Source organism: Micromys minutus (assembly GCF_963924665.1).
Source record: "Micromys minutus genome assembly, chromosome: 10".
NCBI lineage: Eukaryota > Metazoa > Chordata > Mammalia > Rodentia > Muridae > Micromys > Micromys minutus.
Genome location: NC_137979.1, coordinates 66099031 through 66159978, shown reverse-complemented (window position 1 = coordinate 66159978; position 60948 = coordinate 66099031). Strand labels below are relative to the sequence as shown.

The following is a 60948-nucleotide window of genomic DNA, read 5'->3' as shown; positions in this document are numbered from 1 at the left end:
AAAGGGAGTACGAGTAAAAAAGAGCATAAACACTCTAAACAGTTAAATCTAAAATTAGTACCTTGACCCCTAAGACATTAAGTATGTAACATGTCAAATCAACCAGTGCCTCAAAATCCATACATGCCCTCACAAAACCCACTACACAACACTCCACCTAAACGTACAGCTAGGCCTTACCTCTCAAACACTAAACACTGACATGAACATGTCAGTCTTCCCTCGGAGGTTCATAAGCTCCCAGGCTATTCAAGATGCTCCCCTCAAACCCTAGATCAACTGTTCCCCTGATGCTCAGAACCTCTTGTTCTTCACAGTCCTTAGGGCCCTGAGGGATGCTTGAGCTTAGGATCAGGAGAGGGGGGAACATCAATGGTGGAAGAATTGAACACAGTGGTGGTCAATAGAACAAACAGTAGCTTCTGTGATTAACATCCTCTCCCCTGAGTCCCAGCTCCAGGTCTCTGGCATGCTACTTTGCCAGGGCAAGAAGGAGCCTAACCAAAAGCCTTTCTTCCTCAGGTAGCAAGCAGCAGGCACTAACTCCATTCCAAGTTCAGAAGCCTTCAGGATGCTCAGTCTCCAGAGGCACTGGTTCTGATGGTACAGCCTGTGCTGTCCAACTAACCTCTTAAAATGGGCCACCCACATCTCACCAGGGTTTAGCAACACCTGCCAGTGCTGGACCTGAGTCCTTACAGCCCAGCGGACATGCATTGACATCAGGTGGCACATAAAGTGGACACTATTCAACAGGAGGACAAACTTCTGGTTTTGCAACCAGGACTGTGCTGCCTGGTCCAAGGGCCAGGAGGATCTCAATTCCAACAATACAGGTTGCCCAGGAGACGGCATCATATCGATAACATCCCACCAGGACAGAGGAGGGATTAGCTGGTGGGAGCAGGGAAACAGACCATCAAATCTCCAGGGAAGGGCCTGGGTCCACTCAACAGCCTCAAGGCCAAGATCAAGAGGTACAACTTCCTGAGGCAAGGGCTCAGTGGGCACATAAAAGTATAGTACTCCCTGTGCCCATAAAGGGGTTGGTACCAGGACCCCAGACCCTCCATAGTTAGAGACACTGTGTGTCACAGAATGGGGCCCCAACCCCCACCATGCATCCTCTTCAGACCCTGACTCCTGCCCAGAATCTGATTCTGACTCTGAGGACTCTGACAAGTCTTCCATGACCTCCATTTTCTCTTCTTCTTCTTCTTCTTCCTCTTCCCAGTCTCCCATCTCCAGGTAGAATTTATTCAATAGGAAAGCTGCCTTGAAGCAAGCAAAACACATCTCCATCTGTTCCCCATGGACAAGCTGGTACAGCCAGGCTCCATAGAGGCAGGACATGCCCCTGGCCCCATGGCGAACACTGACTGGGGGACACATGGCCAAGAAGTCTGTCTGCAGCCAAGACACACAGAGGAAGACTTGCTCGGTGGTCTCAGGAGGTCAGGTCAACACGACCGTAGATGCTAGAAATAGGTGGAAAAGCTGAGAATCAGAGAAACGGGAGAAAACGGGGCACAGTGGGAGGTCTAGGGAGTTTGGGGCTCAGGGCACGAGAACTGGGTGCGAATTCAATGGATACCTCTCAGGAGAAGTAGACAGACTTGAGAGCTTCCAGAAAGTTCTTCAGCTTCACACTCGCTCCAATATCTGGGGAGTGAGAAAGACAAAGGAAAGGAGGCTTGGCTCCCCCTGCTGGGCACGCTGCTGGGACCACTGAGGAGAGGGGGCTTGGGGCTCTGACCCGCGCCCTCCCGGGGCTCCTTGCTACCTAGTACAGGCTGGGGTGCCTTCGCCACACCCACAACTTCAGACGTCTCCTCAGGGTTCAAGGCCCCAACCTCACACTTGAGGCCGGCTACCAACCAAAGGAGGCCGGGAAGCCTCAGCCAGGGCCTCCTCTCTGCCCAGCATGTGCGCCCAGTCCCAGCCGCCCGGCTCGGCCTCCCGTCCTTACCTCCCTGACTGGGCTCCGGGTAACCGACGCTGAAGGAAGGCTCTCCTGGCTGAGCACGAACACGGAGAGCCGGGAAACGCGGCCTTATGAAAGGCCAACACCCATGATGCTCCAGCTCATTTACATATCTCCCATGAGGCCCCCAAACCGCACGAAGCGCAGGCGCTGCTGAGTCACTCTGGCCCCAGGCGCACATGCGGCCTGGCGTCCCCTCCAGCACGCATGCGCCGCTCCTCTGCCCGCCCCCAGCGCCCCGTGCTTCCTGTGTGCTCTTGTGGTGCCCGAGGCCCCAGATCCCTGTTCCTTCGAGGGACTCGACGGCCCGGATCTGAGCCCGCGGCATGATCCCTTCTTCCCTGACTCTTCAGGAGAAGTTCTTTAAAACTTGGGAAACTGCTCACTCTGCCCTCAAGGGCTTTTCTGCACAGTTCCTCCTCTCTGGGTCTTTCTCTTCCTAAACAGACTAAATTCTTTGTAGGGGTTGAAGAGATGGCTCAGAGGTTAAGAACACTGACTGCTCTTCCAGAGGTCCCGAGTTCAAATCCCAGCAACCACATGGTGCCTTACAACCATCTGTAATGGGGTTCGATTCCCTCTTCAGGTGTGTCTGAAGAGAGCAACAGAGTACTCATTTAAAATAAATAAATTCTTAAAAAGACAAAACAAAAGAAGAATTCTTTGAAAAGTTTATCCTTAGAGGAGTCCGGGACTCAGAGGGAAAAAAGAAAAAAACCAAGCAGAAGATACAAGGTTTCCAACCCTCGGGAGCTCAGCCTTGACCACAGAGAGAGAAATGTATTTGTTAAAATCAGCCAGCAGCACCGAGGGTGTTATCACCTCAAGTCGCGCTTGCAGTCCACTCTGGACATCCCATGGGGTTGGATACCGATGTGGTGACAGGGCCACGTGGAGCACTTTTCCTCTCTACAGATCTCTGGGCTGCCTTTGGCATCCTTCTCTCAGAAGTAGTTCTCCTCTGGCCTGGGCAGAAACCATTACAGGGTCATGTAGAGTTCACTAAGGCTTGTAAAAACAAAAAGTCCTCTGATAATCTTTGGACAAAAGGTGCACCTTGGAGTGCGAGGCTACTAGCTATGACCCCTCACATCTTTTTTTTTTTTTTTTTTTTTTTTTTTTTTTTTAAGGTATTTTTCTGTCATTGGCTATCTATTTGATTGACAGACATTTTGCTCATAGCAGCTAGAATCCAATAGGGAGTGAAATTGCCCACCCCCAGCATATTCATTTATTTACAGGAAAATTAACATTGTTGGGAACAAGCAAAAGGAACATATTCTAAGAACTATCATTTCATTTTCAGACTCCAGTTAATCACAGGGAGAGACTAAATTCAAGGTCCCAGGCTCTAGGGTCCCTATAGCTGAGCAGCTTCTGTTGTAAACAGTTGTCTGAACCCAGACGTCTCAGGAACAATTTGTAAGGAGACAGTTGTCTGAGTTCAGCCATCTCAGGGACAACCTCTTAATGTTTTCTTAATTGTCTGTTAACTGGTAAAGGATATAGAAATTGCTGTTATCTAAACCAAGGTGCCTAAGTTGTATAAAAATATACAATTGCCTGTTATATTCTAATTAACTACATGCAGCTCCTTTGTCTCCCTTACCACTCTGAGCTCTGGAACTAATGTCTAGAAGAATGCATTAAGTATCCTGAAGCCAGGTGCCCTGGATATGACCCAGTCTCCTACAGGTACTCCTTCATTAACCCATCATGCCAAAATAGAATTATATAACACTGTAGGTCACCCAGCTGCCCTCTCCCCCTTCCCGCTTTGGGTTCCCATACATTAAAAAAGTACAATCTCCCTCCCAGGACTCCATTTCTTCCTAAGTGCCCAGGAAGGCACTTAGGAAATAAAGCTTTCATTTCTAAGCTTCGGTATCTGAAGTGAGTTTTCTTGTCTTCTACCTCCAACCCAATAAACATTATAAGCAGAGCTTACAGTAGGGACTTGACAAGTCTGTCATTAACGGAAGGTTTTTCGTGGTTTGTTTTTGTTTGACAATGTTTAACATCCGGCCCAGTTCTTCAGGGAGCGATAGACTTCTATTATATGTGTTGTCACCCTAAGTTCACAGTTTGCAGTGTTAATTTTCTTTCTTTTTAAAGATTTATTTATTTTATTTATATGAGTACACTGTAGCTGTCTTCTGACACACCAGAAGAGGGCATCAGATCCCATTACAGATGGTTGTGAGCCACCATGTGATTGCTGGGAATTGAACTCAGGAACTCTGGAAGGGCAGTCAGTGCTCTTAACCACTGAGCTACCTCTCCAGTCCATTAATTTTCTTCATACTCTATTCATTTTTAGATTTTTTAAAAAGATAAGCTCTTTAGAGGCTGGATACATTATGTAGATCTTGAACTCCCGCTTCCCTTGCCTCCTTCTCTTTAGTCTTGGTATTATAAACACACACCACTATGCCCAGTTATTTAGTGCCAAGAATGAACTCAGAATGTTATGCACACTAGATAAACTCTCTACCAGCTAAACTAAACCCTGGCCCCTCATTCTTAGATATTTTTGTTAACTTGCTTCCTGTTTTAGTTTGCCTGGTTGTAAAAACAAAATACCAAAGCTTGGCAGCCTAAAGGACAGAGATGCATCTTTACAACTCTGCTGGATGGAAATCCAAGGGCAGGATGCTGTGAGACAGGTCAGAGGAACCAGCCTGCCCTGGGGCACTGGGGTAGGATTAAACATTACCAAACACTGGTCAATACTAGTAAGTATTGTTAGTCACTGTTAAAATTGTTGTATGCCGAGCTTTGGGGGAGGGTGTTTGTTATGGTATTGGGTGTTAAATGTTTTCTATAAGCAGCTTAAACTGCCAAAAGCTGCAGGCATTTGATTGGTCCCTCCCTTGGGTGTAAGTATCTCATGGCTAAGTAAGACTACAGTGATTTCCATACTTTGGTCTGTCATGGGCTCCCCATATAGGGTGCATAGATATGTGTACAGGGTCTCCCCAGGAAAAGTTTTGTCCCACAACAGGCTCCAGATGTATCCTTGGTAGGAATGGGGTGTGCTGGACCCCCTTCCCACAATTCCACAGCTCTATTCCTCCCTTTGTGCTGTTTGTGCCTTGAGGGTCAGCCACACACCTTCCTTCTAGCTGCTGGTATGTGGGACACCTAGCAGTGAGGTCTAGGCAGTTTATTCTATGACCTCAAAAAGGCAGGTGCCTCAACAGAAATTAAAAACAAAAGGCAAAGCACAGAGTTTATAACCCTGCACGTGGGTCTCTTCCCCACTTTCCTCACTGGCTGAGACACAAGGAAGCTACGGTCTTAACACCTTATCTGCAATTTACGTTTGATTTCTTTCAATAAAGACCACCGGTGGGTTTATCTCTATAGTTTCTGTCGTGTTGATTTGAAGTGTTTTCACGTGCGTAGCCTTCTTACCTCTGCAGGTTGTCAGACAAGCGTCTGTTAGTACTTTTTACATACTGTTTTCATGATTTAAAAAATAATGTTTATTTTATTTGTGTGGGTGTTTTGTCTGCACCCATCTGTGCACTCAGTGCCTGTGGAGGCCAGAAGAGGAAGGACATTGGATGCCTGGAAGAGTGGCGGACAGCTGTGAGCCATCATGGGGATGCTGGGGATTGAACCCAGGGCCTCTGGAAGAGCAGCCAGTGCCCTTGAGTGCTGAACCATCTGTTCAGTCCAGTAGTTTTCTATTCTACTTTCTAGTTTGATAGAGGAGCTAGGGTAGCAGGCATTAGCAGAGGAGCAGGCAGCAGCTCCCATGTTTCCTGTCACCAAAGCTGGATTTAAGGTGACTCAGACAACCAATGGGAATAAACCTTTTTTAAAAAAAAGATTTACTTCTGTTATTTTCAATTGTGGTGTGTGCACACAAGTGCATGTGCTTGTATATTGCTTGTGTGGGATATGTGCATGAGTGTTGTATCCTGGGAAGCCAGAGGCCTGGAATTACAGGCAATTGTGAACTGCCATGTGGGTTCTGAGAATCAAACTTGGGTCCTCTGGAAGAGCAGCAAGTGTTTTTAACCACGGAGCCATTCCCTGCCTGAAAATGGACCTTTTTTTTTTTGGTTTTTTAAAGATATATTTATTTATTTTATGTATATGAGTGCACTGTAGCTGTCCTCAGACACACCAGAAGAGGGTGCCAGATCTTATTACAGATGGTTGTGAGCTACCATGTGGTTGCTGGGAACTGAACTCAGGACCTCTGGAAGAGGAGTCAGTGCTCTTAACTGCTGAGCCATCTCTCTAGCCCAAAAATGGACCTTTTTTTCTTTTTAATTAAAAATTTTTTTTCTTGAGACAGTGTTTCTATGTGTAGCTCTGGCTGTCCTGAAACTCCATCCATAGACCAGAACAACCTCAAACTCAGTGATTTGCCTGCTTCTGCCTTATGAATGCTGGTATTAAAGGTGTCTGCCACCACTGCCTGACTAAATTTTATTTTATTTTATTTTATTTTCCAGGCAACATTTTACTTCATGAACTTCTCACCCCCTCATTGGTTCACTAGACCCAGGATGAAAAAGGACTCAGCCTCCCACAAAAATGTTATTGATAGGGATGTGGATCAGTTTCACAAAGAAGCCAATGAGTCCCATGATAGCAAATTCTATCGCTGTGGCCTGGGCGATCTTCTGGAATTCTTTTCTATCAGGTTTGGTACATCTTTTAACCAGATGAATTGAGTCCTTTACAAATTGTTGACTTGGCTCAACAAACTGCATCACCTGATCCATGTTTGTGGGATGGTGGTTTGAGAGGGTAGAGACACATTGCTATATTTTATCTTATGTGTATGAGTGTTCTGACTTTACATATGTCAGTGTCACGTGACAAGGTGAGCCAGAAGAGAGGGTAGGATCCCTAGAATTGGAGTTCCACAGTTATAAACCACTGTGTGGATGTTGGATATAGAGTTCAGGTTCTCTGGAAGAGCAACAAGTGTTTCAAACTGCTGAGCCATCTCTCCAGCCTGTTTACTATTTTTATTATTAATTCTATTATATATGTATAGGTATATTACTGGTCTCATTTTTCATATTTGTTTTAACTTCCTAAATTAGATCTAAAGTTTCAGGATGGGGGTGACACATGCTTTTGATCTTAGGACCTGAACAATGAGATAGGAAGATCTCTGTGAGTTCAAGACCAGCCTGATCTACATAATCCCAAGCCAGCAAGACACAGTAAGACAAAAAATAAATAGATAGATAGATAAATAAATAAATAAATAAATAACCAACTGGTCTAATTTTTTGATATTATTAGTTTAACCTCTGTTGATTATAATGGATACAAAATGAATCCAATCCATGTTTTCATCACTGAGACACTGTATGGACACTGTTGTCTGAGTCCAGCCATTTTAAGGATAGCTTCTCCATCTTGCTGGCAAGCTCAAACTCAATTCATGTACCCAGACCCTGGAACCAACTCCTATCCTGTTATTCCAGATGTTTCTGGTTTGTCTCTTAACCAGTAAAGAATATAAAAAAGAAAGAAGTTGACTATTATCTAAACTAAGGCTTACAAGTTGTAAATGTATATAAGCGGTTGTCTGTCATCACCTAACCAACAGGCTCTGAGCCAGGATCTTGAAACCAGGTGCCCAGATAAGGCTCAGACACCAATGATTATGGGCAGCTCCTGGTTGCTATTTCTGCAGTTTATCAAGTGGTTGTGAGCAAAGAGGCAACAAGAAGAAATTGGAAGACTGGGCTTGTCCCAAGGAACTTGATACCCCTAATTAGCAGGAAGTAATCTAAATAAGTCTATGCCCCCTTTGCCCTCTAACCTTTCTCTCCTGTCTAGTGTTGGGGGTTGGAAGGGATTAGGGTGGAATAAGGGTTGGAAGGGTGGTAGATATAAGGACCCAATTAAGAATCACGCTCCTCTGAATAGGTTATTGAGCTCTGTTCCAATTCCCTGGGCTAGAAGTTGGAGAAGAGGCATTCCTATAACAGGGGAACACAGACATAGCTTTCAACATGGAAATATCTAGTGTTCTACCAGGTCACAGCTGTCCCTGACATGTAAGACATAACCCAGTTGGTGCTGGCAGAGTCACTTGCTTAGAATAGAAAAGCTCCTCAGGTGACCCCTTCTAACTCTTTAGAACTGCCATTGTGAGAATTTAATGTGACCCCCATTAGGGTTAGAGCTGAGCCTGGAAAGCCAACAAGGAAGGGTGTTTGGTGAACTCAGGCATTCATCCAGAAACCGCTGACTAGCTGACTCCAGATAACTGGGGGGGGGGGGGGGGGGCTTGATTGGAACCTGCTAATTGGGGTCTGGGCCTCCTCCTAGTCTGGGAGGGTGAGGTGCCTCCCTATGATTTTAACCTTTTGCTTCTGAGTATGCCCTAGCTCAGTCAGACCCAGATGTACCGCAGATGTGTCCAGTAACTTAGGCCAGCACCCAGGCTTTCTGAGCTAGCAGATGTGCCTGCAACAGGCTGGGAAATTTAGGTACCTGTGGCTATTCTGTCTCTCACCTGGAGGATCCTACACAAGTCACTCTCCTGCTAGGGATTCTGAATGCTAATTCACTGGTGTTTGCAGTTGACAGCCACTGAGCTAGATGCAGAAACCTGCACATAGCTAGCTAGCCCTGGTGCAAAACCCAAGCAAGGTACATGGTCAGGTTGTGTCTGTTGCAGGGAGACTGTGTTTCTCTTCATTGGGCCTTAGGTGTCTCATCGTACAATTTTTTAGTTTACTAAAATATTTTACATGAGAGATATTTTCTGTAGCCTCAGCTGGACTTCAAACCATATCTGTTTCTTTTTCCATTTTAGGTAATTCAAGTTTTCACAGGAGCAGTATGCAAGCTGCCAGGAGAGCCTACCCTACCCAAGTTAGAAAAGAAATTTCAGCAGGACTGCTTTTTTAAATCTAACAGTCAGCAGTTGGGAGGTAGAGTCGGGGGGATCAAATTTTCAGGGTTCTTTGTGCACACTTATACATAAAAATAACAAATAAATAAATTATACTTAAGTTTCTAGCTAGCCTAAGCACTTAGCAGGTTTGAAACCAGCTTGGATTATATGAGATCCTGTGGGGAAACACATACACAAGCAAATAATCAAAACACAGTACTTAGAAATATTTTTATTACTAGATAGTATAGTATAAAAGACCAGCAGAACCAAAAATGCATGAGAGCTAATAGGTAAGGCAGTAAATGTCCGACCTCTCACACCAGCCAAGATCCAGAGAGGCAGTACACAGGGGTAAGGTCAGTGCTCAGCCACACCAGGAGAATGGTTGGATTAATTACCTCTGGTTCTGGCTGCCATCTCCCAGCCCAAAAGGAACCTGTGTGGAGAGGTGGGTTGTTCAGTAAAGCGCATTCTGATGAATTCAGAAGAAAAAGTAGATTTGGCCTCTACCCCACCAGAAAAACCTAATTAAATCCAAGTGGACCAAACACATAAATAAGCAAAACGCAGCTGGCAGAATGCTGCGGACAGCAGGAACCAGAACTGTTTCAGTCAGGGTGGGAAGCTGAGCCCCTCCTGTGAAAGCCATATCAGTAAACAAGAAGGTTCTGATGGGTGTGGCCCTGCCTAATGTTAACTCCTGCAAGAAATCTCCTCCCGCATGCGCACATCTATGGGAAGCGGGAGGCACGGAGCAGATGTGGCTTTGGCAGCTGGAGAAGTGCACACTTCAGAAGAGATGGGACAAGCAGAGGCACTTGGGCTTTGCCAAGCGTAAGCACTTGATACTCGGCTCCTGGAAATGCCATCAGATCTTGGAAGGATTCTTAGCCATAGAGGGTGTGGAATGGATGACAGTCAGAAGCTGTGAGAGCCGCAGCCCTTTGCTGGACAGTAAGATGATGCCCAGTATCTCCAGCGGGAGCCTACGGCTTTGCCACCTGACTGAATAATCTCTCTGCCCATGATGATCCAACCTCTGTGTCTGGGGTTGAGCAGAGGTCTCAGCTTGCAAGCCCAGGCCCAAGCAGAGTTATGAAGTCAACCCAGACTCAGCCTTGCTCTGTGCTGAATCCTGTAAGTTGGGTGGTCACCTTAGGGCTATCCCCACAGTTTCATTGCTGAGAAACCAGCAGCCTGTTGAGCTGAGTCTGTTGTAAAACTTGGGGGGCAGGGGGGGGAGGAAATGTATGAGGTGCTGGTGGTAAGAAGGTGGGACCTCTCTCACTACCTAGAACTCCTCATTACCCACAGAAAATGTGTCTGCCTCGCTAGGGTGCCTGGAGCGCTGGCAGTCCTTAATGGTCCTCAGCACGTGTTTTTCCCAAGTGGAAGACAGCGGAGCCTGGGACGATTGCTGTGGTTCTGTCTCCTATGTACCCAGGCAATGCCGGATACCACTGGGAGTTAGAAACAGGGGTCCCTGGTCTCCTCACCTTCTGCTCCAAGAAGGCAGAGCCCAGGATGAGGGCAGGGAGGGGTCATACTCAGTGGTTGATGAATTACAGTTTGATACTCGGCTCAAACAATGACTGTTTTTCTAAGTACCAACAATAAATAGGAAGTTGTGATCTAAAACATGGTGGTGGGCAGTACATGCTTGTAATCCCAGAAAACCTCTGCAAACACCTGCATAAACGTGCCATATATTTACACAGCCACATAGAAATAAAGTAAAAATAATAAAATAAATCATTAAAAGTTTAATGTCTTCGTGGGTTTATTCTTCAGCATTGGGGCACTTTGCCTAGCAGTAATAAAGCCTTACTTTCAATCTGCAGAACAAAGGACACAATTATATCAGAAAAATATCAAGTCCCAAGGAAAAAATAGGACAAAAGATGTTTAAGACCTTTGTGGGAACTGTTTTAAGAACTGTTAAAATAGGCTGGAGAGATGGCTCAGTGGTTAAGGGCACTTCCAGAGGTCCTGAGTTCAAATCCCAGCAACCACATGGTGGCTTACAACCTTCTGTAATGGGATCTTGGTGCCCTCTTCTGGTGTCTGAAGTGTACCCACAAATAAGTAAAATCTAAGGAGAAGAAGAACGGTTAAGACAACAGAAGGGTTCAAATCAATAGAGTAGAAGGGTGTTTTCAATCTTTGGGAAGACGAGCTATTGGAAAGTCATGCTCATTGCCTACTTGGTCTGTGGGATCACTGCAGCACTGCTCAAAGTCCTGGCAGGTCTTTTGGTAGCATCAGGCAAGGCTGTTTATCAAAGAGAACAGCTTTGAGGGCAGTGAGGTGGCTACAGACAGACTGGTGTGGCTGCTGGGTGGTGCGTTTATAAATTACAACTGCACATCTTCATTTTTATTGCCTTTGACTTAAAACCTAAGGAATGTGGATGTAAGTGAGACACACACCCCTCAGGTGTAAACAACAAAATCAGATAAGTTGGATCAAGGATGTTTCATGGTAGGAGTGAAGGCAGTAAGGACAAGGCTGAGCTTCCAGAGATAGCGGCAGATGATGGAAGCTCATTCTCTGCTTCCCAGGGCCAGAAAATCTTCTGGCAGCAGCTCACATGCCCTCTAGAGTGCTCTGTGTCCGAGCTCTCTCACTCTCTTACTCGCTTCCAAATTAAGCCACTTGCACTGTCTTCAGAGTTGATAAGCAAAATGAACTGTGATCTTCCAGCGCTGCTCCAACAATGAGCAAGCCCAGTCCCTCATGCCCACGCCCAAGGTAACTTTATAACTCTACTCTTACTGCAGTGAGTCTAGTGCCCCCTTTTGGGGTCTTAGTAAAAGGATGTAAAGACAAACTCAAAGGAAGCTTATGACTATTTATTGTTTAGCACTTGGGAGAAAATCCACAGGGCAGGCAAGCTGTAAATCCTAGCAGCTGCTGCGAAGAGGAAGATGAAAGAGAGGGAGTTTAGGGGAAGGAATGCCGTTTTGAGTTAGGGTCCAAAGGAAGCAGGCATGCTGGGTAATGAAGGTCGGCAGGTCGTTGTGTAGGCTTCAAGTAAAAGAGTAAGAATGCCCAGAGAGATGGTGAAAGCATACTCAGGCTCTTGGCCAGTATCTGAAAAAGAGATAAAAGGAGGGGAGAGAGAAGAACATGCTTGGTGCTTAGCTGAGGGCTCAAGTTCAGAGGGCATCCCATTCCATTCTCCTCCTGTGTCCTAGATCAAAGAATTCTATCAGGAACACCCAGCTAGAAATAAAAATATAAACTGTTACATCCAGTACTTCAGGACTACAAAGAGAAACTCCTTGTCTCATAAAACAATCAGAGAAAGAAAGAAACTGTAAGGCCAAAACATAACTGTTCAAAAAGAGGATAAGACATGATCTAGAGGCTCCTGTGAATGACCATGATGCGGAAATCCCTTGTTTCAATCTGATAACAGTTTGATAAAATTTTTATAGTAACACAACAACAACAAATATCACAAATCAAGGTGCTTTTCAAGTACTTTGGTGGGTACATAAGTGGTATGCGAACCTGGAGAAATCTCAGCTATAGGCTTCAGATGCTGTTTGACAGCACCCTTTGCCTCTTGTGTGGTAGAAACTAGTTTTGTATGTTTGAATGTATTTATCTGTTGCAGTAAATATTAAAATGAAGGCTTAACCTTTTATCTTGCGCTTTGTGGGCTTCCGCACCGGGCCATCTGGCACTGCTGGGATCTCTAACTTGGTGGCCTTACATGGCCTCCATGAATTCTGGTGCGGTTCACTCCACCACCCCTGTTGTTTCTGCCCAGAGTGGATACGACCACCCCGGTTTTCACTCACTTCCCCTTGGCATGTTGTGGCAAGCTTTATGTGTTCTGCCACTACACCCTTTGAACTCAATTAAGTAGTCACATCAAAGAACACACCAAACTACTCTGATCCAATAGGTATCATATAATTTGCTAACCAATGATCTTGTGCAATTTCATCCCCATAAAACATTCATAACAACCTTATTTATGAAAAGATGCACCGAGAGAAACAAAAACATCCGCCTCCATCTTCATTCCTCTCGAAATCCCTCTCTCCTCCTCTTCCATTTTCCTAGCCTTTTCTCCACCTATCTCTCCACTGTTCAATCATGTACCCGCCTTAACACTAACCCACACTTATCTAATGGTCATATATAAAGAAGAGCAATGATCGCTATTAAGGAAGCTAAAGATGGCTCAAGATAATTTGGCTCTGATTTTTAAAACTTAATTGTGAGGGCTCTGAGTCATCTTACTTCCTTTGCCTTATAACCAGCCTTTCCTGGACTTATTTGCATCAATACAGAATGTAGAGATTGGTGTCTCTTTTATTATATGAGGGAGAATCCAATTTGTTCTTTTTATAAACAGAAGTCACTTGCTTTTAGGGTATTTGTTGTTAATTTCTCCCAAAAAATTACTGAAAGCCCTTTGCCAATGTTCATTTTATGTTCACAATGAGGTAGTTCCTCAGTTAGTAAGAGGCACATCATTTCTGTTGGATTTATTCCTATTTGATAGGAAGTCCTTTTTCATTTCAAAATCAATTCAGAAATTTTTTCTATATAGGTCTTTAATTTTTTTTACTCTGTGCTAAAATATCTATTCTAAGATATTTTCTTCTCTTTGTATGAGAATACCTGTAGGAGAATGGATAGAAGGCAAAATAACTAAAATCTATACATGCATCTTGTAATTTATTTTCTACCAGAGCCAGTTTTCTTTCAGCCTCAATTGATCATTTTTTGGACTAATTAAGTTTTGTTTATTTTAAATCACCTTGTGAGGTTTGAAAAGAACGTACTTAGCTCTCGAGTAGTTAATCCAATTGTAGACCTTAGTCTATTAATGTTTCCCAACATTTTGGAAAATCACTAAGAGTTCTCAATTGGTCTGTCCTGATTTGTATTTTCTGTGGTCCAGTCTTATGTAGAGCTGTCTTATATCCTAGATAACTAGTAGAATCTCTTTGTATTTTCTCAGGAGCAATTTGTAATCCCCCTGCATGGCAAATTTTTCTAAGGTGAATCAAATTTTATATCTGAATCAGCCAGCAAGATATCTAAATAATAGTAAATTATGGATTGAGGAAATGCTTACAAACTACTTCTAGTGGCTGTGCAAATTACTGGTATGATGGAGGACTATTCATTCTTCCTTATGGTAAGACTCTCCAGTGAAATCTCGTTATTGGGCAACTTCTTTTAAAAATAGGTACTGAGAAAGCAAACCTTTCCCTATTATGCTCATACAAAAGGATTGTGAAAAGTTTTTTTTTTTTTAATTAATCACTTAATAGGCCTTGTTACCTACCTTAGGTAACAAGGGGGGAGGGATGGGAGCCCAGGCTGTGAAGAGCCCATTGGCTGAATAATTTTATTTTTATTTTTTTAGTACATCTTTTTTTGTTAAGGATTTATTTATTATATTTATATGAGTTCACTGTAGCTGTTTTCAGACACACCAGCAAAGGGCATCAGATCTCATTATAGATGGCTGCGAGCCACCATGTGGTTGCTGGGATTTGAACTCAGGACCTCTGGAAGAGCAGTCAATGCTCTTAACCTCTGAGCCATCTCTCCAGCCCCTGAATGATTTTATTAATTGCTCTCGGACCCTGTCAACACCCTCCATTTGCCAGAAATCTTTTTAATGGCAAATACAAAAGAATTTCAAGGGCTGGTGGACTCTTCTATATACTGAGCCTCCAGCTGCTCTTAGACTAGCTGTTCTAGGGTTTGTAACTTTCCTCTTATCATGGGCCATTGCTCTATCTGAACAAGTTTGTCAGTTTACCACTTTAGTGGTAGAGTAGCAGTGGCCCTCCCATATAAAGTTGGATCCTGCTTATGAACATCTGAGAAAGTCTGTAACTGTCTTCAATAACATTTTAAAATTGATTAGGAACATCCCATTTACAGCCTGTTTCTAACATTGGAGGAGGAATGCTGATCTGAGCTTCACGCTGTTGCAATAGATCTCTTCTCCATAGTTTTATAGCTATATTAGACACACATGGCCTTAACTTTTCCATTTGACCTTCCGGTCCTATGCATTTAATCCTTTTTAAACTTTGTTTTACCTGAGACAATGTTCCGATTCCTAGGAGCTGTCTAGGTACCCTTTGAAGTGGCCATGCTGGATTCCAGAAATCTCATGCTATTAAAGTTTGTCCATTAACTCTTCCATCTCAATTCCATCTATCTGTACTTCTAACTTATCATTTATAGGAGTTTGCCAAAATATCTGTGTGGGTTTTTTTGTTTTGTTTTGTTGTATCTTTAGAATTTCTTGTTTTATCTATTGAAGTGGCTCTGCCTCTGTTAAATGGTTTAAGTTTTGAGCAGCTCTGTTTGTCCTATCAGGCTTTGATTTTCTCGTTCTTTTTCAGGACATGGTGGACAGGAAATTAATAGCTCTTTTTTGTAGGGGTGGGCCTTGAGTGAAGCCCCTCAGTCAGTTTTCCAACATTACAGAATTGCCTTGAATATCTTCAGATGAACAACATTCATGAGTCTTGTGTCCATTTCTTCCACATCCTCTACATTTCACAGGAAACTTTCTCCCTGAATTATTATTATAAAGGTAGTTCTCCTTAGGAACTGTTTGTTTACAGTCCTTTTGAGAATGACCTGGTCTTTCTGAACCACAGCAATGAGCATTTTGTGTTTTTATATCTCCCATAATTGTCTGACCAACCACAACTGTATTGTGAGCATTTGTTTCTTTATCCACAGTAGTTTTAATCCCTTCACAAAAAGGTGCAGATCTGGCCCTTAAAGGTGTAAGAGACTTTTTTGCATTCAACATTAGCATATTCAAAAGCTAGAGATTCAATTTAAATTTCTCTAGGAGATGGATCTGATATTGTTCTGTTCACTGCTGTATTTTATCTTTGTAATTAGTCTGAAAAAGATTCACTTGAACCCTGGATTATCTTTGCAAATGGTTCAGCTCATCATTATTGTTCAAGATTGTCCCAAACCTTTGAGGCTGTTGTAGGACATTGTTCTAAGACAGCATCCTCAAGAGTAATCTGTACTTTCAATTCAGAATTCAGACTTCACCTAGTCACTGAACCTTGACAATATCTGTGCTGCTAGTCCTATTTCATTGTTCCATGATTGAAGCCTCATCTTCCCACCAAGCTAGACATTGTAATCAAGGACCAGACTTTGAGATGGCTGTCATAAACTCTCTCCAAGCTTTTGGAATTATGTGATTTTGTGAGGCCCCATTATTAAGTATCTTTCTGACATATGGTGAATGTAAGCTATAGGTCATAACTAATTCCTTAAATCCTTTAATCTCTTGTAGATTGCCACCCAAATTCTTCATAACCCCGAATTTCTCTCAGCACCTTCTAATTCCCTTATTAAGGCTGAGAAAATCATTTTAGGATTTTTAACTGTCTTTTTTTCAGTCTTGTTACAAGGTGGTGCTGTAGGTTCTGGCCTTCTTGTCTCTCTAACTTAGTATCTTCCTCGATTTTATTGATATAATTTTCTTCTAAAGTTTGTCTCTACTTTCCATCTTTTTCTTTTCATGGTTCTTTATCACCTTAGTATCTTTTTCATTCTTATTTATAAATGTTTCTAATTCTTCTTTATTTTACGGCTTGTCTTTATCTTTCATTTTTCTCCCTTTCTTATACCTCTACCATCTTAGTATCTTCCTCGTTTTTATTTATAATGTTTTTAAATTTTCTTCTAAGTTTTATCTTCTATTTTTTATCTTTCTCTTTTTCTGTCTGTCTCTCTAAAAGCCCTCATCTTTGAGAAGGCATAAGAAATCATCTTGGCTATCAGGATTAAAATGAGGATTGCCATTGTGATAGTAATAATAATTGGTCAGTTCCAATTTGGTCATAAGTTTACAAACTTTTTCTCTTTTGTCTCTACCCTTAAACCATTTAGAATTGCAGTGTATAAAGTTCAAAAGTATCTTTTTCATTGTTACTTATAAACTTTTTCTAATTCTTTATTTTAAAGCTTTTCTGCAAAAAGATATTGTGTCATTGTGCCTCTTGTCTTTAGGTGCCTTATTTCTTTAAATTTATCTTTCTAAGGACTTCGTTTTACCAAGTTTAAACTATTTTTCTGTGATTATTTATACGCAATTTCTTTTCTATTCTATAGTTTTCAAACTTAATACGTTACCAGTTCAAAGTTTGGGACTTTTCGGTTCCCACTGCAACTCCTGGAAACTCCACAGGCTCCTCTGGACACTATGCATGTATGGTGGCTAACTCTGCCCCCTTAGCTCAGTCTAACAGGCTGCTGTTGCTGGTCCACTAAAGCTCTGGCCCCTTCAGGTCTATCTCTTTCTTTGGGTGTTTGTAGGCTTTTCCTACATGGCCCCTGAATTGGTCTGTCTAGCTCTCTAGCATGCTTAGGGTTAGCTCACAGGCCTCTTCTCACTCTCTTAAAGAGATTTAGCCCCCTGCCTGGCTCTCTCTGGAAAGTGTTTGTTTCCTGCCTTCTATCCTACATTTTTTCCCTCAGGCTTAGATTTTTTTTTTTGCTTAAAATGTTTTTTAATATTTTACGCACAGATGAATGTCAGAGGACAGTTTTCAGGAATTGGTTCCAAATTTTGCTTTTTATTGTAAATGGTTTATGTCCTGGCCAGTTTTTTTTCTTTTTTGTCAATTTGACCCAATCTATCTAGGGTAGTTTTGGGAGAGGAAACTTCAATTGAGAAAATGGCCAATCTAAAAGGCATGTAAGTAAGCCTGTGGGGGTATTTTCCTACCCTTAATGAATGATTAATTCTTGAGGGCCCAGCCCGTTGTAGGTGGTGTCACTCTTCTCTCTGGGCAGGTAGTCTTGAATGGTCTTTTATAAGAATGATGGCTGAGCAAGCCACTGAGAGCAAACCAGTAAGCAGCACTCTTCCATAGTTTCTGCTTCAGTTCTTGCTCCCTGGGTCCTGTTTTAAGTTTCTGTCTTGATGTCCAATGATGGAGTATGATCTGTTCATTGTAGGGTGAAGTAAATTCTTTCCAAGTTGCTTTTGGTCATGTTTTATCATAGCAATAGAAACCCAGCCAATGCAGAAATTGGTACTGAAAGACCCCCGCTTAGCAACAGTAAATGCCATTTCTGTAAGGCTGTGCACACACGGGGCAGGCTAGGTCAGGGTCCCAGGTGGCCAAGCAAGATACCGGTGGGCGGCCAGCTTGCAATAGACAAAGAAAGGGAGACACTCAGACAAGCCCAGCTTTCAGATAAGCTGCAGTCCCCGACTAGCACCTGGAGTTGCCTCCTTAAAGCCATATTTCTGCCATAGTTCCCACACTTAGATAAGCCCAAGGCAACTATTCTCGGGAGCCGCAGCCCCAGCTGGGATCAGGAGCTGTTTCCTTGGAGCCATGTCCTTGGGCTCACTCCCTGGCCACATCTAAACTAACCAATTAAAACCCTGTTGTTATGCTTCTGCTTCTGTACCTTGCTTCTGCCCCCCAAGCCCTATAAAAAGGGGACTGCCCCTTTGTCCGGCGCGCAAGTCCTCTGAGAGACTGTGTGCCCACAGGTACCTGTGTAAATAAACCTCTTGCTACTTGCATCCGAAGTGAGTGGTCTCGCTGTTCCTTGGGACGGGTCTCTTCAGATGGAAGATACCCTCTGGGGGTCTTTCATTTGGTGCGTTGGCCGGGAAACTGAGACCCCCTACCCAGGGACCACCGACCCACTATCGGGAGGTAAGCTGGCCAGCCCTTGTTTGTGTCTGATTGTTTGTTTAAATGTCTGCGCAGTGAATTCTGTATTTTCAGTACTTGGCGCCAAGTAATCAGGTAATCAGTATTAGTATCTGAATCAGTATCAGTATCTGGCGGACTTGGAAGGAGCTGACGAGCTCGGACTTCCCCTCTGCAGCCCTGGAAGACGTTCCACGGGCATCTGTCTGGTTCCACTGTATGTGGAACTTCTGGGAGACGAGGGATCCAGATCTGGACCCTCATCTGTATGGTCTCCGTTTGACACTTTTGTTAGGACTTGGCCCCGGGGCCGCGCAGCGCGTTTTGTGTTGATCTGTTTTTGTCTCTTGTTTGTTTGTTCCGTATTTGTTGTTACCTTGTTTGAAACTATGGGGCAGGCTGTCACTACCCCCTTGAGCCTTACCCTGCAGCACTGAAAGGATGTTCGAGACACCGCCCATAACCTCTCGGTAAAAATACGAAAGGGAGAGTGGCCCACGTTTGGCGTAGGATGGCCGCGGGACGGCACCTTTAACCTTGATATTATTTCCCAGGTAAAGGCCAAGATCATGGGTCCAGGTCCCCATGGTCACCCGGACCAAGTACCTGACATCGCCACCTGGGAATATCTTGCCTTACACCCACCTGCGTGGGTTAAGCCTTTTGTCTCTCCTAAGTCCCCTCCTTCCCTGTCCTCTCCGACTCTGCACTCTCCCCTCCAACCGGTCTCTGCCCCCGCTTTACCCTCCCAGTCTTCCCTTGATCCGACCAGACTGGGACTTCACCACGGTTGGAAGGCCGTTGTCTTACAGGAAGGACCGGGATCGCACCCCGGAGGAGTTCATGGGGAATAGGTTTGCATGCAGAGAAGAGGCTGCACGGGGAGGGAATGAGTGCAGGGAGAGTGCAGAGAGCGGTAAGACCCGCCTGGGGCCGAGACAGAGCCCCCCCCCAAAAAAAAGGTTGGTGGCTGTAGCAAATCTGCCTGCAGTTGCTAAGCTGCAGTGACCATGTACGTGGTGAGAGTGTAGTGGGGCCTGCAGGCAGGGGAAAAGAGGCCAGCAAGGCCCATGCCTCCGGAGCAGCTCGGTGCTGAGGCTCACTGAGGGGGCGGCACCACTGGCCCCCAGCAACCCTGAGAGGCCGCTCCCACCATAGCGGCCTGAGTAGTGCTGGATGAGTTCAAGGCGCCCACCGAGAAGGTGGCGCTGCTGGAGCAGAGCCGCGGGTACATTGAGAAGCTGGAGCTGAAGGCAAAAGAGCGACTGCCCGCTATGCCAGAAAACTTTGACCCTGAGAATGCCAGATACTCCTCCGATTGCAGGCTGGGGTGCACGGAGGTGGCAATGGTAGTGGGGCAGGGCTACGTGGCTGGCAGGCTTGGGGCTGGTCCAATGGAGTCCGCTTAGAGGCAGGAGAAAGGGAGTGACTGACAGTCTATTGCTGGGGCTCTCTGGTGGCAGGTCTTTAAGGGGCCGCAATTTGGCTTAGATAAGAAAAACTGAGAAAAAAAATACGTGTCTGGTCATGGAGATAGCAAAAGACACTGAGTGTACGAAGAAAAAAAATAGACAAATGAGAGAGGCTGAGAACCAGCCCCCGCCCATATGGAGCTAAAAGTCCAGGCCAGCAGTGCATCAGTACCCCATGTTAAAAGAGGCACGAGACGAGATCAAGACACTCATCATTCGGTTACTCCAACAACTTCGTAAGTGTCCATCAGCTTAAAGTGTGCCTCTCCTACTGGTGTGAAAAGACAGTTCAAGATCTCTGAGAGGTAAACAAATTGGTGTAACCTCTTTGATTGAGTCTATTTTAGTTACCCATCAGCCCACCTGAGACGATTGCCAACAGTTACTGCAGGCACTCCTGACTTCTGATGAGAGACAAAAGGTCCTCTCAGAGGCCCGCAAAAATGTTCCAGGAGATGATGGCCGTCCCACTCAACTACCTAGAGAGGTCGATGCAGCTTTTCCCTTGATCCGACCAGACTGGGACTACCGCACGCCTGCAGGTAGCGGAAGCCTACGTCTTTATCGCCAGTTGCTTATGGCAGGTCTCCGAGGGGCAGGTAAGCGCCCCACTAATTTGGCCCAGGTTAAGCAAGTACTGCAGGGATCAGATGAGCCACCTTCAGTGTTTCTAGAAAAGCTTAAAGAGGCCTACAGGAGATATACTCCCTATGACCCAGAGGATCCAGGGCAGCAGACTGGCGTGTCGATGTCATTCATTTGGCAATCGGCCCCAGACATTAGAGTAAAGTTGCAGAGACTGGACAATCTGCAGAGATTCTCAGTGCAGGATTTGCTTAAAGAGGCAGAGAAAATCTTTAACAAGAGGGAGACTCCAAAAAAAAAAAAAAAAAAAAAAAAAAAGAAAAGATAGAGCATGTAGAAAAAGAGATGAGAGAGACAAGAAAAAAATAGGGACCTGAGTAAGTTGCTAGTCACCGCCATGCAGAAGACAGAAAGAAAGAGAGATAGGAGAGATGAGAGGAGCCAACCCAAACTAGACAAAGACCAATGCGCCTACTGCAAAGAGAAGAGACATTGGGCCAGAGAATGCCCTAACAAGAAGCCCCGGGAACCCCAGAAGCAGTGACCCCAGACTTCCCTCCTGGCGCTAGATGAAGACTAGGGAGGTCAGGGCCAGGAGCCCCCCCCCCCCCGAGCCCAGGATAACTCTCCAAGTCGGGGGGCAACCTGTCACCTTTCTGGTAGACACCGGAGCCCAGCATTCAGTTCTTACCAAGACCCCAGGCCCATTAAGTCCTCGAACAGCCTGGGTCCAGGGGGCTACCGGCAGTAAGAGCTACCGATGGACTACTGATCGCCGAGTAGAGCTGGCCACTGGGCAGGACGAATATTGCCTCCATGAACCTGAAGCCACCAAGGAAAACTCACTCAAACCCTGATCTTCAGGACTGGGTAAGCAAGTACCCCCAAGCTTGGGCTAAGACTGGGGGCATGGGACTGGCCAAACAGCAGCCACCATTGATGATATCTCTAAAGGCCACAGCCACCCCAGTATCTATCAAACAGTACCCCATGTCTCAGGAAGCTTACCAAGGAATAAGGCCCCATATCAAAAGACTCTTAGATCAGGGGATCCTGATCCCCTGCCGGTCACCTTAGAATCTTTGCCTTTAAATGAAAGGATCCTGAAATGGGGCTGTCGGGACAGCTGACTTGGACCCGCTTACCCCAGGGGCTCAAAAATAGTCCCACTTTGTTTGATAAGGCTCTACACAGAGACCTGGCCGACTTCAGAGTCCAACACCCGACATTGATCCTACTGCAGTACTCATTATCAGGCCCTCCTGCTTAATGCAGACAGGGTGCAGTTCGGGCCCGTTGTAGCCCTAAACCCGGCAACTCTACTCCCCCTCCCTGGAGGAGCAGAGCCCCACGACTGCCAACAGATTCTAGCAGAAGTGCATGGAACCAGACCAGACATCACGGACCAACCAATGACATCACCTGGTACACGGATGGCAGCAGTTACCTTGTCAACGGAGAACGGAAGGCTGGAGCAGCTATCACCACCTCAGACCAGGTAGTATGATCAAGTGCCCTCCCAGCAGGGACTTCTGCACAACGCGCCGAACTAATAGCCCTGACCCAGGCACTCCGGATGGCAAAAGGTAAGAGACTCAATGTCTACACTGACAGCCTTTATGCCTTTGCCACGGCCCACATACACAGAGAAATATGCCGGAGGAGGGGGCTACTCACGTCAGAAGGCAGAGAAATTAAAAATAAGACTGAGATCTTAGACCTCCTAGAGGCCCTCTATATGCCAAAAACACTGAGTATTATGCACTGCCCTGGCCATCAAAAAGGCAATGATCCCATAGCAAAGGAAAATCGCCTGGCAGATGCCACAGCTCGGGAGGCAGCCATGGAAACAGTCGCCCAGGCCCTCCAAGAAAGAGTGAGCCCTGACGATCCCAGACCTATCCCATGGAAATATCGCCAAGAAGATGTCCACATGCTAAAGAAAATGAGGGCCTCCTATGACCCGTCACTACAATGCTGGGTCTATGAGGAGAAGCCTGTAATTCCTAAAAGCTTGACTTTTAAACTCATCTCTCATTTACACAAACTGACCCATCTAAGTCCTAAAAAGATGCGAGAACTGTTAGACTGAGAAGAAGGGGGTCCCTACCTCTTAAACAAGAGAAGAGCCCTCCAACGAGTGGCTGAAAAATGTCAGGCATGTGCTCAAGTCAACCCTGGAAAAGCCAAAATAAGACCTGGAATAAGGCCCCGCGGGCACCGGCCCGGTGCTCACTGGGAACTGGACTTTACAGAAGACACCTTTTCAGGATGGGTAGAGGCCTTCCCAACAAAAACTAAAACTGCCAGGACGGTGGCCAAGAAACTGCTAAAAGAAATCCTGCCCCGGTTTGGGGTACCACAGGTATTGGGTTCTGATAACGGGCCTGCTTTCATCTCCCAGGTAAGTCAGGCGGTGGCTAGGATACTGGGAATTAATTGGAAACTTCATTGTGTTTATAGACCCCAGAGTTCAGAACAGGTAGAACGGATAAATAAAACTAGCAAGGAGACCATAACCAAATTATCGCTTGCAACTGGCTCTAAAGACTGGGTTCTCCTCCTACCCTTGGCTCTATACAGAGCCCAAAACACCCCGGGGCCCCACGGGCTGACCCCGGTTGAAATTGTCTTTGGGGCACCTACGCCCTTGACCAATATGCTGGGATATAAACTGCCCTCGGGTGCTAACCCCCCTTCTCTAGAAGCTCACTTACAGGCCCTCCAGATTGTGCAGAAAGAGATCTGGAAGCCCCTGGCTGCTGCCTACCAAACCCAGCATAAAGTAGGAGCCCCCCACCTTTTCGAGATTGGAGACTCCGTGTGGGTACGACGGCATCAGACCAAGAACCTCGAACCCCTCTGAAAGGGACCCTACACCGTACTGCTCACCACACCCACAGCCCTCAAGGTCGACGGAATCGCGCTTAGATCCATGCTTCCCATGTAAAAAAGGCAACTTCTGGTAAAAAAGACTTCTAATCAGCCATGGCGAGTACACCAGACTTCCAATCCCCTGAAACTCAAACTCTCCCGGGACTGATACTTGTCCTGTGCTTAAGTCAGACAATTGCTATAGACCCCAAAGATAGCCCCCATCTAGTCTTTGATGTCACTTGGACAGTCTCCAACCTGATGACCGGCCAGGTAGCTAACTCCACCACTGTCCGGGGGGCCCTGGGAGAAGCTTTTCCCACCCTGCATCTAGACCTTTGTGATTTGGTAGGCACAGACTGGGACCCCTCACCTCAGGAACCCTTTCCAGGCTATGGGTGTAAACACCATAGAGAGAGAGTAAAAACCCGAGGGCTGGGGATTTACGTATGCCCTGGTCACAAAGCAAAGCCCGAATGCGGGGGTCCAGGGGACAGATACTGTGCTAGTTGGGGGTGTAAAACCACAGGAGACAGACTAATCAATCTAGTACAGGGGGCGTACTTTGCCCTCAACTTTTCAGACCCTAAAAAGACACAAAAATGTTGGCTATGCCTGGTATCCAGCCCCCTTATTATAAAAGAGTAGCAGTCTCAGGAAATTATATTAACTCCACCACTACTCCTAAAAGCTGCACTTCTATTCCTAGTCATAAGTTGACTTTGTCTGAAGTATCGGGGCATGGGCTTTGTATAGGGACGGTACCCTCTACCCACAAAGCTCTTTGTAACAGTATCCAAGGTGTCTCAGCTAAAAACTATTACCTAGCCGCCCCCCAGGGCACCTACTGGGCATGTAATACAGGACTAACCCCCTGTGTATCTGCTGCGATATTTAACCAAACATCAGAGTTTTGCGTTTAGGTAGAGCTATGGCCCAAGGTAACTTATCACAACCCAGATTGTGTCTACGTTTTTTTTTTTTTTTTTTAAACGGACCCGGTTCAAAAGAGAGCCAATTACTCTAACCTTAGCTCTCCTACTAAGAGGTATTACTGTTAAAAAAATGGCAGCGGGTATCGAAACTGGCACCGCTACACTCTTAGAAAACAATCACATGGGGCAATTACAGGCGACCATGCATAATAATATCAAAGCTCTAGAAGAGTCAGTGGCAGCACTAGAACAGAGTCTTACTTCCTTGTCAGAAATAGTCTTACAAAATAAAAGAGGACTAAAAAAAAATATTTTGTTCCAAGAGAGAGGTTTGTGTGCCGCTCTAAAAAAAAAAAAAAAAAAAAATTGATGTTTCTATGCAGACAAGACAAGATTGGTCCGAGATAGCATGGCCAAACTCAGGGAACGACTAGCCCAGAGGCAAAAACTGTTTGAGAGCAATCAGGGGTGGTTCAGAAGTTGGTTTTCTAAGTCCCCCTGGTTGACCACCCTGCTCTCCTCCCTGATGGGACTCATAGAGATCTTACTCATGATTCTGACATTTGGGCCCTGCATCATCAACAGACTCCTGCAATTTGTTAAGAAAAGAATTTCCGTTGTCCAGGCACTGGCCCTGACTGAACAGCACTGCCAAAGATTACAACAGCAGGATACAGAGGTACCCTGATGCAAAATAAGTAAAAGATTTCCCTTAATGCAGAAGAGAAAATGGGGGAATGAAAGACCCCCCACTTAGCAACAGTAAATGCCATGTCTGTAAGGCTGTGCACACACGGAGCAGGCTAGGTCAGGGTCCCAGGTGGCCAAGCAAGATACCGGTGGGCGGCCAGCTAGCAATAGACAAAGAAAGGGAGACACTAAGACAAGCCCAGCTTTCAGATAAGCTGCAGCCCCCGACTAGCACCTGGAGTTGCCTCCTTAAAGCCATATTTCTGCCATAGTTCCCACACTTAGATAAGCCCAAGGCAACTATTCTCGGGAGCCGCAGCCCCAGCTGGGATCAGGAGCTGTTTCCTTGGAGCCATGTCCTTGGGCTCACTCCCTGGCCACATCTAAACTAACCAATTAAAACCCTGTTGCTATGCTTCTGCTTCTGTACCTTGCTTCTGCCCCCCAAGCCCTATAAAAAGGGGACTTCCCCTTTGTCCGGCACGCAAGTCCTCCGAGAGACTGTGTGCCCACAGGTACCTGTGTAAATAAACCTCTTGCTACTTGCATCCGAAGTGAGTGGTCTCGCTGTTCCTTGGGACGGGTCTCTTCAGACGGAAGATACCCTCCGGGGGTCTTTCAGTACCAAGTACTGGGATATTGCTGTGACAGACCTGATCATTTGTTTGGCTAAGATTGTGGTGGCATTTGAACTTTGGACTGGAAAAGCTGTTGGAGGTTCATCTCTGTGGGCTATTCTGTGGGAGCTTGGAAGGTGAGAATGTCAAGAGCAGTGAAGATGCTGGAAGCCTGGCTTGTGAGGTTTCAGAGGTAGGCAGGGACTAGTGAGACTCTCTGTGTGTCGTTTTGAACTAAGGCTCTGTGGTTCTGGTTAGTGAGGGCTGAAGAACTGAGTGTGAATAACAAGAGGCCAGAGCCAGTAAATCAGTTTGCTGGGACAATTGATGCTAGTTAGGTGGAGCTGAAGAGTCAGCTGTCATGAAGACAAAATCAGTGTAGGGACACAGTGGCTCCTGTTTTTAATCCCAGCACTCAGGAGTCAGACAGAGGCAGGAGGATCTATGTGAGTTGGAGTTCAGCCTGATCTACATAGATCCAGGACAGCCAGGACTGCATAGAGAGACCTTGTCTCAAAAAATGCACTCACTGCTCACAGACACACACAGACACAGACAGACAGACAAACAGACACACACACACACACACAAAGACGTGGGGGGGGGGGTAAGAGGGAGGGAGAGAGGGAGGTAAAAAGAGAGGAGCACAGCATTATTGTGGTGAAATTTTGTTAGCATTTCTTCAAGGTTAACATTCCTTGTGATGGCAGATGAACCCAGTAATGTATAGGAGTTTCCCAGGTAGTAATGGTGAAGGCTTGGCACTAGAAGAGGCCATTAGTGAAGGTCCAGCCTCAGTTGCAATAGAAACCCCAGTACTGAAGGAATCTTGGAGAGAAGTTGAAGCTTATACCATATGGCCAGATCAGAGTCACCGAAGACAGCCTGAAGAAAAGCCACTGATGAAAGTGCAGCTCAGTTTCATCAGAGATCCTGGTATTTTGGAGATGCCATACCATGAAGTGACAACCAAGGACAGCAGCAGCTATGGACTAGAGCCAACCCGAGCCTAGGAGACAATCTTCATGTGCTGTGCATGGTAGAACCAGAGAACCGACCTGCTTAGGCTCTTTGGAGCCCAGTAGGTCATGACTGAGTCCCAGGTACATTATTGGACTTTGGTTCTGCTTTGATCTGATTGTAACTGTGCCCTGGCTGTTCCTAAATAAGAAGTATATACCTTAATCTTTAATTTACAGGATCCCATAGTAAAGAGGCTTTGAAATTTTAGAGAGACAATGCATATTTTAGAGAGACTTTGGATGTTTTAAAGGGATTAAATTTTTTTAAGTGTTTGAATTTTTAAAGACTGTGGGACTTCTAAAACTTGGAATGTATTTTATATAGAGATAATTGATACTAAGGTGAGATCTTGAGGGATAAACAAGAAAGGAAAGGTTATGGTTTAATAGTAATGGATTGGTGTGTCAACTTGACAGTGGGTCAGTTGTCATAATTTTTATTTTTATTGTTTTGTAAACTTGACCCAGCTAGATTCATTTGAGAAGAAACCTCATTTGAGAAAATGCCTCCACCAGCTTGGTCTATGGACAGTCCTGTGGAGCATCTTAATGATTGAGTGGAATGGCCCGGCGATTGTAGGTGGTGCTATCCATGCAGATGATTTTGAGTTGTTTAAGAACAAGGCTGGACAAGCCATAAAGGAGTATTCCTGGCTCCTGCTCTCACAGCCATGACATAGAGACAGCGCCGGGGCAAGCGAGAGCCGGACGGGCGACTCTGCCTTGCAGAGGAAAATCAACTAAACATGGGCGAGATCCTACGAAGCCGAGAGGTAAAATGTTCTCATGTGCATTCTTTTTGCAAACTTGCCGGGAGGAGCACAAGAAGAAGCATCTGGATGCTCTGTCAACTTCTCAGAGTTCTTCAAGAAATGCTCAGAGAGGTGGAAGACCGTGTCTGAGTTCAGAGGTTTAGTTCATTATTATCATCATGGCCGGAAGCATGGTGGCACACAGGCAGACATGGTGCTCCGTCCTGGTTCTCCTCAGTCTGGCAGCTGAGCTCCACACCAGCTTCCACCTTGGGTCTTTTTATGTTGACTGTGCCTCAGGCTTAGATTTTAAGAGTACATACATTGGGCTTTTCCATCCACAACCCAGTCCCGAAAATAAGACTCTGAGACTTTAATTATATATAAAAAAGTGCCTGGGTCATAAGATTGGGCCTGTTTCCAGTTCACAACTTAAATTAATCCATTTACTCTTTTCTACAAGGACTACAAGGCTGGTTACCTCTTCTCAGTTTGATGTGTCTGTCTCCTCAGAGTTCGGGGTGAATCTTCTCCCACATCTGAGAGAGCTCCTCTCTCCCTCCCAGTTCTCCCACCTCCTATTTCCTGCCACAGCTCATTGGCCAATCAGCTTTTTATTGACAGGTGATGCTTCCATACACAAGAGATTCTTTCTATATACAAGAGCCAGAAGTCAGAAGAGGTATTGGATCCCTTGGAACTGGACTTAATGACAGTTGTCAGCTGCCACATGTGTCATCCTAGGAACTGAACTCATGTCTTCTTCAAGAACAGGTGTTAATTTTTTTAATATTTATTTTATTATTTTGCCTGTGAGTGTTTTGAATCATGTACGTATGTGCAATGTGTGCATGCCTGTTACCCATGGAGGTCAGAAGAGAGCATAGAATCTCCAGGGACTGGAGTTACAGATGGTTTTGAGGCTTCATGTGGATTCTGGGAATTGAACCCTGGTCCTCTGCAAGAGCCACAGTTGCTCTTAACTGCTGCTTTTTTTTTTTTTTTATGTAATTTTTTATGTTTTAGTCTCCAGTTCCCACTTTTCTGACACATTATCTAGTATGTTCCTCCATGGTCCCTGCACATAGGCCAGCTCAGGTGATATGGGAATACACCCCCACACCAATAGAAGCAAGGAATTTTATTTATTTCTTCAGCTCTGAAGGTCCTTTCCTTTCAGGTTGCCATTTGCTCTTGCCTTCTACTAAATTTCTTCCTAAGGGTAGTTCATCCACTGAACTTCTAATAACATTCATTACTTAAAACACACTCTAACCACAGACTCTAGAATAAGCCATCCCTCATTAACTGTTCCTGAGAAACTGGGAACAGAGATTGAATAACTTGTCTTGGGGTTGGACAGAGACTCTGTAGGTAGGGTCAGGACATGACTATCATCAGAAGACCCAAGACCTGTGTTTCTAAGAGAAGAGCCAGATATTTGTCCAGCTGCAGAGACCACCAGTGGGTAAAACATGACTTCTGTAGGATCGACATGGTCAGGAGTCTGTAGGACCCAGACAGAGTCTGTTCCCAAGATCCGTCAGCTCTACCTCCACAGGGCTGGAACCTGGAGAAGTGCAGGGAGAAGGCAGAAAACATGTACCATATGAGAGAGAACAAGTCTGTTAAAGAGGATTAAGACAGGACCTCCAAGGAACCCCAGCAACAGCAGGGAGAACAAATGCTAGTTAAGACCAGGAGTGAAAATCAGGAAGGTTCTATGTGGAACCTTTTGAGCACCTACTTTGTCTCATCCCCAGTTTCAGAGATGTTTGCAGGGTGCAGCAGATTTAAGCAAATGCACTTCTGAGCTACGTCTGAACAATGGCCATCCCAGCAGCTCTCCCACTGTATTCCTGGGATGAGGCTCAGAGCTACCCTAGGCTGGTGCCTTTCCCAGTTCATCCGGGAAGCTGACCTAAGCATGACTAGTGGCACCCAGAGAAACCATGCAAACCACAAAGCCTTCAAGACCCATGAGGGATGATGGTCCAGCTGGAACCAAACCCTAATGAAAAAGAAAAGTGTGTTGAACCATTGGGCGATTCATTAAAGACAAAGAACCTTCTTGAAATCTACTGTAATCACTGAAACTAGGAAAAAAGATTGTGAATGTTGCAACTTTGTTCCTGAACAAACATTTGCTTGCTCTGAATAGTTCACAGCCAAGTTTGGCTCTCAGTGTCTGCACAAAGCATTTCAGTAGCAGATGCAATTGCATTTTTACTGGCTTTTTCTTGTGATTCCTTCACATGGATAATAAAGAAGGAGATGAGCAGTTTTATATCTTTTATGCATAAATTCATGGCAGAGAACTCCTTAAAGAGACGACTCTTGTGGGTGCCAAAGAAGGCCTTTCTGTGTGAAAACAGACGAGCTGATGTCCAAGATGGGGCACACCCTTGGATGTGGCAAACAGATGTGTTCTGAAAAGTCTCCCATTTTCTGACTTCTTGTATGATGGATTCTATTTTTTTAAAACCAACTTGCCTAATAAAATTAGAGTTATGTTTTCAAAAGGAATAAGAAGCCAGCCACAAAGACAAGGACACACAATAATTCTCTGACCAAATGGCGCAAATAATATTCCAGAAAGCCTTAAAAGTACAAAAGGGTCACAAGTTTACTGTACAATAATTTACATGGCCACCGTTTCTGCCTCCCCATCTAGGGCATGACCAAGGTCATATAAGATGGTCTCCCAAGCTGCACTGTAAATCTCTTAGAGATACATACTTCTCTGGGGATGTTAAAATTTGAACGTTGCAAAAAATTTTGCAAAATAGAAGTACCTTGGATCTTCATTTTTTTAATTACATGTGTATGCTCTGTATAATCATCTTCATCTGTTTTGTTTTTTCCATTTAAAATTTAAAAACTCACATGAGTCATCTATCTCAGTCTCTCTCTCCATCATTTTCCTCACTTTCTCCCTCATACAAAGGACCAAAATGGCTATTGGTCATTTTGACATCCAGCTCCTTTACTCCTTAAGTCATCCTTCCATTATCCTTTCCACCCTCAGCAGCCACAGATATGAGGTTTCGTCTCAAAGGACATCCTCCTACAAGGAGGCCAGGGCAAGCTTCAGGAGGTTTCCTGGGAAGGACAGTAATGAAAATTGTTCCTTGTTATCAAGTCTGCAGTAGAGACTCCGTTGAGGGTAGCCACACCTTCTATGACTGTGTCCTTTGATTTTCTTCCTCACACTTGCTGACATATGAAATTGTGGTTTTGACTTACCAGTGAAATCATCATAGCCTCTCTCTACTAAAATGTAGCTTTCACAGGTAATTCAGCACACTGTCAAATGAATGGGTAAAGGTGGAACAGTGAGTGGGTGAGTAAATGATGGGTGGAGCATGGTTGGGTGGATGGATAAATGAATAGATGTGTGGGTAGAAGAATGGATGGATGGATTGGTGGAATAGATGGGTGAGTGGATGGATGAATCAATGGGCGTGTGAATGCATTGATGAATGGATGAGTGAATGGGCAGGTGGATGGATGGATGGGTAGGTGTATGGATAGATGGGTGGTTGGATAGATGAATAGGTAGGTGTATGTATGTATTGGGGGATTGTTAGGTAGGTGAATGGGAGAGTGAATAGTAGGTGATCACTGGGTAGATGGATGGATAGATGGGTAGGTGGGTGGTTGGATGGATAGATGGATTGATGGATAGATGTGTATATGTATGTATTGGAGGGTTGTTAGGTAAGTGAATGGGTGAGTGAATAGTAGGTGAACGTCTGGATAACTGGGTGAATGGATGAGTAAATGGGAGGATGACTGCTTAAATGGATGATGGATGGATGGATTGGTAGGTGAGTGAATAGGGAATAATCGTGAATAAATGAACAATAAGTGGATAGATAGATGGATATATGAATGGTTGGTTGGCTGAATGTATAGATGTATGAGGGGGTGAATGGGTAGATGGAAGGATGAGTTGTCTGGAAGCTGAACATTGATGGGAATTGTCTGAATGGATTCCAATATTCATCAATCCTGTTACCAGAGCAAGACTTTGACATAGGGAGGATAAAGCACCTAGTCCTGCCACCTGGGTCCACCTGCCAAGGTCAGATTTGAGTGCAAAGTTTTGAGACTTTATCAAAGTGAAATAGATTATTAAATTATAATTACAATTTGTGTCTTGCAGTGAGATTTCCAGGGAAAGATTTATGCTACAGTCACCGTTAGAAGAGGGCACTGTGGGAGTGAGGGGAGAGGAGCCAGAGAGGAGTGCCATGTTGAGCATGGAATGAAGGGAAGGGAGAAGCCAGGTGACAGTGAAAACCAGTTTTCTCCATTCTCTCCTGGGCTCGTGTGCATTCACAATCTGATTGGCATGAACACCTGTGATGTGGGTTACCACTTTCTGCTCAGGGCTGTCCTGACCTTGAGACTTGTGAGTGGTCTTTGCAGAGAGGCCAGTTCGAATGCTTCTGGTTCAGAGTTTTTCCACAAATTTCTGATACTTGTGGAAAGGAGATTGTTATTTTTACTAGAAGTTGTCGGAATGACAGATGTGTGAAAGAGAGAAGAGGGACTGACTTCCCTGAGAGTAAGGCTCTTCTTAGTCCCTTGAAAAGATGACTTTATACTGGCCATATCTACACACATAGTGAGATGTGTGTGTGTGTGTGTGTGTGTGTGTGTGTGTGTGTGTGTGTGTGTGTGTGTGTGCCTGTGCCCAATGAGGCTAGAAGAATCAGATTATATGGGAGCTTGTGAGAAGCCATGTGGATGCTGGACACTAAACAGGTCCTCTGCAAGAGTAGCAAGTGTTTTTAACTGCTGAGCCATAGATCTAATCCCCCAACCCTTTTAATCTATCATCTATTTATCTATCTATCTATCTATTTATCTATCTATCTATCTATCTATCTATCTATCTATCTACGAACCAACAAATCAGTATTTTGGTGTTGTTTATTTTTTGTTTGTTTAAGACAGGGTCTCACTATATAGCTCTAGCTGTTCTAGAACTCACTATGTAGACCAGGCTGGCCTTGAACTCAGCGATTCCTCCTATCTCTGCCTCCCCAGTACTGGGATTAAAGGTGTGTGCCACTATACCAGGCCTCTACAAAACTTTTTTACTTAATCTTTTAAACCTAGGTATAAATTACATCTTTCAAATGATGTAAATTCAAAAGCTACAAAAAATCATATAGATTTTTTTGTTATATATACATACATATATATATATATATATATATATATATATATATATATATATATATATATTTTGTGTGTGTGTGTCCCTGCTTGTCCGTACATGTACTATGTGTGTAGTACCCAAAGAGGCCAATAGAGAGCATTAGATTCTCTGAAACTGGAATTACAGGTGATTAATTTGTGAGCCATCATATGGGTGCTGGGAACAGAAGCTGGGTCCTTTGCAAGAGCAGCCAGTACTCTTAACTGCTGAGTCATTTTTCAGCCCTATGAATATACCTACCATGACTGTTTCTCGAGAAGCCCATGCCTATCCCTTGGGTGTGTACTACTATTTTTTAATAAACCTGTTGCTCAATACTCGTTTGTCCTGAAATTCTTTTAGGTGGTATAAGTTAAGATCCTGTGCCCTGAGTAGAGGCTCTAAGAAAACACTCCTTGGTATGACCTGCCAGCTTGAGTTGTGTTGCCAACAGTTCTGACAAGCAGAACTCTGGCCCCTGCCCAGGAGTCTGGAAGCTGTACCCAGACTGCACAGGATCTTAGAATTGGATGTGTTAACATACCTAAGGGCTGCAGCTTGTAAGGAAACCTGATGTTCCATGGAACTGAAAGTCACAGCTTCTATTGACTGATGTTTGTCTAGACTTTAGAAGCTATCCAGCTCCCTCCCACAGGCTCACAGTCCGGCCATCTCCCTTTTGGAGACAAGGAAGAAAAAGAGGCAGGCAGCTTAAAGTGTGTGTGTGTGTGTGTGTGAAGTAGATCTATGACTAAAAATAAACACATAATAACACATGTTTAGAAAATATGACATAAATCCCTTTTATCAATGCAATGAAGTATGTACCTATGAAATAACAAAATCAAGGACTGACATCTACCACTTAGCCTCCAGTGTAGAACCCCAAACCAGAGAGTGTGGCTGACTGAGCCTCCTTGGTATGTTCATCACATGTTTCTGACATGAACATTGAAATTCTCCAATGCTCCCAGGGGAAAAAAAATTCAGAATGTAAATGCAGATTTTAAAAAACATAATGGACAGCCGTAAACCCTGCCATTTATGTGCATGGCAGCAGTTGGTTATAGAGACAGGTAACAGAACCAAATAAATGGCTTCAATTTTCCATTTCCAAATCAAAGAAAATCACATGAGGTCATTCTGTCCTAGCAGAGAGACACTTGGCATCTGGACTCATGTTTTCTTCAATAAAAGCCAGGGTGTTACTGAAACTGAGTTGGGCTCACCTCATTCTTCAGCCCCTATACCACATCGGCTCCCTCTTCCTGAGCTCTGCCCTTGTCTGATTATGGATAATCCTGGAGGTCTTCTGGGTGGGGGGTTGGGGGTGTCTCTGGGAAGTTTGTTTCCCATGATTGCTCTTCACAATGGCAACAGGATGATGCCGTGTGTCCAGCTTTCACTCCCTTGGCCTTGAGCACAGGCACCTCCCCCCAAAACATGAATGTCAGCATTACTCTCTATCCTCTTGATGAAGACCACCCTTAGGCACAGCCCGTCTGGATGATGGGGTAGATTCCTATGACCACTGGAGGGAGATAGTGATGAGTCTCAGAATATGTTCTGTAGACCTGAAATAGTGCTCGTGGAGGGAGAGCAGGCAGAAAAACTCCCAAGGAGTGTTTAAGTACAGCAAGAATCCAGGGAAGGACATTTGCTGTAGAATTTGTGAGACTAAAGTTGCCTCCTTCCTGCTGTGTCTGTTCAGTTTGCATCAGCCACTGACCAGAGGCCAGAGACTTTCTCAGATCGGGTAGAGCAGCTGTCTCAGGTGTGACTGGATAGAAGTTTGGAAAAGAGGGTCAGATTACCGGATGAACCTCTAAACAATCTAGTCTCTCCAAAATCAACACATAGTGCATCAGAGCACATCAGCTTCATGCTACTAAGTTTGGCTACCAGTTTCCCACACATGAACACACTACAGTGCAGCTGCCAATACCTCAGGAGATACTGTCTTAAATCCTATCTTATTACATAAAATATAACCAAATTTAGAGGTATTTCAGAAACCTGTTTCCCTGGGTTGATTTATACCACATGTTGTTGTTTAGAGTGACTTCAAGTTACTAGTTTTAAACAAATTTTGTTACTAATATTGAAATTTTTGAATCATACCCAATTACTTATAAGCAAATAATTTACCACCAAGACATGGTGAGCATATTTATACCTTTTAAAATCAGTCAAAAGCAACATGAAGTGACCACACATCTTATACACTTAGACTAGATAAAAGTTTCACTTTTTCTAGCTGTAATTTTAAGGAATAAGCACCTTGTCACCTTCTGAGTTCAGTAAACACAGTGATTTTTCAGGGAGAAGCAGTGAAACAGCTCTAAGTGGAGAAGCTGCCGGCGCTTTTATCTAGGAGTGGCCTAAAAATCAGCTTCCATCGGGTCTCCAGCTGAGCTAAACTATTAACTTCAGGTGTAGGGCCCCAAATGCCTGCTTTCTATTTTATTTTTAATTTTACCCTTTTAGACACAAGTTAAAACTAAATCAAGAGACAACCAACATATAACATTTTAACCATTTTTCTTTTGAACATGAAACTCAAGTAACACTCAAACAAAGAAAACAGGGACACAAATTGACACACATGGACAGAGGAACAGCTTGGCAGGCCAAGAGACAAACACACACAAGAGAAGAGAACTACATGTGTGGAAAGGACCCTGATATTCTTCCTAAGGGACTGAGAACCAGAACTAGACATTTCTCCAGTGGGAACCAGAGAGGTCTCTTGGTCTCCCACTCCTGCTTGAAGAACTCTGGAACAGTTCTTTTTCCTTCTCTTTCGCCAAACCATCCCAGAAAAGGGAGAGGACTGTTTCCCTGTTGATCCTCCCTTTCAAACACAGGGCACTGTAAAACATATCCTTGTATGTCTTCCCCTCATTCCGCAGCCAGTTTTAATCCTGCCTAGAGAGGCGACAACCAAGTAACACTAAGATTTAAAGTTAGAGGTTTCCCCTCATTCATGTTACTCTTTAGGGTCACTGGAGGAGGCAAAATCTTTATTTATGGTGCTACTATTGGTGTGTTCTCGTCAGAATATGAACTTGATCTACTCTCCCATTCTCAGAGGACTTGCTCAAGCCTCTCTATGAGCTGAGCGAGCTCCTTTTCTTTAATCTTCTGTCTCTGAGATATCCTTGCCTGCTCATTTGCAAAAACCACCTTAAGGGAATCCTGAGGAGGCTGATCTTTGCTCTGATGCTCTGTGGCCTCTTCCTCCGATTCAATTTTGTCTTTGGGATCTAGGGGCTCACCCCTCTTTCCTGCCTTAACTGAAATTTCGCAAATAGGGGGTGCGGATGGAACAATTTCATCCTTCTTATCACTATTTGCATCTCCTAATATCTTATTTAATTTCACACCATCATGTATAGAGTCTAAAGTATCTCTAATCAAGGTCCAGAGGCTAAAAGCATCTACAGGAATTTTTTCAGGACCATGAGTTGTATAATACTCTTTTATCCCTTCTCCTACTTCTTCCCAAGTTTGCAAACTCACTGTTCCCTTCTCAGGGAACCAAGGACAAACTTCTATAAAAATCAGAAACTGGGTGAGCTGTTTCTGACTTATTTTTGCTCCTCTGCCTTTCAACATATTCTTAAGCATATATACAAAAAGCATTTTGCTGCTTTGTTGTCCCATTCTCAATGGGATTCACTTACTGCTGGCCCCAACTTCTGCACGTGCTTTCTTCCCACAGTGTCCTTCACTGAATCCAGTGTGCCTGGTCCACGTTGAGGGCACCACTGTCCGAGGCCAGCTCAGACTCTCAAGAGGTCCTCCGGGAGCCAGAGCAAGGACTGAAAGAAAAGAGACAAGTTAGTTAAAGTTGCAGCATGACTTCTTCCAGACTTGAGGCCTAAGCCTCATGGCCGAAGGGAAGCTTGGTTTAATTTGTTCCTTTTTAAATCACTTTAATTACATGCAAAAAGGTAACCACTGTTCTGAGACCCGGATCCAGCCAGATAACAACCAAAGATCCTGTAAACATCTTATTGGAGGTCAGGTGAAAAGGTCAGAGACAAAAATGGATACTGCTGTGCCTACCACCTGAAATCCACCCTACCCTGAGCTGCATTTCTAAGGATGCTGCCTGGAGCTACAAATGTACTTCCCTATGCCACATCCTTAAAAGCCCAGCTCCAAACTTCAGATGTGGATGTACTTCCTTATATCCTCATTCTTGAGAGCCTGCCTGAACTTCAGATGTAGATGTGCTTGATACTAGCCCTTACTGGGCATAGCACAGAAGCCAAATTCCTACCTTGGCCAGCCCCAAAATGTCCTGGGGTAATATTAATATTACTCCACCATAAACTGTTCAGAGGTGCCAAGAATGCTCTCCACAGATCAACATGTAGAACTCAGCTCCTCCAGCACCATGACTGAAATCAGCTTTCCTCCAAGAGCTGCCTATCAGTAAACCTGCCTTTTTATTTCTTATTTGGCTTTGGTTGGTTCCTTTCTGCAAGCCCTGGATGGCCCTCGGCCAGCACAATTCCTCCTATATCTATTGTCTCAGCAGTGGCCCCACCTGTGACGGAGTGGGCCCTCCTATAACTCTTGCTTATTATGAAAATGCTCCATAAGCTTGCTACAGCCTAATTTTTTTGGAGGCATTCTCACCAGCAAGGCTTCCTCCTCTTAGATAACTACAGCTTGCATAGTTGGTATAAAACTAGCCTGCCTATGGGGTTCCAAATCCAGTCCCTCATCCTTGTTCAGAAAGCATTCTTACCCACTGAGCCATCTCTCTAGACCAAGAGAAGACTTTTTACTTTTTGTGCTGTAACACTGGGTACAGCACAGATGTTTTTTGCTGGTTGTGGGTAGGGCAGTGAACACACAACCTGGTTTTATAACCAGAAGGAGTATGGTGGGGTGTTAAATAAGAAGCCATGGTTTTGCCCTATTTGGGGTCACAAGGAGAAATGTCTCCTTTTCTGGTTGAAAACGAGATCATGGCTGCATGATCACGGAGAGGTCACCAAGTCTTGTCTGGCTGGAATGTAGCTTTCTTTGGTACAGGCTGTTTGGGGCGGTCAAGGCTGGAGTGTGTCTTTAGCTGTCATTGTAGTTGCCTTCTGAAGCAGCTGGTCTGTTCTCAACAGTTAGGCTGACAGGAAGACAGTTAAGCCCTGCTGTCAGGGCTGATGCCTCTTGGAAAACAGGCTGATGCATGTCTGCGATCTCAGCATTTGGGAGGCTGAGACAGGAGGATCACCTCAAGTCCGAGGACAGCCTGGAAGAAATAGTAAGGCTGCTTCAAACATAAATGAGAAAACAAGTAAGTAAATAAACAAACAAGATACAGCTTGGCTGATAGGGCCTTCCTCCAGCCTGACAGGCAAAAAAAAGGCCTCATCAAATGCCTCCTCTGTTTTCCCAGAAAGCACTTAAAAATGTGTTTATGAAGAATTAAGGAAAGCTCTGCAGAGAACAAGTCTAAAAGCAGCTAACAACACTTAAGCATTTACTACTATTTGGTAGTGTTTAATCTTGCTCCAGAGGGAAAGTGAATCCCTCTGATATGTCTCATAGCTCCCTGACCTTAGAATTCCATCTTAAAGAGGAATGAGAAAATTCCCCATTGTCATTTAATCTGTCCGGCTGTGCTATTTGCTTACAACATTCAAGCTGTCTAAGACAAGAAGCAAGCTAACAAAAATACCTAGGAATGAATAGACTATACAGCAAACTAACACCATAGCCTTAAGCTTCCGGGATGTTGATTTTAAAAGACCACAAAGTTGGGTGTGCGGTGACACAGACCTATAATTTGGGCATTGTGCAGGCTGGAGGGAGAAGGATCAATCTGAGTTCAAGAACATTCTGAGCTCTCTACTGACTGCATTAATAGATGGAAAGATTCACCTTAATTGTGGGTGGGATCATTCCCTGAAAAGGGTATTTTATTTATTTATTTATTTTTATGTGAGTACACAATCCCTGTCTTTAAATACACATGAGAAGAGGGAATTGGATTCTGCTACAGATGGTTGTGAGACACCATGTGGTTGCTGAGATTTGAACTCGGGACCTTTGGAAGAGTAGTCAGTGCTCTATAACCGCTGAGCCATCTCTCCAGCCCCCCTTTTCAGGGTATATCCTGCATTATCTAGTACTGGAAGCAAGCAGGGGCAATGACTCTGTAAACTAAAATGACCTGACAATTAGCCTGACAACTTGAGTTTGACCAGGGGAACCTATGTGGAGGAAGGAAAGAACTGACTCCCACTGGTTGTCCTCTGATCTCTGCATGAGCCCCAAAGGATACGCACATCTCTTAGGTGAGCCGGTAGATTTCTAGGAGAACATAAAGAGACAGAGAAGGAGAAAAGGCCAGCCTGAGGCCAGTAGGTGAGACTGTTTATTTCAGACGGGCTGACACTCTCCAACAGGAAAGGGGTACACGTGAAAGGGAAGGAGATACTTGGAGTTTTTATAGGAGTTTTGGAGAATGAGACATTCATTAAAAGTAAATTCTGGGACTCCGTGCAAGCCTGAAGTTTCTCCTTGTAATGTCTACTCCACCGAGTCAGGATGGTAGTGGTTTGAGAAGCCAGTTACTACTTCCTAAAATTTTTATTTTTTACAACCAGGACACTCTATCATACACAACGAATTAAATTTAATAATAAATAAACTTAAAAATCGTGTGGAGAAAGCAAGCTGAGACCATCATGGTTTTATAGCTGTTTTCTGACCACAGATGTTATACATCAAGGCTCCAGCTGCCTTGACCTCTCCACCATGATAGACTGTAATTTAAGTGTGAGCTAAAATAAGCCATTCTTTCCTTATGTTGCTTTTTTCAGGGTATTTTCTCACACCAACAGAAAATGAAACTAAGATATCATGTATTAAAAATAAACATCAGAGGGTTGGAGAGATGGCTTTGGGGTTAAGAGCACTGGCTGCTCTTCCAGAGGTCCTGAGTTCAATTCTCAGCAACCACATGGTGGCTCACAACCATCTGTATATATCAGTTGCTTTGGGTGGTTCAGGTAGGACAGTGACCAATCTAGAGATGGCTGCTGTAAATGTGTATCTGGCTGTCCCTGCAGATGTTAAACCAGTACGTTTCCCACAATGAGGGCCTGTGTTAATGTTCTCAGCTTGACCCTTTGAGCTGAAGAGCCTGCATCCAGATCATCTGTTTCTGTCATCACCGCTGTCCTACTCAACTCCAACTCTCACGGACGAAGCTGCTCTGTAAACCAGGTCTGCTCTGTCTCTGACAGAGGAGAGTCCCTCAAGTCAGGTCGGGTATTGAGTACCTCGGCCAGAACCTCGCCACGTTGATGGAGTGGACAGTTCAAGTCAGGGTTGGGTAGGAGAGTCACAGGGTTCAGGAAAACAGGTGTCTGGAAAATAACTCAGCCAGCATTGATTAGTAAGGTCCGATAATAAATCATGCAGGCATTACTGAGCCATCAATCAGAAGGCTGCTTGAGTACCTCTTTAATTGCAGGGGTATAGTCGTGATCAATTTCTGTCCCAAAGTTAATTTATCTTCATCTTTATCCAGCAGTGCTGTGGTAACAATAACACACAGGCAAGGCTGCCATCCTTATGCCACTGGGTCCAGTCTCTTTGATAAATAAGCCTCCGGCCATTTTCATGGTCCTAGAGTTTGGGTCAAGACCCCTTTACTTACTTCTCTTCCAGCAACCTACTGAGCCTTGGAATTTCTTTTCTCCTGGATCAGAGGCTCTGTTGGCTAGGAAGACTCTAACTAAGTCTCCTTTAAATGTCCTTCCTGTCTTAATCCGCACTCTCTCTGCAACTTTCACTACATCCCCTCAATGACTTTTCTCTTAATCTTTCTTGAATCTCTAACTTCTTCCTAATGTCTGGCACTATTTGATGAAAGCCAGGGCTACTGTGCTACAATTTTCTGTTTTCTTGGGGTCTGTGTGTGTGTATAGCCTTACACATAGTCTTTCTGGCCTGTTCAAGAAATGCCGCTTTTATCTATTTCCTGTCTAATACCATATCTAGACCTTGGGCAAATTATTGTTGAGACCTGCTGAAAGAGCCTGGTGGTAACTCTGGAGATGTTCTCTACCTTCTGTCCCGTTGAAGTCCTAATCTGTGCGGCTTCCCTGTGGAGCCAGGAGCCAGTTTCTTGGCCTCTGTCTGTGGTGAGGAGAACCTGCCAGAGCTTTGGGTAGGTGACTGCACTGAGTGCCTAAGGCAAGTGGAAGGGAGTGGTTGTGAAAGACCCTCGTCCAGAGGACCTTTATCTGAAAAGACCCCAGGACCCAAGAATCAGCCGAGACCACTGGCTGCAATCAGCATGAGGGTTTATTTGATCAAAGTACACAGGTACCTGTGGGCACACAGTCTCTCAGAGGACTTGCGCGCCGGACAAAGGGGCAGTCCCCTTTTTATAGGGCTTGGGGGGCAGAAGCAAGGTACAGAAGCAGAAGCATAACAACAGGGTTCTAATTGGTTAGTTTAAATGTGGCCAGGGAGTGAGCCCAAGGACATGGCTCCAAGGAAACAGCTCCTGATACCAGCTGGGGCTGCAGCTCCTGAGAATAGTTGCCTTGGGCTTATCGAAGTGTGGGAACTATGGCAGAAATATGGCTTTAAGGAGGCAACTCCTGGTACTAGTTGGGCTGCAGCTTCCGAGGATAATTGCTTTGGGTTCATCTAAGTGTGGGGACGGTGGCAGAAATATGGCTCCAAGGACACAACTCCTGGTTCCAGTCGGGGGCTGCAGCTTATCTGAAAGCTGGGCTTGTCTGAATGTCTTCCTTTCTTTGTCTATTGCTAGCTGGCCGCCCACCGGTATCTTGCTTGGCCACCTGGGACCCTGACCTAGCCTGCCCCGTGTGTGCACAGCCTTACAGAAATGGCATTTATTGTTGCTAAGCGGGGGTCTTTCAGTTGCTGCTTCTCAGGGGGCTGAGTGTGGCAGGGTAGTGTCAGTGAAGACTGAGTGTGGCAGGGTAGTGTCAGTGAAGACCCTCTCTTTACAACTCAGAGACCACATCTGTCCAGACATGGAGTGAGCACTTCTCCTGGCAAGGGTAGCCATTTACTCAACAAATTGAGTGACCAGGGGTCTGTGGCAAGCTCTGGTGAGGGATACATCTGTCCACTTGGGACCTCTCCTGCCCATTGTGTCCAGGTATGGAGCCCTGCTCTCTGGAAACTCACCTCCAACTCAAGGAAAGGCCGGTTAGGGCCTCAGGAGGCCCCAGCCTTAGACCTAGGGATCCTGGATGCCAGTGTGCACTGTGCCTGCACTCAACAGAGGGGAAGGGATGAGCCTGTGTAAGCTGTAAAACACAGAGCCTGTCCTGAGAAAAAAAGGGAATCACCAAGTGGTTGCTGGGAATTGAACCCAGGATTTCTGGAGAGAGACCACAGCTCTCCACCTCTGAGCCATCTCTCCAGCCCCAAAACTCATGCCACCGAGAAGGATGAAGCTGGCTGCTGTCTCCTGTTCCTTGTCACCGTGTGGCCTGGATATGCCTTTGGACAAAAAAAGTGTTAGCAAGGGGAAAGAGAAAACTTTGGAACACTTCATCCTTTACTGCTGATACCCTGGGGAGATAAAAGGTCCCCCTCCCGTGGCCATCCAACATCAAAAGCAGGCCACTCCAAGTTGCCACGGTTGGTGCTTAGCCCCTAACTTCTTTAAATTAAATCAGAATAAGATTAAGGTGAGAAACAGCCAGTCCCATGACGTATGCTACAGTCCAGTGCATGTAAAGACCAAACAACACAAGAAACAGAATAGACAGGCACAAAACTGTTGCTCCAAGACTGAAAACAAAAGTGAATCCAGAGACTCACAGGGGGAGAGCAACTGACAAGGGAGCTCTCCCCCTTCCACCAGAAATCCCTCCAACTGACAGTCACTTCACCCACCCTAGAGTCAGCAATGTCTTCCTGATTCCTGCAGCTCTGACCCTCCAGGGCATCCGCTCCTTGCCGATTATACAAACACCTTGAGGCTTTTTTCAAAAGCTGAAAGCAAGAACAGACACAGACAACACACAAAGACACATTGGCAGACCCTCCAGGTCGGGGGTCCTGGAAGTCTGGGGGTTCCCAGCCACCCAGCCAATGCATCAACTGTTGTGCCCAGATTGTAAAAACCCCAAAGAGACCACAGGAATCACAACACTGATGTAAGCACATTGTGAAACAGGAAGAAAAGTGAATCCCCAGGTCTAAAAGTGAAGGGGGTTTATAAAGGAAAAAATAAATAAATAAAACCCGCTATTAGGGTGTGGGGGGGGGTGGTTTCCAAGCCTTGGCATTGCATGAGAAGGTAGAGAAATGTTGTTCTTTCAGCTAATTGGTTTACAGCATCTGGTTAAACCACAAGGAAAGGGTATACATCAAGAAGGAGCACCTTGACCTGGGAAAGACTTGTTTTCTTAGCCCATTCTGTTATCAGCTGCAGCTGTTGTGCCTATTTTGCAGCTGCCGGGGGACATTCCAATGATTTTTTTTTTTTAGACCTCAAGGGAGGGGGCCATCCCTCTCTAAGGGCAAGTTAACTTAGAACGGACTCTTAAAAACAAAATGGAGTTTATTCTGCTACCTCAGTCCCTTCGGTTTATGGCTTTGTTCTGCTACTGTGAATACTTGATGAAACTATTAACATGTTGGATCATGGAATTTTGGTCATATATGTTTTAGGGCCATAGACACTCCTATATAACCTCAGAATAAGCTGTCTCTGGTCTCTTTTGAGAGCTGTTTTTTTACATTGACAGTTTGGTATCCAAAATGGAGCCCCAAGGATAATTTTTAAAATTAATTTAATTACTGTTTATGTGCACTAATGTTTTTCCTGCCTGTCTGTCTATATGAGTGTGTCTATGTGAGGGTGTCAGATCCTGAAGCTAAAATTGGCTGTGAGCTGCTATGTAGGAGCTGGGATTTGAACCCAGGTCCTTTGGAAAAAATAGCCTGTGCTCTTAACCACTGAACCATCTCCCCAGACCCAACAATTCTGTTTTTAAAAGTTTTATTTATTTTTGGGGGGGGGGGAGAATGGAGTGTGCCGTATATGTATAGGTACCCGAAGAAGGCACGTGACAGTATCAGATCCCCTGGGGCTATGCTTAAGGCCATCTCTCCATTAGGAGACAGTTGTGGTGTTTTGAATAAGAGCAACTATGTGGTGGAGAGAGATAGAAGGCTTAGCAGTTAAGAACACTGACTGCTCTTCCAGAGGTCCTGAGTTTAATTCCCAGCAACCACATGGTGGCTCACAACCCTCTGTAATGGGATCCAACGGCCTCTTCTGGTGAGTCTGAAGACAGCTGTGGTGTACTCCTGTAAATAAATAAATAAATCTTTATGAACTACCATTGCTTAGTCATGGGAGTATATTTCTAGCTGCGATTTGGCTTTATTTATGTATTTTTCAAGGCAGGGTTTCTGTGTAGCCCTGTCTGTTCTGGAACTCACTCTGTAGAATCTTTTTTAAAAAGATTCCTCAGGAACCCTGCTTTCAGACAAAAAAAAGAGGTTGGAGTGAGAGGATGGCCCAGTGTGATGCAACGATCTGCTCAAGCTTGGATCCTTTCAGTTTCTGACTGTGATAAATCAGTTTTTCCATGCGAATGGCCATTTGTCCCACGTTGTTTCCCATTGTTTTGGTCACATCTACCGTTTTCCAGGACTTGCAAATTCATGGGGCTTCAGACTCCATTTGGTCCTGAAGAAAGAGCTTCTAGAAAAATAAGCCGGCTCTCATTCAACAGGACCAGCTCACCACACACTGTATCTCTTTCCCGCTTCTCTGTGTATATTCAAATGAGATAAAAGCTTAAGTTTAGAAAACCAACACAAAGCTGGTTATAGCTTTTTAAAATACCAAATTGCCAAATCCCAGAAAGCAACCACTTCAAGAAGTGAGTGGATAAAGGAATACACTTTTAATGATTACTGGTCTCTGAAGTAAAACCTGCTTTCTTCTGTCCCAGGGCAGCCAGGAAACTAAGCACTATGTTCTAAGGAAGGAAACCGTGGTAGTTTCTTGATGTTTGAAGCCAGACTGACATTCTGGACTGGACATAATGGTTACAGAAGCCAAGCCCAGGGCCTGGGGCAGGCAGGGCCCTGAGGGCAGCCCAGAGAATCTGGATAGTGATTCTGTTCCCCATGACCCCTATGGTGACAGAGGCACGTCACTACAGCGATGTCCAACCCCATGGGATGTTTAGAGTGGACTGCAGCAGATTTTAACAATTACATCTCTGTGTGGTCAAGGTTGAGCTCAAGGCTGAGCTCCGGAGGGAGGCTGCTGGAAACCTTGTATCTTCTGCTTGGTTTATCCTGAGTCCCAGACTCCTCTAAGGATAAACCCTACAAAGAATTCTTTAGAGTCTGTTTAGGAAGAGAAAGACCCAGAGAGGAGGAACTGTGCAGAAAAGCCCTTGAGGGCAGAGTGAGCAGTTTCCCAAGTTTTAAAGAACTTCTCCTGAAGAGTCAGGGAAGAAGGGATCATGCCGCGGGCTCAGATCCGGGCCGTCGAGTCCCTCGAAGGAACAGGGATCTGGGGCCTCGGGCACCACAAGAGCACACAGGAAGCACGGGGCGCTGGGGGCGGGCAGAGGAGCGGCGCATGCGTGCTGGAGGGGACGCCAGGCCGCATGTGCGCCTGGGGCCAGAGTGACTCAGCAGCGCCTGCGCTTCGTGCGGTTTGGGGGCCTCATGGGAGATATGTAAATGAGCTGGAGCATCATGGGTGTTGGCCTTTCATAAGGCCGCGTTTCCCGGCTCTCCGTGTTCGTGCTCAGCCAGGAGAGCCTTCCTTCAGCGTCGGTTACCCGGAGCCCAGTCAGGGAGGTAAGGACGGGAGGCCGAGCCGGGCGGCTGGGACTGGGCGCACATGCTGGGCAGAGAGGAGGCCCTGGCTGAGGCTTCCCGGCCTCCTTTGGTTGGTAGCCGGCCTCAAGTGTGAGGTTGGGGCCTTGAACCCTGAGGAGACGTCTGAAGTTGTGGGTGTGGCGAAGGCACCCCAGCCTGTACTAGGTAGCAGGGAGCCCCGGGAGGGCGCGGGTCAGAGCCCCAAGCCCCCTCTCCTCAGTGGTCCCAGCAGCGTGCCCAGCAGGGGGAGCCAAGCCTCCTTTCCTTTGTCTTTCTCACTCCCCAGATATTGGAGCGAGTGTGAAGCTGAAGAACTTTCTGGAAGCTCTCAAGTCTGTCTACTTCTCCTGAGAGGTATCCATTGAATTCGCACCCAGTTCTCGTGCCCTGAGCCCCAAACTCCCTAGACCTCCCACTGTGCCCCGTTTTCTCCCGTTTCTCTGATTCTCAGCTTTTCCACCTATTTCTAGCATCTACGGTCGTGTTGACCTGACCTCCTGAGACCACCGAGCAAGTCTTCCTCTGTGTGTCTTGGCTGCAGACAGACTTCTTGGCCATGTGTCCCCCAGTCAGTGTTCGCCATGGGGCCAGGGGCATGTCCTGCCTCTATGGAGCCTGGCTGTACCAGCTTGTCCATGGGGAACAGATGAAGATCTGCTTTGCTTGCTTCAAGGCAGCTTTCCTGGTCGTTAGGAACATGCTGGAGATGGGAAACTGGGAAGAGGAAGTGTGGGATGCTGAGCCCATGGAACTCTCAGAGGCTGGATCTCAGCCAGAAGAGTCGCCCGGGCTTAACTGGGGAGAGGGCCAAGGTCATATGCCGCATGGCATCTCTGTCTCTACAGGTTCTGGGGCTGTGGCACAAGGCCTTGTAGGGACAGAGGGGATAGGGCTGGGATCCCAGTCTGTGCCCACTGAGGTGGGGCCTCAGGAAGCTGTACCACTTGATCTGTGTCCTGGGGATGCTGAGTGGACCCAGGCCCTTCCCTGGAGATTTGATGGCCTTTCTCCCTGTACCCACTGGCTCATCCCTCCTCTGTCCTGGTGGGATATTTTCAATGTGAGTCCATCTCCTGGGCAACCTGTATTGTTGGAGTTGAGCTCCACCTGGGCCATGGACCCAATGGATGTAGAAGCTTGGTTGGCGGACCTGAAGTTTGTTTTCCTTTTGGGTGGCTTTGATGCCATTTGTTACATGCTGTCAATGATTCCCTGCTGGGCTGTGAAAACCCGTGTCCAGCGCTGGCAGGTGTTGCTGGACCCTGGTGATGTGAGAGTGGCCCAGCTTCAGAATGCACCTGAACAGCAGGACCTGCACCGCTGGAAGCTGAGCATCCTGGAGTCCTCAGAGCTGGGGGTGGAGCTGGTGCCTGCTGACTGCAGCCTACGGAAGAGTGGCTTCAAGGTCCACTCTTACTTGCCTTGGCATAATAGCACCCCAGAGGCCTGGAGCAGGGAGCCAGGAGAGAGGCTTCTTGTCTTAGAATTTGTATCTCTGAGGGAGTCTCCCTGCTTCCGTTCCCCTTCCCCTGAACCACACAACTAAGGGACTGTTGTTGCTTGTACCACCCCCAGGGCCTCAGGGACTGTGAAGAGCCAAAGGTTGCCACTCAGCTACAGGTCTTGAAGAATGTTCATCATCTTGAGAGGAGGAACTGGATCAGCCTGAGATTGGGGCCTCAGGAAAGCCTGGCTTAGTTGTCCTTAGTTGACTGTTTGGTGTTTGGAAGGTTAGGCCCAGCTTCATGTGCAAATGTATCAAGTATTATGGGGGATGGGTCACTGGTCCTTCCCCAGTTCTGCCCTAGTTGCAGGTGGGGACACTAGAAGTGAGACACCAAGTCAGGTTGGTCGACCCCTAGGTTCCACACTTAGCTTTTTCTGGGGAGCCGTGAGTCCTGGATTCAGAGTTAACTGACTGCTGTGCTACTTGTTCAGTTCCTGCCCTGTCCATGTTTGTTAATAAAGTTATGGTTTTCTTAGAAGCCTTCTGCGGTCTCTTCATTGGGTCCCAATGGGTTGTTTGCCTCCTCTCCTGGGTGAGTAGCTCACTCACTGGCTTAAGATCCCCACAGAGCTGGCAAGAAGACATTTGGGTTCTGGTCCGTTTGCTGGGTCACATGGTAAATTTGTCTCAAGTGTATCAGCCTCATCACCATAACTCAAATGTACAAGGCTAAAACGGGCAGTTTTTTCTGTGTGTGGATAAGTAGTGTCTGTCTCACAGAGTGACACATGGCACTCTTGAGCCTTACTCTTTGATCAGCCATCCAGAGCTGTGTGTCATATACACACTCCCCAGCACTCACTGGTCCTTGCTATTCTCTAGAGCAGTGGTTCTCAACCTTCCTAAGGTTGTGACACTTTAATACATGTTGGGTGACTCCCCCAATCATAAAACTATTTTTGTTGCTACTTCATAACTATAATTTTTCTACTTTTATGAATCATGATGTAAATATCTGATATACAGGGTATCTGATATGTGATCCCCGTGAAAGGGCTGTTCAACCTCCCTCACCCCCCAAAGGGGTTTTAACCCACATGTTGAGAACCACTGTTGTAGAGAGTCTCAGAAGTCTGATGCCTTTGGGGTTTGGAGTTCTGAAACATTCTCCCACATCCCAGGGCTCTTGACCTTTGAACCACCGGGAGAATGCAGGCTTTTTTCTTCCCACCCTTTAGCAGACCACAAAGCCAGAGATGAGGTAAGCCCTGTCTTGGTAGCCAACAGCCATATCTAGGCCCCTGTGTGTCAACTGGCCACAAGCCTACAGTAATAGGTACTGCTGGCCCTGGACTCTGGCAGAGACAATGTGTGAAGTCACCTACCTTATGCTGCCCAGGCTCCCACAGCAGAAGTACTTCTAGGTGCCCAGCTAGATGCTGAGGCTGTTTTGGGCTTTTACATCACCCTCCAAAATGGCAGTCATTTCCTGAAAAAAATAAAAAATCTAAACAACAGTCAAGAATTAACTATGCCCGATAAATAAGACTCAAGTCTTGCCCTTGGCTACTGGCCATCTGTCCTTTTGGGAGGGTGCCCTCGTTGTCCATCATTCAAATGACAGACAGCACTGCACACGATGAATAACATATGCTTGGGTTGAAAATAGCCTTAAATATTTCTATTTAACTTCCTTATTTTGAGCTTTAAGCAAAAACAATGGTATGAGCTGGCTGGGTGGGCTGCATGGGTTCTGTTCTATTGGCAGGCCATGGGTCCCTTCCCCTTGGAAAAATGGATTTCTAGGAGTTCAAGAGTCTAGGTGTGCCCCTACTGTCCCAGTCAGTGTGGGACCCACTTGGGAACCCATGAGAGATTCTAGGGGCACACAAAAGGTCCCCAAAGCTATCAAGGCATCCTTCAATCATTGCTTCTGGTGAGTGGTCAGATGTCTAGGGATTTTTGTCCAGCTGCCTTTCCCAGGGAAGACAGGACCATGTACACCCTGGCCCAGGCACAGAGCCCCGTGCCCACAAAGCATGTTGATGTGACAGACCTGGGCCAAAAACCCATTCCTGAATCCTGCTGTGCTGAGTGTTTGGTTTAAATATGAACAGTTGGAGAACACAGCCTGACCCCAGTCAGAACTGAAACCAACCCACACATCTAGTAGAGAAAAGATTATGGACACTTACTGCTTTTGGGGGCACTTGGCTACCCCCACAGGCTTGGAGCAGGTACTTGGAGCAGGGAGGGATCTTTGACAGTGTCCAGAAGCCCACCACTACCACCACCACCACCACCACGGTAGGGTGGCACACATGGTGGCTACTTCAGGTTGATCAAGCTCTGGTGTCTGTGTATACTCTGTAGGTCTTCTAGGCCCCATTCCTAGTCTGTCTCTTTGGAAGAAATGAGAATCAACTGTCAGTCCCTTAAAAATTCCTGTGACCTCCAGTCCTCTGTCCTTGATTTTGGATCTGAGATGGTTTGACTTGATGTATGTATCCTTGGTACTTTTCTGTCTGGTTTTAATAGGTGGGCTGGACCTAGGAGAAGGGACCTTATCCAAGTCATCCTGTTGCAGTAAATATTAAAAAACAGATTTGCTTTATCTCTTTATCAGCCCCTCGGTCTCACTCTGCAGGCACCGCTTCTAGTACAGAACTGCTGCTGTTCTTGGTCCTCTGTCGCTCGGTCCAAGCCACCCCAAGGTCCCACTCCATCCACACAACTCCCTTCCCTGGAGGTTTACTCTGCCTGCCCTACTGCCTCTGTTCCGGGGTGTTTCTTTACCCCAAATCCCAACACAAACACAACTCTAAGGCCAGATAGCTTTTCATACAGGTTTATATATCAAACTCTCAATCCACAAACCTTCTACACAATAAGATTACATCAAATAGACAAAGATACAAAACTGACCTTCTACATGAGATATAAGACCTATAAAATCCTTAAATGTTCATAGCTACTTAATGCCAATTAAGCCTACCTGGATCTAATTCATCCTTCTGACGTCCATCTTGGAACTTCTCCCTCGGTCCTCTCCTGTCCTCTGACCTCTGACCCTCTCTCTCTACCTTTTTTTTTCCCCTGCCCAATCACCGGCTCTCACCTTTATTTTACTAATTAAAATGGGAAGGTTCAGATAAAGTCACCTTCATGAGTACGTGACTTGGTATTAATATTAAAATACAAAACAGCTGCAGGACAATCTGCATCATCCTACCACGAACCATCCTGCCTCTCTAACCCCACTCCACCTTCATTAAGTGAATAAGAACTAGAGACTGAAACATCAAGATTAATGTATGAAAGAAGCCAGTTTGCAGGGAAAGAAAGGAAATTTCCCCAAGGGCTTCATGCAAACTGAGCATGTTCAGACCAGTTTACATTAATAAACAGAACATGCACAAAGAAAGCCTGGGGCATAAAAAATGTGAAAATGGCAGGTGCTGTGCACGTGTTATATAAAGGATTGTGTTCTGTGTGACCCAGGGTTTATGGGCTCCTTCTTCACTCACTAGCCCACTCCTAGTCTCAGGAATACTCCTTCCTTCCATCTGTCCATCTGTCTTGTCTGTCTTAGGGTTTCTGTTGCTGTGAAAAGATACCATGGTCATGGCAACACTTTATAAAAAAAGGAAAACATTTCATTGGGGCTGGCTTCCAGTTCATACGTTTAGTCCACTATGATCATGGCAAAAAACATGGCAGCTTGCAGGCAGATGTGGCACAGGAGAAGGAAAGTCCCACATCTTGATCCACGGGCATCCGGGAGAGAACTGACTTGATACCAGAGACACACAGTTAGAAATAAGAAACCGCTGAAAATGGTGGGACTTTAACTCCAGAACTCGGGAGGCAGAGGCAGGCAAATCTATGAGAGTTCAAGGGTAGCCTGATCTACAGTAAAATTCTAAGATAGCCAAGGCTACATAGAGAAACCCTGACTTGAAAACACACACACACACACACACACACACAAGAAACAAAGAAAGGAAGGACGAAGGAAAGAAAGAAACAAACTGTGGTGGATTTAAATGAAATGGTCCCCCAAAGGCATGTGTTTGAACACTCGGCCCTAGAGACTGAACAGGAATTAGTGGAAGCATTCCTTTGTCCTGGGACACCAGAGGCTGAGATGGAGCTGCCTCTGAACTGAGACTAGCAATCTGGCACTAATCCTTCTTCCTTATCTCTGTCTCTTTTAGAAACAAATCAAAAGCTTAACCCTTCCCCTGCCACTTTGACCTTCCTTGTTGCTTCTCCAGCCTCTGTGCCTAACTTCAGAGGCTCATTTGTTTTCCAGTCTGCTGCTCCTGATGGCTGTTTGCTGGCTTTACCACCCACTTAATTTCTTGTTTTTCTCTCAAACAAACTAAATGCTCTACCAGCTTTCTTTTGAGTCTGTTTTTGTTTGTTTGTCTGTTTTATTTTGTTTTAACATTTGTTTTTATTGACCTGGCTATGGCGCTTGCCTTTAATCCCAGTACTTGTGAGACAGAGTTTGAGGCCAGCCTGGGCTACAGAGTTCCAGAACAGCCAGAACTAACAACAGCAACAACAAAACCCTGTTTAAAATAAACAAGCAACAAACAGATTTATTTTTATTTTCTGTGTTTGAGTGTTTTGCCTCACCAAATACATGCTTGGTGACCTAGGAGGGCAGGTTCTCAGAACAGGGATAACAGATGTTTGTGAGCCACCACATGGGTGCTGGGAATCAAACACAAGCCCTCCTACAGAGCAGCTAATGTTCTTGACTGTTGAGCCATCTCTCCAGCCACAAAGTCTGTCTTTAAATGTTTTTATTTATTTATTTATATTTATTTATCTTATGTATATGAATATACTGTGGCTGCCTTCAAATGTACCAGAGCACCAGAAAAGGGCATCAGATTCCATTACAGATGGTTGTGAGCCACTATGTGGTTGCTGGGAATTGAACTCAGGACCTCTGGAAGAGCAGTCAGTAGTGTTATTAACCACTGAGCCATCTCTCCAACCCTTTAAGTGTTTTGTTTTGTTTTATTAACTACACTAAGAGTTCACAAAAGAGAAACCCAGTTTCCCCAGTAACACATGCTCAGACTTGGAGGCCAACTGTGAGTGTGTATACGAGGGAGTAGGCGTGTTTAAGTGTATGTGGGTATGTGGTAGTTGTGTACATGTTTGAGTATATGAACACCTATGCCCCTGCTAACAGGTACATCCTCCCAGGCAATAGGGAGTAGGTACCTGGTGTGTTTGGTGCTCTAGTGTACTGGCTGTTTTGTGTCAACTTGACACAAGCTGGTGTTATCACAGAGAAAGGAGCCACAGTTGAGGAAATGCCTCCATGAGATCCAGCTGTAAGGCATTTTCTCAACTAGTGATCAAGGGGGAGGGCCCAGCCCATTGTGGCTGGTAGAAAGCAGGCTGAGCAAGCCAGGGGAAGCAACCCAGTAAATAACATCCCTCCATGTCCTCTGCATCAGCTCCTGCTTTCTGACCTGCTTGAGTTCCAGTTCTGACTCCCTGTGGTGATGAACAGTAATGTGGAAGTGTAAGCTGAATAAACCCTTTCTTCGCCAACTTCCTTCTTGGTCGTGATGTTTTGTACAGAAATAGAAACCCTGACTAAGACATCTAAGCATGTCCATGTTGAAATAAACACTAATAAAGAGGAACTCAAGGAAGAGAGCCCAGGGTGAGGGGACCAATCAAAGAATTGCCAGGGCTGCTGCTGCCAGGAAATGACACAGAGTTCCTATTTTGTGTTCCTCTGTGACTTCCAAGGATTTTTAAATTGATTTGGATTTCTGTGTAACAAGAAAGAAACCTAACCTCCCTGTGTGGCATACAAGCTGGGCTGAACCATGACAGGCAACCAAAATTTCCAAGGCCTGTTCATTCTTTCTTGGTTGTCCCACAGTGTGGCCAAGGAAGGGGCTCTCTATGAGGACGACACAGGACAGTTCAGGAAATTGGGGTAGAGTTGAGCCATCTGGCCAGGATGGACATAGAGCTCCAACCTCTGTGCCATCGGCAGGGGCTGTCCCTTTACCTTTCCTTCTGCTTTTCCTCCATGACAAAGGAAATTCTCCCCTATCTGCCAGCAGTGACACCCCCCCACCCACACACATAAGCACACACACACACACACACACACGTAAGCACGCCTGCATGCAAATACCCTGCTGGTGTGGCAGGCGGCTGGCTGGTGAGCTCATCAAGTTTAGCTATGGATCTGACTTCCGTAACAAATAGTTCCAAGATGGTCAGTGTTGACTGACCCTATCCCAAGCACTAGTTAACACAAGGTGCTGAGTCAGGCTCAGGGGCCAGAAATCCAAAGGCTTGCAGCCTAGTCTGGTCCTGAAAGCTCAATGTGCCCTGTGGTGGGTCCCCAGATTGACTTGGGAAACTGGCAGTGTTGTAGGCAACCCAAGGATGCAGATGCTGTGCCTGTGTCGTGCTGAAATAGTTCACCCCGGGGTCTTTCTGGCACCACTTAAAACACCAACTGGGCAACACCCATGCTTTCAACAGACAAAAAATAATGTGGGAAAGTGTCCCTGGGGCCTGGCAGGTGTCCCACAGAGGCTGTGTAGCAGGAGTCCCACCCTCCATATAATCTCAGTGTAGCCGTCGACTCTGTGACCAGTGGATGTCCAGGGTCCAGAATGAGACTGTCCAGACATATGGGCTAAGGGGAGAGTAATCCTTCTCTCAGTCGCACGTGTAATTAATGTGTCCCCTCTATCTGGGGCTCAGCGGTTGTACAGCACATCCCCATCTGAGCTGCAAATCTAGGAAGCAAACCTGTGCTTTCCAAGGGTCAGGAAATGGGGTGAGGACCAGGAATTTGCTGGGAGAAGAAGCAACACACTTGCCGATTAAGTCCAAGAGCTCCAAGGGAGGAAACGGAAGAGGCTCCCTGTTGATAATTCTTGAAACTGGGCTACCTCTCTTAATCTGATGACCCCTACTAACTCTGGACTCAGAAAGCTGAGGCAGTAGAAGCTTGAGTTCAAGGCTGGCCTGGGTTTCATAGCAAGTTTAAGATAATCCAAGGCTACATAATAAGCCTGTCTGAATCAGTCAATCAAATAAGAGCTTTTCTTTGGGATAGCAACACCTTTGGGGCTTCTGTCAGCTGCCTTCCTGCTTCAGAGCAGGCTGGGGATTGATCCCAGTCACCCATGCAGGTGAGCCTCTGAGAGAAGACCTGGCAACACTGGGCAGATGGGAAGGGTAAGCGAGAGAGAAGAGACACTGGGCAGTGCCTAATAATGACACCGGTGGAGATGGAGTCACAGTGGGACCTGTGGCAGCTCCCCCCTACCCCCAAAAAACTTTCCAGTGTTTGAAAATTAGATCAGAGTAGGCATTTTATGCCCTCCATGTGCCTGCAGTTCAACATTCATGCTTCTTTCTGAGTCTCTGGCAGGAAAGGGAGGTCCATGGGGAATTGATATGGAGGAATGGGCCCAAATTAGCCCACAGCTTTGTCTCCCATGAATGCTCCTTGTCAGTTCAGGCTCCGTACTGGCTGGTTTTGTGTCAACTTGACAGAAGAGTTTATCACAGAGAAAGTAGCCTCCCTTGAGGAAATGCCTCCATGAGATCCAGTTGTGAGGCATTTTCTCAATCAATGATCAAGGGGGGAGGGCCCAGCCCATCGTGGGTGGTGCCATCCCTGGGCTGGTGGTCATGGTTACTTCCTGCCTGCCCTCCTCTCTGGCTGATAATTTACTTCTTGACCTCAGATGTGAGATGGCAGACACAGCCCACGCAGGTTTCAAAGTGTCTTCTGATCTCTGCCTCTGTGCTGTCTCGTGGAAATTATAGACCTGTTGTTTATTGTCATGTGCACATGGAACAAATACAGATTCGGCTAAAAGAAACCTTGGGTGCCATTCCTCAGGAGCCACCAGCCTTGTTTCTGTTGTGTGTGTGTGTGAGAGAGAGAGAGAGGTTAATGTTTGGTGTTTGCCTCAATCACTGGCCACATTATTTACTGAGACTGTTTGTTGTTTGTTTTGTTTTTTAATGTATCTAGAACTCACCAATTTGACTCTGTCCAGCTAGCCAGTTTGCTCAGGGATCCCATTTTTGCCTCTTCAACATTGTAATTACAGACGGGCTTCCTATCTATTTCCAAACCCTAGACCTTTCTATATCCAAAACCTAGACACTTTTATTGTAAACATTTAACCATTTCCCCAGTTCCCTAAAACCACTTCTTTTTCCCTGACGTAATGAGCAGTTGTCCTATGAAAGCCTTTTGGGATAACCGTTGTCTAAGGATCTTACTTCAGCTGAGGTCACTAAAAATGCATCCTACCATGTCCACTATGGAGATATAGCCACAGAGCCCCTGAATAGCTCTGCCACCCCAAATTCCCTTAAAGTTGCGATCTTCCCAACACAGGGGCTGAGAAGTGAACTAGGATCCTCTGCAAGAACAACATGTGCTGTTAACCACCGAGCTCTCTTCAGCCCCCATTAAACAAACTTTAAAGAGAACACGTCTTGGTCATGACTGAAATGTCCCAGCAGACACTAGCCAGGTCAGTTTCAGTGACTGGAGTTTAAGGTAAATTGGGCTTCCCTGAGGGTGGAGATGCTGGGGAAATGCTCATCCTGGGGGGAGGAAAAGCCAGGAGTTGGGAGCAAAGGTAGATGGAGGGTTGGGCCAGAAAGTAGAGGATTCTTGAGGACCTAGACTTGGTCAGGCTGTGACCCAGCAGAGACCAATGAAATCCTGGCACATCTGGGTGACCTGAAACTAGGACACCAAAGCAGAGGAAGGAAGCACGGGGTTTCAGAAACCTCCGCCTTCCAAATTCCATCCGAAGTGATCGCTTGACTTCACCAGTCACCAATGTGCAGTGGACTGGTACAATACAACTTGTGCTCCAATGAAGACCTTCCAGTTCTCAGGGCTCTAGATGAAGGCAAACACAAGGGATAAAGAAGCATGAATATCTGCCCAAGAACCTTGGGGAAAACCTGCCTGGACCTTCGTGTAAAGCGGAATCTCTGGGTGCTATCTAGGCCCTCAAACAACACACACTAGAGGATACCCATTCCTTTACGTGACATGTGCTCTGTGGTCAGGATGGAGCCACAGAAATCCCTGCTGCCCCTGTCCCCCACTCCACAACTCAAGGGTCTAACAGTTTCAAGCTCTAGCCTGGCGTGGGGTGAGAGCTAACATAAGTTCCTCTCTCATGGCCCTAAAACAAACCATCTCCCTCCCACCCACCCAGGGTCCCAGGAGAAGTGGGTTTGTGAGCTAGCACACTGAACTCCAGCAGTGAACTAGATGCAGAATGTCTCAGCCGTGGGATGCGGGCTGCCAGGCTGTACTGTGAGGGTGCCCTGAGGCTAGGTAGGCATGATGAAGGAGAAGGTTTGCTGTAGGTGTGTGGAAGAGCAGAGGCAGAGGCCAGAACAGGACATGATGAGACTGACCAGTGAGAGGGACAGGGGAGAGAGGGCAATCAGGTACAGCAGGCAGTAGGCCCACAAGTACACAGACAGCAGGTAACCAAAATGGTTGGATTATATGGAGAAAAGCAGACTAGGCTGGAGAGTTCAGGTTAGTGGGTAGGATGTGCCAACCATACCCTGTGACAGGGAAGGACTGAGGATGCAGGGAGTGTCTGCTTTGATATGCTAAATCAGCACCTCAGCCCAGGTTTAAAACCTAACCCTGGGATTCCTTCTGGAGTGTTATCCTGAGCTCTCTGCCCTTTGTTCAGCACCCTTGGTTATCACAGGGCTACGAATCATGTTGAACAGATTACACCACTTTCAGGGTACTCGTGACTCTCTATAGACATCCCCTCACCCCAGGCAGAGTACGTGCTATCAGCCTGAGATGCCCTGCACAGGGACCTGTGGGGAACTTGTCAGTGTATGGCAGCTCCTTGGCCCAACACCTGAGCAAGCTGGCTCAGATCCGCCAACAGGGAGCTAGTGGTAAATGGTACCCTCCCCAGATGACCCCTGTCCCCGTGGCCTGTACCTCAGCACATTTGGACAGAGCAAACCCCAATGTTCTCCACTCCTAATTTTAGGGTGAGGGCTGCAGACATCATCAGCCCAGTTCCCAGAAAGGCTCAGCAGCTCCCTGAAAGTAGGACTCAAATGCTGGTCATGGAATGGGACCCTCAGGACATACGTGGATAGAGAACTCTGGTAATAGGGTTGACTCAGCCATTCTAGGGAAAGAACTCTGAGCTGGGCTTACACAGAAGCTGAAAGAAAGTGCCAGGCTATCGGCTGACCACACCCTGGTCAGCACCTGGCTCTCATCCTACGAGCCCGAACTCTCCAGGAGGACTGTTTGAGGGATCTTTTTGGTCCATGGCCTCCAAACAGAATGACCTCTGCCCCAGTCCACTAGACTCAGTGCTCCATACCTACTAGTGAGTCAGGCCAGGAGGAACCTGAGCAGCGATGGGTCATCAGGTCACCTTGTAGCCAATGATCTTCCTGTATGTAGTTTCTCATTCTTACCTCAGACCTTCCCCTCAGCTTATCATTGAGGTTAAATGTCTCAGCGATTGTCAAGCACTGTGCAAAGGTGGCAGGGGCAGGGGGGTTAGATCCAGAGAGGTCTTCATCTTAATTGGAGTGAACAGAGTCTCTTGACTGAGTTTGGGAGGAAAGTGCTTGTTAATACTGAGACACCATTGCCTTGCAGAAGTTTCCAAACAGTCGGGAAAAATGGACCTTTGTTCTCACCCGCTGGCCTCCGCTGTGGAATGCTTAAAGGAGACAGGTTTGGAACATGTTTTATTTATTTAGTTATTCTCCATTCTTCCAAAATAAAGAGCTATTATAGTCGGAGTTGGAGAAATGATGCAGCCGTTCAGAGAACTTGCCGTTCTTCCAAAGGACCCAAGTTCGGTTGCCAGCCGTGCTGGTTGGCCCATGAGCATCTATATCTCCAGCTCCAGGGGAGCTGATGTCTTTCTCTAGCTTCCCTGGACGTGTGCATACACGTGACATACATTCACATGCATATAAATAAAAATATATACATAAAAGTACCCCATTTGTTTGGCTGCTTATTATGTGCCTGCCTATGTCTATGGCATTGTGCTACAGCGTGTGTGTAGAGACCAGAGTTGGTTCTTTCTGTCCACAGTGTGGGTCACTGAGATTGGTGGCAAGTCATCTTATTGGCAGTTATTATTGATCCTTGGTTATCCTTAGTAGTTTGGATTTTTAAGATGGTCCCAGACTGACCTCACATTCATGGTAACCTCCTGCCGCTGAGTGCTGAGTGTAGTCAGATGGGGCACTTGGGGAAGGCTTGCAGGATGCTGGTGGCAGCTAAAAGGTCTAGCAATCCCCTCTCTGACCCTTGGAGAGTGCCAGCCAGGCTTGCTTCTCCGGGGAGGCACCCCTCAGACATCTCTGGTCCCTTGTTCTTCCGTTCTAGAAACATCTCCTCACCCTGCCTGGTGGCGGAGGATTAACCACAGTCCAGCCTAGAAATGGTGCCCAGCAAGTCTCTGTCCCTGACAATCCTTCAACACTTACTGAAACCCCAGCTGGAACTGAGAACAGGCAATGGGGACCCAGGCCCTTGTCAGCACTTTGTCCCCAGAACAAAGCTGGTTCTGAGATACTGCCTGAACTCTTGTCTTCTTCCCAGAAAACAGCAGCATTCTGGGGCCATGACCCATGGCCTGAACCTGTAGGGACTGAGGCCTGTCTGTCAGTTAACTCACTGTCCTCTCTATCTCCAAGGCCTGACCCAGGGACTGTTCTGGGAAGAGGAAACAGGCAGCCAACAGGACAGGATGGGACTCAGTTGGCCTTCCTGTGTGCTGAGACCCACTTCCGGCTCTAATGATCAGAGCTAACAGGGCTCTGAGAACCAACAGTAGTCCGCACAGTGCTCCCTCAGAGCTAAGTGCTCCCCTCAGGCATCCCTCAGGGGCTGAAACAGCTGGGCCGTGAAGGCAGATCCCTTAAGTGGGGCAGAGCCATGTGTTTTAGCTTCCTACTGTCCCTGAAGCCCTGGGAAACCCCACAGGGCTGAAGAGCCAGCCTTCCCCTTTCCCCATCTTGAGCTCCAACTCCTGGTAGTGAATCTGACTCCTGCAGGCCCCCTAGAGCCTGTGTGTCTCAGCCTCGGGAATGACGAGGGTTCTTACATATTATCAAGTTTCCAGGAAAATAGTCTATCAGGGGTGTGGTTTGTTCCATCTGAGCTCACAGGGCCCAGGACAACGTAGGGACTAGCTCTCTGGAGACCTAAGCCATGCAGATGAAGAAATCACCCCTGGCCAGAGGCAGCTGGTCTGGTGGATGGCTGGGCCTGGAGGTGAGTGGACTTCATTCCTCTGTCTGCAGAGAGCAAAGAGACCCCAATCCATCTCCAGGGTCTATAGGCCTGTGCCCTCGCCCAAAGGAACTGAGAGAAACCACAGCCTAGAATGAGGTCACTCCTCACTCACATTCTTGGTGTCAGGAAAGAGGGAGGATGGCACCGTTAACATTATTGACACCCACCTGCATCTCAGGAAACCATAACTTACTCGGGGTAGTAGAGGAGCAGAGGAATGCCCGTGCTGTGCTGTGTGGGTCTGCTGGGCGCTGTGTGAATAGAGCATCAGCAGAACCAGCACAGCAGAGGCTTGAGATCCACTCAGTGACATCTGAAACTGCCCTAGAGGAAGACACTGTGGAGTCTGAGAGCACTGAAATGTGTTCCCTAGGTGGGTAGGCCCCCACACCCAGCTTCATGCTTGAACCAGGAACCCCAAGAACCTCTAGCCTTTCCCTCATGTCAGTGACTACAGGGATGGAGATAAGACCACCCTGTCACCAACAGCAGCCTGAGGAGTCACCTAAACCTTTGAGGGACCTCAACTCAGATAAAACTGTTTCTTTAGCTTTTTTTTTAATCAAAAGTTATATTCTATTTTACATATAGCAATACAACTTACATATTAGTAGAATAATCTGACATAAACAAAAGAAAAAAAGGAAGTTTTAGGCTACAAAAGCCTCCCATGAGCCAGGCAGGGTAGCACATGTCTTTAGTCCCAGCACTCTGGAGGTAGAGGCAGGTGAACTCTGTGAGTTCAAAACCAGCCTGGTCTAAAAGCAAGTTCTAGGACAGCCAGAACTCTGTCTCAGAAACCAACAGCAACAAAAATCTCCCCCGGAAACAATTTTCTAAATAACTTTTTCTGAGTCAGTGTGACGAATGTCCTCAGGGACTAGTCGCAGATGGCGGATGGAATTTCTTTTTAAGCCAAATTTTCACAATCCTTGCCTGAGAAATAGTACATGCTGTATTCTTTTGGAATGCAAAAAAGTGGTTATTATTCCAATTGCCCCAAAATTAAATTCATAGATCTACCACAAAATACTACTAGTAGTAATAATCGTAAGAGTGAGAGAGTCAAAGTGTTACAGAATTAAGGTTTTCCCAGTGAAAATCACTCCACACTTAGAGATTAGTAAAGAAAAGCACTCTTTAGTAAAACACTAACTGGCTAACACATAGAAGAGAGCCAGCCTTGAATAGAAACGTTACCAGCTTCTGTAAGTCTTAGGCTTAAATATTCTGCCTACCCAGTCATCAACCTAAGTCTTTTCCAAGTCTTGAATAATGTGGAGATAGAGGACTGAAAGCCTGGTCACATGGGCAGATGGGAGATTTACCCAGCAAAGATATGGCCAGAACTACTTCCTAGTGCACCAGTGTTGTTCTCAAATAGTTGTTATGCAGGATTGTCTTGCCTGCCTGGCAGCATTACTTCTTTCCTGGAACTGAGACGTATTGGCAGAAAAGGAAATCATTGCAGGTGCTGCCAAGTCCTGCCCCAAAAGCTGGGATTAGAGGCAAGGTCTTTGATGTGACCAGTTTT

At 45.9% G+C, this 60948-nt stretch overlaps 3 protein-coding genes across 3 annotated transcripts; 1 reads left to right on the top strand and 2 right to left on the bottom strand.

Moving 5' to 3' along the window:
* Nucleotides 1–369: 369 nt before the first annotated feature.
* LOC308425275 (testis-expressed protein 19.1-like) lies at nucleotides 370–1392 on the bottom strand (the record flags this gene model as incomplete). Its single annotated transcript, XM_080922488.1, has 1 exon — nucleotides 370–1392. One exon carries the CDS (start codon nucleotides 1390–1392, stop codon nucleotides 370–372), a length of 1023 nt encoding a protein of 340 aa, XP_080778614.1.
* A 5130-nt stretch (nucleotides 1393–6522) lies between these two features.
* Nucleotides 6523–6729, bottom strand: LOC308425634 (protein transport protein Sec61 subunit gamma-like; the record flags this gene model as incomplete). The annotated part of the gene is made up of 1 exon (XM_080923044.1): nucleotides 6523–6729. One exon carries the CDS (start codon nucleotides 6727–6729, stop codon nucleotides 6523–6525), a length of 207 nt encoding a protein of 68 aa, XP_080779170.1.
* A 39433-nt stretch (nucleotides 6730–46162) lies between these two features.
* On the top strand, nucleotides 46163–47152 carry LOC308425893 (testis-expressed protein 19.2; the record flags this gene model as incomplete). The annotated part of the gene is made up of 1 exon (XM_080923496.1): nucleotides 46163–47152. One exon carries the CDS (start codon nucleotides 46163–46165, stop codon nucleotides 47150–47152), a length of 990 nt encoding a protein of 329 aa, XP_080779622.1.
* Between the last annotated feature and the right edge of the window lie 13796 nt (nucleotides 47153–60948).